Source organism: Eutrema salsugineum, unplaced genomic scaffold, assembly GCF_000478725.1.
Source record: "Eutrema salsugineum unplaced genomic scaffold, Eutsalg1_0 scaffold_2, whole genome shotgun sequence".
NCBI lineage: Eukaryota > Viridiplantae > Streptophyta > Magnoliopsida > Brassicales > Brassicaceae > Eutrema > Eutrema salsugineum.
The window spans coordinates 841016-905659 of NW_006256829.1; the positions used below are offsets into that span (position 1 = coordinate 841016).

The 64644-nt window shown below is 37.0% G+C and overlaps 17 protein-coding genes across 27 annotated transcripts; 11 read left to right on the forward strand and 6 right to left on the reverse strand.

Annotated features, from left to right (window-relative positions):
• The first annotated feature begins 811 nt into the window (after nt 1-811).
• Nucleotides 812-2715, forward strand: LOC18019434 (ras-related protein RABE1d). 2 transcript variants are annotated; one of them, XM_006398739.2, is made up of 8 exons: nt 812-1060; nt 1316-1388; nt 1480-1580; nt 1695-1760; nt 1869-1966; nt 2040-2102; nt 2177-2269; nt 2369-2715. In XM_006398739.2, exons 1-8 carry the CDS (start codon nt 988-990, stop codon nt 2450-2452), a joined length of 651 nt encoding a protein of 216 aa, XP_006398802.1. In that variant the 5' UTR covers nt 812-987; the 3' UTR covers nt 2453-2715. The 2 variants fall into 2 exon arrangements, with proteins under 2 accessions (XP_006398802.1, XP_024012264.1); XM_024156496.1 differs by having other exon boundaries at nt 1022-1060; nt 1316-1392.
• A 416-nt stretch (nt 2716-3131) lies between these two features.
• Nucleotides 3132-5291, reverse strand: LOC18019435 (ras-related protein RABC2a). Of its 4 annotated transcripts, XM_006398742.2 has the most exons (8): nt 5112-5291; nt 4816-4902; nt 4557-4695; nt 4134-4202; nt 3980-4045; nt 3770-3891; nt 3553-3681; nt 3132-3467 (listed from the first exon to the last, which is right to left on the reverse strand). In XM_006398742.2, exons 3-8 carry the CDS (start codon nt 4690-4692, stop codon nt 3354-3356), a joined length of 636 nt encoding a protein of 211 aa, XP_006398805.1. In that variant the 5' UTR covers nt 4693-4695; nt 4816-4902; nt 5112-5291; the 3' UTR covers nt 3132-3353. The 4 variants fall into 4 exon arrangements, with proteins under 4 accessions (XP_006398805.1, XP_024011918.1, XP_024011919.1 ...); XM_024156150.1 differs by having other exon boundaries at nt 4557-4902; nt 5112-5288; XM_024156151.1 differs by lacking the exons at nt 4816-4902; nt 5112-5291 and adding an exon at nt 4903-5103.
• Nucleotides 5292-5569: 278 nt separating this feature from the next.
• On the forward strand, nt 5570-10385 carry LOC18019436 (exocyst complex component EXO70A1). Its single transcript, XM_006398743.2, has 12 exons — nt 5570-5864; nt 5982-6077; nt 6473-6678; nt 6914-7153; nt 7542-7680; nt 7756-7968; nt 8733-8938; nt 9079-9279; nt 9373-9472; nt 9570-9670; nt 9772-9918; nt 10012-10385. The coding sequence occupies exons 1-12, from the start codon at nt 5706-5708 to the stop codon at nt 10127-10129; spliced, it is 1926 nt and encodes a 641-aa protein (XP_006398806.1). The 5' UTR covers nt 5570-5705; the 3' UTR covers nt 10130-10385.
• Nucleotides 10386-13056: 2671 nt separating this feature from the next.
• Nucleotides 13057-13722, forward strand: LOC18019282. The gene is given in 1 exon segment (XM_006398744.2): nt 13057-13722. A coding segment is annotated over 1 exon segment (384 nt). The 5' UTR covers nt 13057-13193; the 3' UTR covers nt 13578-13722.
• A 202-nt stretch (nt 13723-13924) lies between these two features.
• Nucleotides 13925-14582, reverse strand: LOC18019283 (MATH domain and coiled-coil domain-containing protein At2g42470). The gene is made up of 2 exons (XM_006398745.2): nt 14139-14582; nt 13925-13930 (listed from the first exon to the last, which is right to left on the reverse strand). The coding sequence occupies exons 1-2, from the start codon at nt 14580-14582 to the stop codon at nt 13925-13927; spliced, it is 450 nt and encodes a 149-aa protein (XP_006398808.2).
• Nucleotides 14583-16839: 2257 nt separating this feature from the next.
• On the reverse strand, nt 16840-18805 carry LOC18019284 (purine-uracil permease NCS1). Its single transcript, XM_006398746.2, has one exon. It carries the CDS (start codon nt 18763-18765, stop codon nt 16939-16941), a length of 1827 nt encoding a protein of 608 aa, XP_006398809.1. The 5' UTR covers nt 18766-18805; the 3' UTR covers nt 16840-16938.
• Nucleotides 18785-21448, reverse strand: LOC18019285 (pentatricopeptide repeat-containing protein At4g38150). 4 transcript variants are annotated; one of them, XM_024155803.1, is made up of 4 exons: nt 21082-21448; nt 19539-19869; nt 19354-19459; nt 18785-18936 (listed from the first exon to the last, which is right to left on the reverse strand). In XM_024155803.1, exons 1-3 carry the CDS (start codon nt 21372-21374, stop codon nt 19373-19375), a joined length of 711 nt encoding a protein of 236 aa, XP_024011571.1. In that variant the 5' UTR covers nt 21375-21448; the 3' UTR covers nt 18785-18936; nt 19354-19372. The 4 variants fall into 4 exon arrangements, with proteins under 4 accessions (XP_024011571.1, XP_024011572.1, XP_006398810.1 ...); XM_024155804.1 differs by having other exon boundaries at nt 18895-18931; XM_006398747.2 differs by lacking the exon at nt 18785-18936 and having other exon boundaries at nt 19099-19459.
• Nucleotides 21449-23021: 1573 nt separating this feature from the next.
• LOC18019286 (solute carrier family 40 member 2) lies at nt 23022-25491 on the forward strand. 2 transcript variants are annotated; one of them, XM_024156747.1, is made up of 7 exons: nt 23022-23149; nt 23262-23609; nt 23683-24200; nt 24272-24495; nt 24905-25042; nt 25146-25256; nt 25351-25491. In XM_024156747.1, exons 1-7 carry the CDS (start codon nt 23022-23024, stop codon nt 25489-25491), a joined length of 1608 nt encoding a protein of 535 aa, XP_024012515.1. The 2 variants fall into 2 exon arrangements, with proteins under 2 accessions (XP_024012515.1, XP_006398811.1); XM_006398748.1 differs by having other exon boundaries at nt 23683-24171; nt 24324-24495.
• A 103-nt stretch (nt 25492-25594) lies between these two features.
• Nucleotides 25595-27014, reverse strand: LOC18019287 (polyadenylate-binding protein, cytoplasmic and nuclear). The gene is made up of 3 exons (XM_006398749.2): nt 26777-27014; nt 26184-26449; nt 25595-25961 (listed from the first exon to the last, which is right to left on the reverse strand). Exons 1-3 carry the CDS (start codon nt 26869-26871, stop codon nt 25903-25905), a joined length of 420 nt encoding a protein of 139 aa, XP_006398812.2. The 5' UTR covers nt 26872-27014; the 3' UTR covers nt 25595-25902.
• Nucleotides 27015-29082: 2068 nt separating this feature from the next.
• On the forward strand, nt 29083-30801 carry LOC18019288 (GDSL esterase/lipase At5g03610). The gene is made up of 5 exons (XM_006398750.2): nt 29083-29221; nt 29344-29559; nt 29722-29996; nt 30099-30399; nt 30495-30801. Exons 1-5 carry the CDS (start codon nt 29158-29160, stop codon nt 30698-30700), a joined length of 1062 nt encoding a protein of 353 aa, XP_006398813.1. The 5' UTR covers nt 29083-29157; the 3' UTR covers nt 30701-30801.
• Nucleotides 30802-31170: 369 nt separating this feature from the next.
• Nucleotides 31171-32659, forward strand: LOC112086821 (GDSL esterase/lipase At5g03600). The gene is made up of 5 exons (XM_024156748.1): nt 31171-31216; nt 31328-31528; nt 31731-32005; nt 32079-32385; nt 32478-32659. Exons 1-5 carry the CDS (start codon nt 31171-31173, stop codon nt 32657-32659), a joined length of 1011 nt encoding a protein of 336 aa, XP_024012516.1.
• Nucleotides 32660-34301: 1642 nt separating this feature from the next.
• On the forward strand, nt 34302-37368 carry LOC18019289 (GDSL esterase/lipase At5g03610). The gene is made up of 5 exons (XM_006398751.2): nt 34302-34497; nt 34597-34806; nt 35974-36251; nt 36561-36867; nt 36963-37368. The coding sequence occupies exons 1-5, from the start codon at nt 34434-34436 to the stop codon at nt 37181-37183; spliced, it is 1080 nt and encodes a 359-aa protein (XP_006398814.1). The 5' UTR covers nt 34302-34433; the 3' UTR covers nt 37184-37368.
• Nucleotides 37369-37628: 260 nt separating this feature from the next.
• On the forward strand, nt 37629-40928 carry LOC18019290 (subtilisin-like protease SBT4.15). Its single transcript, XM_006398752.1, has 12 exons — nt 37629-37721; nt 37846-37937; nt 38015-38112; nt 38202-38348; nt 38426-38531; nt 38640-38844; nt 38938-39246; nt 39338-39438; nt 39516-39758; nt 39835-39943; nt 40035-40248; nt 40345-40928. Exons 1-12 carry the CDS (start codon nt 37629-37631, stop codon nt 40926-40928), a joined length of 2301 nt encoding a protein of 766 aa, XP_006398815.1.
• Nucleotides 40929-41168: 240 nt separating this feature from the next.
• LOC18019291 (monodehydroascorbate reductase 2) lies at nt 41169-43902 on the reverse strand. Of its 2 annotated transcripts, XM_024155821.1 has the most exons (10): nt 43784-43902; nt 43363-43434; nt 43184-43235; nt 43025-43105; nt 42817-42935; nt 42481-42700; nt 42261-42379; nt 42031-42156; nt 41794-41934; nt 41169-41724 (listed from the first exon to the last, which is right to left on the reverse strand). In XM_024155821.1, the coding sequence occupies exons 1-10, from the start codon at nt 43835-43837 to the stop codon at nt 41401-41403; spliced, it is 1308 nt and encodes a 435-aa protein (XP_024011589.1). In that variant the 5' UTR covers nt 43838-43902; the 3' UTR covers nt 41169-41400. The 2 variants fall into 2 exon arrangements, with proteins under 2 accessions (XP_024011589.1, XP_024011588.1); XM_024155820.1 differs by having other exon boundaries at nt 43025-43235; nt 43784-43898.
• A 2951-nt stretch (nt 43903-46853) lies between these two features.
• On the forward strand, nt 46854-49781 carry LOC18019292 (protein kinase PVPK-1). The gene is made up of 2 exons (XM_006398756.2): nt 46854-48799; nt 48879-49781. The coding sequence occupies exons 1-2, from the start codon at nt 46854-46856 to the stop codon at nt 49726-49728; spliced, it is 2796 nt and encodes a 931-aa protein (XP_006398819.1). The 3' UTR covers nt 49729-49781.
• A 765-nt stretch (nt 49782-50546) lies between these two features.
• Nucleotides 50547-57689, forward strand: LOC18019293 (1,4-alpha-glucan-branching enzyme 2-2, chloroplastic/amyloplastic). 2 transcript variants are annotated; one of them, XM_024155805.1, is made up of 22 exons: nt 50547-50942; nt 51274-51458; nt 51571-51785; nt 51944-52042; nt 52613-52655; nt 53110-53169; nt 53273-53353; nt 53690-53806; nt 54154-54237; nt 54477-54598; nt 54796-54915; nt 55012-55141; nt 55229-55339; nt 55473-55601; nt 56005-56108; nt 56198-56342; nt 56423-56570; nt 56660-56760; nt 56852-56929; nt 57001-57156; nt 57230-57304; nt 57391-57689. In XM_024155805.1, the coding sequence occupies exons 1-22, from the start codon at nt 50795-50797 to the stop codon at nt 57496-57498; spliced, it is 2559 nt and encodes an 852-aa protein (XP_024011573.1). In that variant the 5' UTR covers nt 50547-50794; the 3' UTR covers nt 57499-57689. The 2 variants fall into 2 exon arrangements, with proteins under 2 accessions (XP_024011573.1, XP_006398822.1); XM_006398759.2 differs by having other exon boundaries at nt 50548-50942; nt 51301-51458.
• Nucleotides 57690-57924: 235 nt separating this feature from the next.
• Nucleotides 57925-59922, forward strand: LOC18019294 (myosin-9). Its single transcript, XM_006398760.2, has 4 exons — nt 57925-58240; nt 58642-58752; nt 58826-58906; nt 59576-59922. Exons 1-4 carry the CDS (start codon nt 57989-57991, stop codon nt 59651-59653), a joined length of 522 nt encoding a protein of 173 aa, XP_006398823.1. The 5' UTR covers nt 57925-57988; the 3' UTR covers nt 59654-59922.
• The last annotated feature ends 4722 nt before the right edge of the window (nt 59923-64644 follow it).

Below are 64644 nucleotides of genomic sequence, written 5' to 3' on the forward strand. Positions count from 1 at the left end.
AAGCTCCATTATTCTGCTGTTGTACACTAGAGCGGAAACACTTGATCATAGCAATTCACTTTCTCGTCCCTTTTAATTTAGCCCCTAACTTTCTCAAATATCCTACAATTACCCCCAAATCTTTGTACTCTAATCATTCTAGCTATATTTATATTTCCTCACATCAGAACCATCATGAATAAAAAAAACATTGGCACATTTGTGTTTCATTGGAAATTTTACTGTCTCGATTATGGTAATACCATAAACGTATGAGTGTTTAATCCAATTTTCAGATTGGGTTTACTTTAAAAAAACAAATTGTGATATAAACTCCATGTAAAGCCAAATATTATATGGCTTGATCATTTTTTGATTTGGACTCACTTTAATCTATCTGAAAAAATAAACATATAAATTGAAATGTTTAACGACTTTTTCTTTTTTTTTGTTATTTAATTTGATTTGATTAACGATTTGTTCAAATAAAAATAAAAATTATTTTTTAAATATGATTTTTGATGTCTCTTATGTGACATTTTGAAGTATAAAAACCTTCATGCTCTTAATTGGGGTTAACTAAAAATAATGATAAGTTTAGGATCTAAAATTATTAAAAAAAATAATAATCAGTTTATGATGTCCTTTTCAATTGAATATTTAAATCTGGTGTAGCCCTGAATTGAAACTCTTATGAGCCATCTTGACATATACAAAAACTTCGTGGTCTTAATCGCATATTAAGTATGGGGTTAATTGAAAAATATTTATTGTTTAGGGTCCAAAGTATAAACAAAATAAATATCCACCAAAATTTGTTTTCAGCAGCAATCAACTTCTTTTCTTCAGCGACATTTGAAGCATTCCATTAGCTTTCTCCTTTTTTTGCTGTCTCTTTACAATCTCCGTCGGAAAAAGGAGATTTTCTGGGGATACAAAAGCAGAGCTTGGTTTAGCTTTGGCTGAGAAGCAAAGTGATCAATTTTTGAGTTTCTTTGATCTTCTGCGATGGCGGTTGCGCCGGCAAGAGCTCGTTCGGACTATGATTACCTCATCAAGCTCCTTCTCATCGGCGATAGCGGTAGGCTTCTTATTTCCATTTCTGTGTTCTTCTTTCGGAATTGGAGATCTCACCAAGTGTTCGCTCTCTTTTTCTTGAAACATTTCGTCCCTCCTTTTGCTATCTTAGTTAGGGTTTTATGATTTAGTTTCGTTTTTGTGCTGGTACTACTTCTACTGAAAGAAAAAAGAGAAATTGTCGACAAAATTAGTTGCATAGTTATATGGTAATTCATTTTTATGATCATTTGTTTTTGCTTTATGTGTATATGTTCAGGTGTGGGGAAAAGTTGTTTGTTACTGCGTTTCTCCGATGATACTTTCACTACTAGTTTTATTACTACCATTGGGTATGTCTTCCTGCAATTGCTTTTTTCCTTAAGATTTGTCTAATGTTATTTTTGTATCTAAGTTTGGCTCACTACTACTGTTTTTTTCCAGAATTGACTTCAAGATAAGAACTATTGAACTTGATGGGAAGCGTATCAAATTGCAGATATGGGACACAGCTGGTCAAGAACGTTTTAGAACTATAACTACAGGTTAAAGACTATGTTTTTGCTTTCAGATTTCAAAACTCTGTTACTTGCTCTTTCGAAGGCATGTAGTTCTCAGCGCAAGTTTTTTAATGCATTTTGGTCCTTTGTTTTATGCAGCATATTACAGGGGAGCTATGGGTATATTGCTTGTCTATGATGTAACGGATGAGTCATCCTTCAACAGTATGTCTTTTGCTTTTATCTTGGTCTTGTTACTATTTTATTTTATCAAGTCAATTTTGGAATGGATTATGAGACTTTGTGGCATCTGAGCACGATTGTTTATAACAGACATTAGGAACTGGATGAAGAACATAGAGCAGCATGCCTCAGATAATGTCAACAAAATTTTGGTTGGCAACAAAGCTGACATGGATGAAAGCAAAAGGGTAAGTAATCTTCAGTTGCATCCTTTCATGACCTATAACTTGTTGTATACTGACGCATAATTTTCTTCTTCAGGCTGTCCCAACTGCAAAGGGCCAAGCTTTGGCTGATGAGTATGGAATAAAATTCTTTGAGACGGTGAGCTAGATAATAACATAACATATTTGCCCTTTATGTTTTTGAGAGTACTGATGTGATTACAATTGTTGCAGAGTGCGAAAACAAACCTCAATGTCGAGTCGGTTTTCCTTTCTATCGCAAAAGACATTAAACAAAGGTTGACAGAAACCGATACAAAGGCAGAGGTAAGAACCACGGAAACCTGCTACTAAAACTCACTCTTCATATTGTATTATACCAACTTTTGAGCTGAATACAAAAACATGTGTGCTGTTGCTTTACAGCCCCAAGGCATCAAGATCACTAAACAAGATGCTGCTTCATCTTCTTCTACAACCGAGAAATCAGCTTGCTGTAGTTACGTTTAGGAGTATGATCGCTCTTTTTTCGCGTGCACCGGTTTTTAATCTTTGCCATCTTTTTCATCTCTTACGTCTCAAATCAGAGATCGTTCTTATGTTGTTACTTAGAACGAGTAGGAAATCTCATTGATGGCTGTGATCTTTATGTCTAATTTGTTATCTCCATAATTCCGTACAATGACCTTCCTGATATGGAAGGCTATGTTGGTCGAAAAACTATGTTAAAGACTTTGGATTTATGAAAAATCAATCTGTTGTAGTGTGTATAATTCTGGATTCGCAGTTCAATTAAGGATTTTTTATAGGAACAAGAGAGCTTGTGATTGGCTACTTGAAAGGGAAGCTCCTGAGCTGGCACACTCTCATGAAGATGAAACAAGCAAGGAAAGCAAAGCATCAGGAAGGCTGAAGTCGACTATTGCTTGTTTAGTATAAATAAGAGAAATTATTCTCTTAGAGTTTAGAGTCTCATGCTTGTTGTTGAGAGTAATCAGACTTTATGAAGCTGTTGGCTACAAACGCCATGAGTTTGAGATCTAGAGTCTCGATCTAGGGTTTGGTATCTTGTAATCGTGTTTACAGAGGTTCAATAAAGGAGATTAGAGCTAGAAGCTTATCATTATTAACTTCTTCTCTTTGAGTGGTGTTCGCTAATTGAATCCAATTGAGACAAAATAAACACGGATTTGAAGAAAACACTGGATAGGGTTGATTCATTCTTTCATGATGTTATTACAATCTCGTTTCAGAAGCAAAAGAAGAATAACAGGACTCTCACAAATTTACAGAGAAGCTAACATTATGTTACTTACACACAAAGGAGGCGACCTCAGAGACAAGAATCAGATTGAGATTGCGATGCACAGTAGAATAACTCGAGTTTTTTTAAATGTAAAATCGAATCGCCTCACGAGCTGCAACAGCCTGTTTGATGACTACTCTGGTTTTCTGGTTTTTGCTTCAAGATGTTTCTCTTCACAGCACTTGATCCTTCTTCCAAAAGACTAGGTACCTCCATTATCTGTCTCATCACAAAATGATTCTCTGTTATATATTAAAGACAAATCCCTCTTTTCGAGTCAACTTTTACCAACTAGGGATCTTACCTTCAAAGCCAGCTCTTCGAAACACTGTTCCACGTTTTGTCTTGTCCTAGCACTACACTCAAGAAACATGCACTTGAGTTCTTTCGCCAGAGCAACCCCTTCTTCTCTGCTAACTCCTCTCTCAGATTCCTGTGATCATATTCTGTTTCATCAAGACAACGATCGAACGACCAAACCGTGGTTGAGAACAAGTTGTGTAATTTCGATTGCAACTCACTCTATCGACTTTGTTCCCAACGAGCATCCTAACACATTCTTGGTTTGTGGAGTAAAGCTCAATCTCCTTACCCCACACATCTACCAAGTTTGTAAATGTCTCCCTTCTCGTCACATCATAGACTGCATTCACAAAGAAACATTAACCAAACAGTTTACAGACAGAGAGATCTCTTACTATCCTGTGATTGATTGATATGATGGACATTACCGAGAATGATTCCTTGAGCGCCTCTGTAGTAAGAGCTAGTCAGTGTTCTAAACCGTTCCTGTCCAGCTACAACAAAAAAACCGAGAATATTATAAGAACCATTAGTTTCCTTTAGGAGCATTAGACTTCTATAATCTAAGCTTAGAATAATCACCTGTGTCCCAGATTGTAAGTTTCAGTCTTTTGCCTCCTACTGTCAATTGTTTGATCTTGAAATCAACACCTACGAGTAATGATTAGATTAGATTAACAATGTTATACGAGTAAGATCCGACAAAACAGATTTGCTTAAACCAAACTAAGACAAGGGTTCTAGATTATCAGAATGAAAGTATCTAACTTGGTAATACTAAAAGCTGAATCATCAAGAAATCAAGATTGTTCAGTCGGTGCAAAGATATATGATCATTAAACAGAGAATTTCCAACACAAATCAGACAGATGATCATCAAATTCAAGCTATTCCAGGAATGGAAATTACTGTTTGATCAACACACACAAAAGACATAAATCTAAGACCTTTACTTGGTTGATTTCCTGGGAACCAAAGAGAAAACAAGTTTAAGAAACTATTTACCGATAGTAGGAGCAATATCTTCAACGGAGCTGGAAATGAAGCTCACAAGCAAGCTGCTTTTACCAACACCAGAATCTCCAATCAACAAGATCTTAAACGACAGATCGTACCCACTTTGCCCAGAAGAAGATCCCATCTTCTATAAAAAACCAAACACAAAGCCCAGATTTGCTTGATCTCTCACCCCAAAGACTTTGTCGATCTAAAATTTTAGAAAAAAAGAAGAAGAAAAACCCTATAGGGAAAGCTAGAAACCCACGAGAGATCAAATGATGATGATGAATCTATTTAGCTGTCTGTAGTAGTGCTAATGATGATGATGCTTCTCTTTGATAATTACATATACCTGCGCAATTCTTTCTCAATTTTATAAGTAGCAATCGAAGAAAAGGAGATTCCTTTAATTGGCCCGTGTTGATGATGATGCAAAGTAAAATTAAATTAAAATAAGAAAGGAAATGTGATGAAGAAATTGGAGATTATATTCTTTACGGAGAAAGAGAAGAGAACGGGTATATGACAAAGAGAGAATTGAAGAAGACACAAAAAACACACCTCACAGTAACGTTTGTTCTTTGCTTTCTCTCTCCCCAACACTTTTGCTTCACAAAACGTCTCTGTCTGGTTCAAGTTTTCTTCTAGGTTCTTTTTGTCTACGTGTGTTCAGCGTTTCGGAATCGCGGTTGCGATTGCCGTTCCAATATCCAATACAAAAAACGGTTGCTTGGTAGCAATCAGCAAACAGTTGGTTTTGGCGGGTTGAGCACTAGTATTTGGGACGATTAGTCTGAGCAGATTCTCATAAATGTAAAACTCCTGAAAATGTAAAAGAAAAAGATAGGTGTAGAAGAGAAGGAACCATACAATTGGTTAAGGAAAGACAGTTTTTTTTTTTTACTTCAAGGGGAAGACAGTTATCGAAGTTTTAAAGAAATAAAATATTTAAAAACAGAAGGTCAATATTTTTAAGGAAATTCAATATTATGAATTTGCTGGTTAAGAGGGAAAAAAAAAAAGCTTAGCTGGCTTGTACCGGCTTTGGCACCACCAAACCGAGTCGTCGTCTTTTCGTCGTCTCTTTTCTCTTCCAACTTACTTCGATTTTCGAAGGCGACGAGAAGAAAAGTATTTTCTCGAATTGGATTTGGCATGGCCGTAGATAGCGGAATGGATCTGCTCAGCGAAAGAGCTGTGTTGATGAGAGCATCTCTTCAGAAGAGTCAAACCATCACCGACAATGTTGTCTCGATCCTCGGCTCCTTCGATAGCCGTCTTTCTGCTCTCGAAACCGCCATGCGTCCCACTCAGGTTCCGCTTGTTTGAGCTCCGAGTGAATGCTTTTTTGTTTTGTTTCTATCCAGATCTGGAATTATTTCTCTCTGCTGACTTGATCGGATTTTGGGTTGACTGTGTTCGAAATCTCAGATTAGGACGCATGCCATAAGGAAAGCTCACGAGAATATCGATAAGACTCTTAAGGCTGCTGAGATTATTTTGTCTCAGTTTGATCTCCTCCGTCAGGTTTCTTTTCACAAAACTTACTTCTCAGTGCTGATTTTTGTGTTCTTCTTCCCGTTCTTGTGAGGTTTAATTCATTGGTTTTGTTTAGATCGATCTGTATAAATTAGATATATTGGTTTGTGAGAGGTCCTTGTATGGATTTTCAATTCTTAGACACCAAATTGGCTTTGTTCGCCGTTTTTACTTTACATATTCTTCCAGTTTCCTGCATAATATGTTTAGCTTCGAGCCTCTATTACGTAAAAGCATATGCACATTCAATTTTTGGTGATCTATTATATTGACAACATATGTCTTGGTTGTGGTTTTAGCTTGCTAGTTCTGAGTTTCTTTGTTTAATTTTTTTGTTTGTAACTCGAATCCGGTTTTTTACTCTGCTCTCAATTCATTTCTAGGCAGAGACTAAAGTACTCAAAGGGCCACATGAGGACCTGGAGAGTTATCTGGAGGCAATAGCTCAACTCAGAAAAATTATTCGTTATTTTAGCAGCAACAAAAGCTTTAAGAGTAGTGATGGAGTCCTCAACCATGCAAATAGCTTGCTTGCGAAAGCACAGTCAAAGTTGGAAGAGGAGTTTAAGCAATTGTTAGCTTCTTACAGGTTCGTGTAATATATAGCACTTCATCTTATGACAAAATTACATGGTTCCTCTTTCAAACTTCTCGCATGCTATAACCATGATTCCTACCCTTTAACTTCAGGGAACACTGCTAGTTGTGGGATTTTGCTACTTTTTCTAGTCTGTGTTTTTCCGGGAACTATATTTGCTCTATGAGGATCTTGCTTATTTATCTTGTCCTCATTCCTCTTTTTGATTTATGTTTGTTATAATCAGTAAAGCCGTGGAGCCTGATCGCCTTTTTGATGGTCTTCCGAACGCCCTGAGACCATCCGTAGACGCTGATGGTGGTGGAAAGTCTTCAATGCCCCACGGAGGACACCACAACGATGACTCAGAAACTGCTGCTTATACACTTCCAATCCTCATTCCGTCAAGGGTATTGCCACTTTTGCATGATTTGGCCCAGCAAATGGTTCAAGCTGGTCACCAACAACTGCTCCTACAAATTTATAGGTGAACTGGTTCTTGGTCATTCATCCCTTATATTTGTACAATTCATTGTCAAATCATGCTCTTAGATTAAGCAGCTAATAATTGTAACATGAGTCGAAGTACTGTGTCAAGCTATAATTGGTTTCAAACGAATATGGCTATACAGTTGGTTTCACATAGTGCTCACCACTCATTTAAAAGAGCTAGTTTATCCCTGGATTCCACAGTTTGTAAGTTTAAATTTGACTTTCCTTTTGCTATGAGTTTAAATATGAACTATGTGATTGTCAGATTTATGATATGAACTGCATAATCTACTGCCATTTCCCTAATACATATTCCAGATGCATCTGTGTGTTTTGAAATTGTTTTTGGTCTCCTCGTATTCAACCTTTCGTGTTTTGTTCAGAGAAACACGTTCTCTTGTCTTGGAAGAAAGCCTGAAGAAATTGGGAGTTGAGAAACTTAGCAAAGATGATGTTCAGAGAATGCAGTGGGAAGTTTTGGAGGCTAAAATTGGAAATTGGATCCATTTCATGCGCATTGCTGTAAGGACGTTATAGAAGGTTTGAAATATTTCTAACATGTTATGTTGACTCCTAACTCAATGTAATTTTCAACAGGTTAAATTACTCTTTGCTGGAGAAAGGCAAGTATGTGACCAGATATTCCGAGGCTTCGATTCTCTTAGTGATCAGTGTTTTGCAGAAGTTACAATGAGCAGTGTCTCAATGCTACTTAGCTTTGGGGATGCAATAGCCAGAAGCAAGAGATCTCCTGAAAAGTTGTTTGTACTCTTAGACATGTACGAGATAATGCGAGAGCTTCATACAGAGGTAATTTTTTTCTCATTTTTCCTCTAATATCATCAAATCGTCATACATTTAATGAAGAATCTTCCGTTAAATTGAAAATTTATTTTGTAGTTTCAGCTTTTAGTGAATTTTCCTGATTTTTAGATGTGCAATATTCTGTACTGTGAACTAGGGTACATTCTTGATTCACCTTCAAACCTGTATATTTGTATAAGCTAGTGAGGTGAAATATTAAAAACAGTCTACTTTTTCCTTTTTGATACACGTTTAATGATTTACTATATTAAGACTCTACTTTTCCTTTTTGATACACGTTTTAATTATTTACTATATTAAGACATAAAACTGAGTTGACTCTACTTTTCCTTTTTGATACACGTTTTAATTATTTACTATATTAAGACATAAAACTGAGTTTGCAACTTTCCATAGTTATGCAAACAGTTCACCACTCACTTCGTAGAGATGCCAAATCTAGCTGCTTTATTTACTCGAAGAATAAGATTTGGAAATTATTATCTTTAACATTTTTCTTCCCATGTGGACTTTCCGTGGATCGGATGTGTTTCGAGCATTGAATACATGTAACAGTCCAACTGAAATACCCACCATAATAAATAGCATGGCAAACAAAAACAATCTAAATAAACGTATGTAAGCTTGCTTTTTAGGACTCCATAATGTGTGATATAATTTGATAACCAGTTGGTTTTTGTGCTGCATTGCAAAAAGGTGGATAACATTAGATGGCGCTACAATCTCATGAAATTTGTGTTCGTTGGCAGATTGAAACAATTTTCAAAGGTAAAGCATGCCTTGAAATCAGAGATTCTGCTACGGGGTTGACCAAGCGGTTGGCGCAGACTGCTCAGGAAACATTTGGTGATTTCGAAGAAGCTGTTGAAAAAGATGCTACAAAAACCGCTGTTTTAGATGGGACTGTTCACCCACTAACAAGCTATGTCATCAATTATGTCAAGTTCTTATTTGAGTAAGTACCTCATATATGTCTACTTGGTTAGGACTAGCCCGGCTTATTTCCTTGAAAATGTTTTTTCTTCTTCTTCATCCTGCTATTTGCATATTGTCTCTTTCCATGCTTTAATATTCACTAATAATCTTTGGTGTCAGCTACCAAGCGACTTTGAAGCAACTTTTCTTGGAATTTGGAAATGGAGACGACTCAAACTCACAGCTAGCATCCGTAACAATGCGGATAATGCAGGCTCTTCAAAACAACTTGGACGGAAAATCAAAACAGTACAGAGATCCTGCATTGACACACTTGTTTCTGATGAACAACATTCATTACATGGTTAGATCTGTGCGAAGGTGAGTTTGGTTTCGCATTTATAGACTGATCAGGGTTTATTAAAAGCATTCAATTTTTGTAGTTGGTTTAAACGATATGTTAATTTTATTCAGATCAGAAGCTAAGGATTTGTTGGGCGATGATTGGGTTCAAAGGCATAGGCGTATCGTTCAGCAACATGCAAACCAATACAAAAGGGTTGCTTGGACAAAGGTTCTTTCTATTAGTCTAAACTATTATATAAAATCTTCATTATATGGTTACTAAGAAAGTAAAGAAAGATTCTGAAGGATGAAATATATTTGTGTAGATATTACAAAGCTCGTCGGCGCAAGGGTTGACCACATCAGGAGGAGGAAGTGTAGAGGGAGGAAACAGCAGTGGAGTGTCGAGAGGTTTATTAAAAGAGAGGTAAAGCTTACGGAAGAAGAAATAAAAACAAGTAATTGTGAAATGTTTATATATTTGGTACTGATGAATAAATAAATAAATATGAAAAAAAAATGGAACAGGTTCAAGATGTTCAATATGCAGTTTGATGAGTTGCATCAGAGACAATCTCAATGGACAGTTCCAGACACAGAGTTAAGAGAGTCACTAAGACTTGCTGTTGCTGAAGTATTATTGCCTGCTTACAGATCTTTCCTCAAACGCTTTGGGTAAAATCTCTTCTTCTACTTTTTTAAAGCTTTTTTAACATATTTGATCAGAATGTAAAACCCTAAGGAGATTTAAACCAATGATCGGTACAGGCCTCTGGTTGAGAATGTTAAAAATCCGCAGAAATACATAAAGTATACAGCTGAAGATCTTGAAAGATTGTTGGGTGAGTTGTTTGAAGGAAAGTCTATGAATGAACCACGACGTTAATAAACAACCAAAGATGATCAAAACTATTTGTGTAAGATAAATCTCTATCGCACTCTTTCTTTTTTGTCTTACCTAATTAGATTTGTTGTCGTTGTATATGGGAGGGTCCTCTTTTTCGTTTGTATTTTTTTTGCTTATGTGTTTTTTAGTAACTCACAAGTGTAAATTACTTGGAGACTGAATTGTTTGCTTTTGTTCACGTTTGAAATAATCATGGCTAATCAGTCTAATAATCAAAAGGATATGAAATTTCTTTTCTTAAATCCATTTCATCGAAGATCTAATATTTTAGGCATTATTTGGGGAATGGTGTTGAAATATGCGACTAATAATAAGTTGATATAGTCGCGAGTTGCTTTGAGACGATTCTGTTAGCTTTGGTTATACTAATTAATCGGCTAAGTAAATGATTACCCTGCTCCCCAAGTTGCTGACTAGCTAACTGTAATTCAAAGTAATCAGAACATATACTAATCAACTAAGGCCTTGTTCGTTTCTGTATCTGGATGCTGTATTTGACTACGCTGTAAAGTCCAAATGTTGTTCGTTTTTTTACAAAAATATTTGCGTTCAGATCCAGTATCTGGATGCAAAGTGATTAGCATCTCAAAAATTTTGATTTCCAATTTTAAATGCTGAGAAATAAAGAGTTCAGATGCAGCGTTTGCATCTAGTTTATGTTAAAAACATTAATGCTCTTACAAAAATAAAAATCTCGATTTTTACAAAGATCACAAAATTTTGATTTCCACGAACATCACAAAATTTTGATTTTCCACTAAGACGAAAAATCTCGATTTTTTGAAAAAAACGAAAATATTTTGATTTCCCGCCAAAACGTTAATTCTCGGTTTCTCGCCAAAAACAAAAACTCTTTGTTTCCTGCCAAAAACAAAAAATCTCATTTTCTCGCCAAAAACGCAAAAATCTTGATTTTCCGCCAAAAATGAAAAACTCTCGATTTCCTGCCGAAACGCAAAATCTCGATTTCCCGCCCAAAAACACAAAATTTTGATTTCCCGCCAAAAACGAAAAATCTAGGTTTCTCGCCAAAAACGCAAAACCTCGATTTCCCGCCAAAAAATAAAAACTTTCGATTTCTCTCCAAAAACGCAAAATCTTGATTTCTCGCTAAAAACGAAAAATTTCGGTTTCCCGTCAAAAACGAAAAATCCTTGCTTCTCGCCAAAAACGCAAAATCTCGATTTTTCGCCAAAAACGAAAAAAATCTTGGTTTCTCGCCGAAAACGAAAAATTTCGATTTCTCGCCAAAAACGCAAAATCTCGATTTTCCACCAAAATAAAAAACTCTTGGTTTCCCACATAAACGCAAAATCTCACTTTCCCGCAAAAAATACAAAATTTTGATTTTCCACCAAAAACGAAAAATCTAAATTTCTCGCCAAAAACACAAAACCTCAATTTTCCGCCGAAACCGAAAACTTTCGGTTTCTCACAAAAAACCCAAAATCTCGATTTCTTGCCAAGAACAAAAAATTTCGGTTTCTCGCCGAAAACAAAAACTCTCGGTTTCTCGCTGAAAACGTAAAATCTCGATTTCACACCAAAAACACAATATCTTGATTTTCCATCGAAAACTCAAAATTTCAGTAAAACTTTTTCCCGTCAAATATACAAAATTATGTTTACCCACAAAAATTGCAAAAAAAAAAAATTATGTATATCTAAAACTTAATTTGATAAATATATCATTTATTAAAAAATAATATTCAAAAATATGTCTTTTTTAGTCATTTGATATATTTTGTATCTAACTATTTTTCTAAATTTAGAAACGAACAATTTAGTATCTAGACGTAACATCTTGATGCAAAACCTAGTTTTCAAAACAAATAATATCTAGATATTGTATCTAGATGCTGATCTAAATGCAAAATCTAAATGCACCATCTAGATAAAAAAATGAACAGGGCCTAAAACTAAGCATCTGATTGATCGGTGAGGTGCTCCATTTTTTTTTTGTCGTGGTTTACGTACTCAAGTAATCGGCTAATATATCATATTAATCGACGTAATGTATAATTCAGTAGCTAGACGCTCAATTATTTGTGTATGTGTCTGGTTTTATATACTCTAAAAGAAAAATGTTGGCGCTAAACAGTAAACACCTTTCAAATGTCCCATAAGGCGATATGTTACTTTTAAAAAATTGGTTTGGATCATATATAAAAAATTTTATAAAGAATTCCTTAATGCAAAAATAACCTAAATCGTTGTTTAACAACAAGAAACCGACCACAACCTTATTCTTGAACCGGACAAGACAATAGACTCTATCGACATGCATACTTAAACAAAACAAAAAGAAAAAGAAATAGATTTATTCGTAAATTAGTGATGAGTGATCAGTGATGAGATGGGTTTGTTGTTTAAACACATGTTTGGTAATGTCATATATATTTTTTGTTAAGTTTGGTAATGGCATATTCCTTTTAGAAGATCCAAATTCTCCCAACATCTTTACATGGACTTCCCCCATTTCCATCATCTCCTTCCACTTTTTCCAAAATAATAATTTGATTTTGTCATCTTTACACGGATGATAATTCTTACTTTTATTCCCCTTTACACCAATCATCTATTATTTTTTTCAATATTCCTTTATACTATAAAGACATACTCATGAACTCATATATACAGTTCTACATACAAATGCATTGTTCATAAATTGTTTCAATGTTGGTCTACCGTATAATACAATATATAAACTGAACATTCGTATTCACTTTCAGATACAGTTTAGGAGAAAACAAAAGATAATCTATATATTATGAATAGATACGCGATACAGTGGGTACACTGAGTTGATTGGTTAGTACTGAAAAAAGAGTATTTTAAAGAAAAAGTGGAAAGAACACTATAGCTTATGTAATGGGTGTTTTCAATGTCTCTTTTAATTTGTCTCCATGACTAAAGACAAAGAGAGAAGCCATATAAACCCTAACAGCGTCCATTGTTAAAACTCTCTTTGGCACAACACCAAACACTCAAAATATGGCCGTCCCCTAAAGAAAGTACAGATGAAGAACTCTCTGATTCTTTCATGAAGATCTCGCCAATAAAGGGTTTTGATGAGAGGTTCTCAGGTTTCTCTTTAGGGGATGGCCCAAAACACAAGAGTTCTCAGGTTTCTCTTGGAAACTATGGTTATGAATTGTGTTTATGTGTAGGGTGTTGTGTGAATGATGATCATCATCATTATCATTATCATTATCTAGTGTATATGGTGATGGTGATGATGATGGTTGTGTGTGAATGGAGCGATGAAGATTGCATGAAGGTTGATGAAGACAAGCTTGATGTGTCTTTTGTTATCCCTCGTTAGGGCAACTTCGATCCTTTGGCAAGCTTCGGTTCCCCTCGGAATCAGCAGATTATCACTATCTTTCTCTTACTCTCTCCCTCTCTCTCTCTTTGTCTATGTTAATTACTTCTTTGTTTATTTTGATTCCGGTTTGGTTTGGTTTAAGTGTGTGTGGGTGGTGTTGTAATCCTGTGTGATGCACCGTTCAAGTGTGTTCCTATCCTATTTATGTGTGTGGAATAAAAGAATATTCGGTTTTTATATCTAAAATCGAATAGCAATTTCCATTTGTATCCTTTTTTTTTAACTTGGCTCTATTCGTAGCCCCATTTATCCCCAATTAAAATATGGTAAATTAAAAGACTTAATAGGAGTATTTATGAAGAAACCCAAGAGAAACTTAAAACAAAACCGTGTCTAGCAAGCTATGAAAACTCTTATATACGATTGAGATCGATATACTCAAAAAGTCAAACCTGGAAAAACCTGATAAATCATCATCTTATAGCATATTACATTAAAAAAAAAAAAAAGTGGTAGATAAACCATGGGATAAAATACACATATACCGAATATTTAAAAATATTCTAAAAAGGAAATGTGTATCTCTGTTTTGGTGATCCAACAGGGATTCTTCGTCAACTTGGTCTTCTCCTCTGAGATGATTAGCTTAAGTTTTTTTACCTCTTGTTTGAGTTCTCGAATCATATCTTCAGAAGCCTTCTTCTTCTTCTTCTTCTTCTCTGAGATCGTTAGCTTGAGTTTTTGGACCTCTTGTCTGAGTTTCCGAATCCGATCTTCAGAGGTCTTCTTCTCCAAGGACACCTTCTTAAGCTTTGAAGCCAGCCAATCCACTTTGAAACCTGCTTGTGTCACATCAGACAACTCCTTCGAAACTTTGATCAGTTTATCATTGGTTAGATCACGTAGAGGCTTGTGGTAAAGACTCTTGATGATGCCGAGTACAAGGTTCATGTATCTTGTCCTGAGCTCATCGTCTTGCAATTTGACATTCACTGCAATTTCTGGATATTTCTGAAAAATCCAGTTTGCTAAATTCACCTGCGAAGGCTCAAGAATGAAGCCATGAACAGTTATCTTTCTTTGTCTCTGCAATTGGTTCCCCATCACTTTGAGAAACCAGCCGATAAGAAAGCCTAATTGAAATCGATCATTACTAAAATGCCAGAACAGAGTTTATTTCATTCGTTGTTAGCTTCGTATGATTGTCAGATTACTCCTTCTGTTTATATGAAAAGATATATATAGGTAACAGGATAAATTAATTTGCAAATTTTCCTATATCAATCGAATTCAATCTAGGAAATATTCAAAAAAAGATAACTTCATCTAACAAATAAAGGAAAAAAAAAAGGGAAATCGTATCTCTATATATATACTGATTTTCCTAAATTTCGTTTTGCACGGGGATTTAGTGAAACATAGGGGTTTTTTATTGAAACAAGCTAACAAGAAAAAGAAAGAAAAAAACGAAATCAATTATTTAACCTATTAAATGATTTTTTCGATATTATTTTGAACTAGGAGTTAATGAAATATACAACAAGGGAATACCGAATACAAAATTTACAAATCAAAACGAAGCAAGCCAATCGAATGAAAAGATTGATATAAAAAGCGACTGTAAAGAAAAACACAACTAGGTTTTCCTTCTCAGACAAGGCATCTTTAAAGACAGAGCAAACTCATTTACGAACCAAGTTGAGATCTCCAACAAAGCTCCGATCTCTTTAAGCAGGCAAGCACACATGAGATTATTCCGGCGATCTATATGACACTCATAGACGAAACTACTGCTATCACGATAACAAGATTACTGTCGAAGCAACATGTGTTAAATCATATTCATTGACAACGACCTCAAGTGTAAGTCGATGGGGATGTAACGCATGTCGTTTCCTATGAGGAAGATTTGCACATGTTTTATGAAGTATGAAATCACATTTAATACATGATTAGAAATTACTCTCGTAGATAAAAAAATAATACACACTTGAAAAAAACATTCTATATGGATGTGTTTGGCATAGGGTTAACTAGTTTGGGTGTTTTTTCAAGCATGTTATAGAGTAACTGCTGTTCATGTATCGAATGTGATTTCGTCCTCCATGAAACATGTGCAAACGCTCCTCGCAGAAAACAAGAGGCGTTACATCCCCATCCACGTATACTTAAGGTCATTGTCTATGGATGTGATTGATTGATTAAAAAATGTAACTATGACTGCAAACCTTGTTATTGCGAGAGCAAAAATTTCATCTACGAGTATATATAGATGTCACTTCCGACTAGATGAACCATGAGCACCATTATTTTCTAGCTTTAGACGACGCCCAAGAGAAGCTAGCGTCACCATGCCGTGTCTGAAAAATAGTCAACTATTAAGTTGCATCGACCGTAAATTTCTTTTTGGCGTGCGATCTAACCATACAAGCCAACAAGTCAAATAGTGTATAAACACGAAATACAAACTAGTTTTTCCCAAAGAGTTTAGGATTTAAGGTTTAGCTAGAGATCAAACCTGGAGTATCGATGTGAAGACTCTCTCTCCGCTTGGCCATGTGGAATCGAGAGGATAAGAACTGGTATACTCTTCAGATTTATCTGATTTGATATGTGCATTAGGGCATGACCGCATGAGGAAAGAGTTTTTAAGAGTATTTACAAGATGGACTTGTCGGGTGAGAATCTCACATCATGAAGATTAGGGTAGTTCTTGTGATAATGTTATTATCCTTCTTTCTCTTTACTTATAATTAAGTTATAAAGAACAAAACTCAGCGTCTCTACGCACATGGTTGTCTTCTTATGATAATATAGAAAAAATATTAATTAATACATAATTGTTTTTTCAGATCTTGATCAAGAATAGATCTACACAGTTCGTCTCGTGACAGCCTGTTTATATTATTTAAATAATCATCATTAGTTACTACGTTCAATGTTATCACGTGTCCGATCCATACAGTCTTGTGTCATGATGTCTTGTTTTTGAATTAAATCCTTAAGTTTTTTTAATTCTTTTTTAAATAACCACTGATTGTAGTTTGATCATTTCAACTTTCTAGATCCGTAGACCGCCCTTTGTTTCTTGGGGATGGTGAGGGGTTGTTTAACATTAGGTTATTTGAGATATGAGTCGAGTCTTGTTGTATAGAGACAATTTTTTTTTGTTTAAAAGTTTCTTACGGGCTGTAGCAAGCCCATGGGCTATACCAAACCCTACAACCCGCAAGCTATAATTACAACTTAACAAGTTAAGACCCCAGAAGTTATCCCAATATGCTCTCATTATTCAGCTTAAGTATATGAAACACAAAATCATCATCGTATATGAACTAAAACCGTAATCAAAAAAAAAAAAAAAAAAAAATCAATCCTTTTATTTTTGTGTTCTTCTGTTTAAATTTACATCGGAAATTTTATATTTAAATTACTTACGAAACCAATCAAATGCCAATATTCACAAAAGCGTCTGTGAAGAAGAAGACAACGACCTCTGTTTGCTTCTTAGACAAGACATTATGATCCAGTAGAAAAATCCTGCGATGAAGAAGCTGAAAAACAATGCGTTGTCGTAAACAACGACGAACCCATTTGCGATCTTCGACAAAGCTCCGATCTTGTGTAGAAAACCAGGCACGACTGGGATAATTCCGGCGACCAAAGCGACGATGGCGGCGACATTATATCCCTTGGAAAAATAATATTCCCCGGAGGTACTCGAAGAGTACAAATCTCCAATGTTCAGTTTCATCTTCTTCATCAGGTAATAATCGGCGAGAACTATGCCGCCGATAGGACCAAGAAGCGCCGAGTATCCAATGAGCCATGTGTACACAAAGCTCTCACTCGATTTGAGCAATCTCCACGGCTGACACACGATCCCAAGAATCGCGGTTAATAACGCTCCTCTTCCGAATGTGAAAACCTTAGGGTTTAGATTCACAAGCGCGTTTGCAGGCGCGACCACGTTTGCAGCTATGTTTGTGGTAATTGTGGCGAGGGAGATTCCGAGGATAGCAAGCAGAGTTGTGGCGAGGCCTCCGATTTGACCGAGAAGCTGAATCGGATTGGAGATAACTCTTCCAAAGATGATACTTGTGGAGGACGTAACAGCTAAGCCAACGAACGTGAACAAACCCATAAAAATGGGAAGACCGGCTTGACCAATGATTTGATCGGTTTGGGATTTTGCAAACCGGGAGAAATCAGGGATGTTTAAAGCAAGAGTTGCCCAGAAGCTTATGTTTGCGGTTAGGGATGGGAAAAAGAGAGACCAGAACTGAGCAGAGGTTAGCTTGGATGACAAGGAAAGCATGTGACCGAACCCACCAGCTTTGAGATAGGACCAGACAAGGAGACAAGAAGTGAGAGTGATCAGAATCGGAGCTGCATACTTCTCGAGCTTTCTGATTCCGTCCATTCCTCTCCAGACAATACAAAGCTGAGCCAGCCAGAAGACGATGAAACAAGAGAACTCAAGCGGAGAAGTGCCGAGCCAAGGTAGTGTATGAGACAAAGCCGAGTTCTTAACGTGACCTGGTAAGAGCAAGAAGATAGCTTCTCCCCCGATCCATGTCTCGATACCGTACCATCCGCAACCGACTAATGCTCTGACTAGTGTCGGGATGTGGGCTCCACGGATACCGAACGATGATCTAGCCAGGACAGGGAAGGAGATTCCGTACATGGTACCAGGCTGAGCGGTGAGAACAAGCGGCACGAGGAGTATTAGGTTGGCTGCAACCACTGTGGCTATCCCTTGCCACCACGCCATGCCTAAGTCCACTAAGCTTCCGGCGAGGTAGTAAGTAGGCACACCAACCACTAGACCGATCCATAAACTCGACATATCCAACCACGAAAACGTTCTTTGGCTTGGCTTCGTCGGCTTCAAGTCGTCATTCGTGAGGGCCGGGTCGAATTGGGATTCGTCGTACCCGAAGTCATCAAAATCTGACCCTGTCATCGCTGAGAATCTTGGGCGGATAAGACCAGATCGGCTCAAACCCAAGTTGTCACCGGACCGGCTCAAACCCAAGTTGTCACCGGACCGGCTCGAAGTCAAGCTGCGATCGCTCCATTCAAAGTGTTTGAGACTTTTATGTTGCGGGTCAGACGGAGACCCAGAAGAAATGTAGAATCTCTCATCGCTGGAAGCTGTGAATGAGACATGGTGACAGAGTTTAGCTTTGGTGTGGGATCTTAAAGAAGAAAGTGAATGACGATTGTGTTTGTGGGGATGAGGATGGAGATGGAGGCCAAGGCTCAAGCAATTGAAGACCATTGAGCCTTCTCTCTCACACAGAAGAGAGAGAGAGAGAACTGAATTGTGAGATGGAGATTGAGTGTTGTGTTGTGTTTGCTGTTCTGTTTAAACCCTCTTGAGTAACATGTGGTGGGAGATGAACCATGTGTTAGTGGATGATTTGTCGCTCTCACCTCTCATTTTCCTTCTCTTTCAATACATAAAAAAACTATATTAAAAAACAAAAGATTCTATTTCGTTCTTTTTTTTCACGTAAAAAGATTCTAATTTTCATGTTACTCGATTCGTTGACTTTCATTAGTTCAATTAAGGAACATAATTTTTTTTTAAATTGATAAAGAACATAGATTATTAAACATAATTTTTTTTTAATTGATAAAGAACATGATTTAATCCCTACAGACTTCTTCCTAACCTATAATTTTCTTTCACTTGTTTCTTCTTAAGAAGATGTGAAAGATACAACATACACGACATAGTCTGAAAACAATTTTGTTTCTTATTCTTCTTCTACCTAATAAATAAGAGCCACATTGACTCGTATACTATTTATATACTACAAAGTAAAAACTCAAAAACAGAGTAGCTCATAGAAGTGTGACCAACCTTTTGGTATCTAAAGATGTTATTCTTTCAAGCGATCAATCTCTTTCTCCCAATTCAATCCAACCATTTGACGGCCAAAAGGAACAATCAGATTGTACCTAAAAACCTGCACAGAAAGAAGAGAGCACATAAGTAAATCATTATAAACATCACAGCATGATCTTAATTCGTGGTTCAAGACTTGCCATGTTGTTGATTTCTTTCAATTGTGTTTTCAGCATATCTGATCTCTCTTCCCAACACGACTGGTCTTCCTCGAATTTCATAGTCCATGCTTTTTTCAATGAAACTCTCCATTCTTTTGCTTTGTTTCTTATCTCTTTGTTGAGCTCCACCCATTCAGGAGCAAACCCGTTCTTGTTAAGAATTCTGTATAATGTATCCTCCGCTGGGTCTGCGTGCGGATTTGTGTGAAGGTTCAAGGGTTTGCCTTTACCCGGTAAGTTCTCAAAATGGCCTTCTTCCATTGAATGCCATATCCTTTGCTCGACCACGTTGATTATGTCAGTCTCTGACCTGCAATATGATCTCATGTTAGCATCCGTTACAAGAAGGTCAAAGCAATAACATGTATCACAAGAAGAATCGCATCTGGAATTTTACTAAAGAACCACAATGCAAGAAAAAAAAGCAAGAGCAACAAGCATATGCTTTCTCTGACAAAAAAAAAAATTGTCATATCATTCACAGCAAAGCTACTGCGCAATTGTGACAACATCCAAAAAGAAAAGACTCGGCAACATACTCAGATGAATCGGATAAAAGCCAGTTCTTCGATTACCAAACACTAACCGCTACTACTACTATTTATCAAATAAAAGGTTGATGACAGTCCTAAAGACTTGGCCTCTTTTAGAGTGAAGAGACTCTTTCACAGCTTTCTCATCAGGCACAAAACCCTTTTCCTTCATTTCTTGCAACAGTTCTCTAGCTGACTCCTCTTTACCCTCTCTTACAAAAGCTTCAAACACAGCCGTGTAAGTGGCAGCATTAGGGCTCATGCCATATCCCATCATTTCTAACAAGTACTTCTTCGCATCCTTAAGCGTGTTGGCATCCACTGCAAGCCCTTTGATCAAAACCGTATATGTATAAGCATTAGGCAAAACGCCAGAAGCGAGCATACGCAGGAAAACCTTGAGAGCCTCCTTGGGCTGGCCTGCCTTAGCATAGGCCTCAACGATAGCAGTATGGGCCACCACGTCTGGCATGTGGTGCTTCTCTTTGATCTGAGAGAAGAGCTCGAGCGTCTCATGCGTGAGGCCGTCTTTGGACAACGCATCAAACATTTTGACAGCTTCATTCGTAAGACCTTGTGTTTTCATCTTGTGGAATATTGCTTGGAGATTTTTAGGATCCTCTGGTTCCTCAATCGCAGGTTTCTTACTGAAAGGGTCATAAGGAGGCGGGAGCTCTGGCTTGCCAGGATCTTCAGTAACCGGAGTTTCCTCATCATCAGACAGAGAGAAATTGACTTTGGTGTTGACTCGCTTAGTCTCGGAGCTGAATTGCCTTGCAAAAACTCTACCGCAAAACCAAGGTAATTTGAATTGAAATGTGGAGAAGAAAACGCTAAAACAAGGTAAGAAGATTTCCCAGAGAGATGAGTTCAGCATTTGGTATTTGGACTAATCTGCAACGACACTAAATTCTCAACGAAGCCTAAGAATATACGATATCGATTCCAAAGTCCAGCAGATTCAAAGCATAGCTTGTAAAGGATTATACCTTACGAAATCGCGCCGCCCACGTAGCTCCGGTGGGAGTTTCCGGTCATGGACTGCGTCAATCACGGCTGAGTAGCGGTCAGTAGTCTTCTTCTCCCGCCTCTTCGATCCCGCCGTCAAATCCTCGGGAGACGACCACCAAGAGGACGAAGACGAATAAAAGGCGAAAGCCCAACCGAAATTAGAAAACTCAGAGGAAGCGATATCTGACGCCAACCACCGATTTCCGATGGACAAAAACGACGGCCGTGACGGTGATAACGCCGCCAATGACCTCGCGAGACGAAACGCCATGGCCTGAGCTCAGCTGCTCAGGGAGAGAACTCGGAATGTTCCCGACTTTAGTTATTATTATTTACACCAGATTTATTATTATTTACGCCAGATTTGGAATACGGCGTTAGCGTCAACACACGTTGCCGTTTTCCACATCCGTAAATAAAGTGGATGTCGTTTACTTCAACAATTTTTATGTTTAGTTTTTGACTGGTTACATTTGCTACTTGCGTCTAGAAAACTTTGTTACATTTGTAAAATGGATACAAATTTACCGCAAGCGCAAATGTGTTTGGTAGAATAACTCGGTAGACAGTAGCGATGTTAAATTTCTTTTCATCATATGCTATAATTGTATATCTTTCTTAATTGTGATTTGTGATAGGTTAAAGGTACGTCCAAAACTTTAAGACATGATGCATGCTATACCTATATACTCTCTATATATATGTATATATATATATAAGTTCATGTTTGAATATAATAAGTTGTTTCTTGTTCGTATATGTGTATAATATTTTGATGAACTGAGATATGATGAGAAGATAATGTTGAAATTTGTACAATGCGCGCAGATAGTCCAGATTGGCGTATTCAAGTTGTGTATATAATTAAACTATGGTTCTCACAACAACAAAATCTCGTCTTATTTACTCAGTCGTTGTGCTGTCCGAGACACTAATTGTCTAGTGTAACAGGAAAAAAACAACTAAACCATATTATTTAATAATGATAATATAGATCCGATCATCGTTGACGCCAAAATCAGGAAAATATCCGGAGTATATTAATAACAACACACTAATGCCCTAAAATCCGTCTCTCGGCTTCTGCTTTAATTTCCACGACTTTGATTTGGTGCTTCGATCATTCATCTTCCAAGCTCTCGTGTGCTGTGTGAGGTTTTTTTTCTAACTTTCTACCCCCCCCTTGAAGATATTCGTTTTGTTTTCTTAAACCTTTCCGTTTGAGCTATTGTATATTCTTTTGAATCAAGAAAAGAGCTCGGATTGTTGTTTTCATGGGGGTGTATCGTTGGGAGTCGAACAGTATTTCGATGGCAATTTCTTTTTGAAAGCCCGATTTCAATTTTCTTTTTTGCCGTTCTATTTTTTTTCAGGAAGATTTGTTACATGTCTAATACATTATCTATAGACATCAAATGCAAAAGTGATAAACCAGAACTCATATTGTTGATCAGTGGTTTAGAGATGAATTTTCGTTAATTTCTCGTGGTTCGACCAAACTATAAAAAATATGTATTTATTTTTTAAAGGGCATATTTCAGAAAAATAAATGGTTCATTATTTCGCTATGCATATTAAGATAGTTGTATAATAATTAATTTTCGTTAATTTGGTGTTGTTCGACCAATACATATTTGGTGTTCTCGTATAGTTAGGCTAATTTTTTTCCTTAAACAGCACGTAATGTGATAAGATATCACTAAGGATTGTTGTAAAATAGCACGCCCTATGAAATAATTCAAGTTTATTTGGTTATTCATTCCATCTATGGTTTTACTAGTAGCATTGCACCCATTCAATTAATGAAAATCTAGAGAGGCAAGTGACATGCAATGAACACTGAATTCGCTTTGGTCGATATATATGAGTTTCAGATTCAACTGAGATTCCGAGGAAAGAGTCAACTTAATCAGCAGAGATGGAGACGGAGACAGGAACTAGGGTTTTTCTATCAAACGAAGAACAACAACAAGAAGAGCCATTGTTACCACGTCCCATGGTGATATCTCTCTATCTTGGCTATTTTCTTGCTCGATGGGGTGCAAGGTCTGATCAAATCTTAGATTAATATAAGAGTATGATTTTTCGTAAGATAGGTTCTTTAATTATATTTAATGTATATATATATATATATATATCAGAAATTTTGAAATTGCAGAACATGGGAATTCTCAGTGGCTCTGTATATGATTTACCTCTGGCCAAACTCTCTGTTTCTCACTGCGATGTACGGTGCTGTAGAATCCGGTTCGACCGCCATTTTCGGTCCCATCGTAGGGCAAATGATCGATGGAATGAGCTATGTTAAAGTTCTAAGACTCTGGCTTGTAACTCAAAACCTCTCCTTCATTGTTGCTGGTGTTGCAATCGTTGCTTTGCTGCTTGCTCCTGATCTCAAGTCTCAGAATTTCCCGCTTTTCGCAACGTTGGTCGTGTTGACGAATCTTTCCGGCGCCGTCGGAGTACTCTCCACTCTTGCAGGCACCATTCTCATCGAACGAGACTGGTAAAAACTAAGGTTTAGTTTCGAATCATATAAAGTGGAAAATATGATATTTTGTATTTGCTTTTTATTACAGGGTTGTGGTTATGTCGGAAGGTCATTCGCCGGCGGTTTTAACAAGAATGAACTCTGTGATTAGAAGCATTGACTTGAGCTCGAAGCTACTGTCTCCGGTTATCACTGGTTTGATCATTAGCTTTGTCTCTCTGAGAGCATCAGCGATCACATTCGCGGCTTGGGCTACTATAACCGTGTGGATCGAGTATTGGCTCTTCATCTCTGTGTATAGTGGTGTTCCTGCGATAGTACAAAGCGATGCGAGAAGGAGTTCAAGGTTAATGTCTCGAACGCAAGCAGAAGAGACAGACATTGCATCTCGTTATCTTCATGTTCCTCTTTTGCAGGGAACAACCTCAGAGGACAACATACCAAGTAGAAGCGGAATCATGAGGATTCTTGAGAGAATCTCTGGATCTTCTTTTGTTGCTGCTTGGAGGAATTATCTCAACCAAGAAATTGTGCTCCCTGGAGTTGCTCTAGCTCTATTGTTCTTTACCGTCCTCAGGTTTCCTTTTGACTTCTCTCTTTTGATCTCTCTCTCTCTCTCTCTCTCTCTCTCTCTCTCTCTCTCTCTCTCTCTCTCTCTCTCTCTCTCTCTCTCTCTCTCTCTCTCTCTCTCTTGTGTTTGGAATATGATATAGTTTTGTTTTGCAACAGTTTCGGAACATTGATGACGGCGACATTGGAGTGGAAAGGGATACCTACTTATATCATTGGTATAGGCAGAGGAATCAGCGCAGGTGTTGGACTAGCTGCTACTGTCGTCTACCCTCTCATGCAATCCCGTCTCTCGCCGCTTAGAACCGGACTCTGGTCCTTCTGGTCTCAGGTATCTTTATATATATGATGATACTAATCCAAATTTGACATCAAGCAAACTAGGTATAAATGCAATGTTATATTGTTATCGAAAACAGAGGAGAAAGAAACAGAGGAGTATGATAATCTTAGATTTATTGAGATTTCTATTGATTTATTAAAAACAGAGGAGAAAGATACAAAACTGGGGTTATTAATCAATCAAGACCTCCACAAAATACTAGCCTAAGTAGATTATTACAAGAACACCTAAAAGACCAAGAAAAATCAAAAACCTAATCCTGATCCTACGTATATATAAGATGTACGTATGCTAAATAAAAACCTTGTTTGAGGCTATCTAATGTGTCAATACTATATAGGAAACGATCTTTGGTTCACCTGAAAATGTTATCAAAAATGGGTTCTTTTTTCTCTAGTGGACCTGTCTTTTGGTCTGTGTTGGATCGATATGGGTTGAGACAGAGAAAATAGCATCATACATGCTCATGGCTGGGGTTGCTGCGTCTAGGCTTGGCTTGTGGATGTTCGATCTAGCCGTAATCCAACAAATGCAGGTATGAATATATAGTAAAGCTATTTTTTATGTTTTGCTTCAAAGTTTTTGTTTTTTTTTTTTTCGGTTGAGTGTGTGATGATGCTTTGGGAACATTGTCTTAGGATCTTGTACCGGAATCAGACCGTTGTGTGGTTGGCGGTGTTCAGAACTCGTTGCAAGCGGCTCTTGACCTGATGGCTAATCTTTTGGGTATCATTGTGTCTGATCCTAAGGTAAAAATTCAATTAACCAGTAAAAACATGTTGATTTATTATTTCACTTTCATTAATTTTTGTTATATTTGTGTTTCGGGTGTTGTGATTTCAGGATTTCAGGATATTGACGTTATTCTCGTTTAGTACGGTTTCTTTAGCCGGGATTCTCTATACAGTTCATGTCCACCGTATCAGAAAACATATATTTCACTTGGACAAGATTCCTTTATTGAACAACTTTTTTGTTTCATAAATATAATTCAACTTAATTACTATACTCCCTTCTCATTAAAAAAGAAAAACATGTAATGATAAAGAATGTGCCATCATTTCACATCTCAAATCATCATTTTATTTCTTTCCGCAAGCGCACCCTTTTACTTTATAGAAATGTACTGACGACCAAATTTATAGCCGAAAATAAATCGACGATTTCGCTTCTCTTTTTTTTGGTCGACGATTTCTCCACTCCTTTATTACAGCCTTTTGTAATCGAAAATTTACAATCATAAAACAAGGTGGGAATTTATCTTTTTCACAAATTTTGTTACTAAACCATTTCTATTCAGCAGTAGATTTTATTATAAATAATGGATGAAACCTATATCATCTTATACATTTACATAGAACGACATCACATATGCCATTAACCCACGCCAGATTATTATATATTTTGACCGTCGTCGACCTTTGGTGTCCTCTCAACGTATAGAATCTTCTGACCTACTCATCAAGTAGGAAAAAAATGTATTTTAAAACAGATTTCATAGAATTGTTTTGGTATTTAAAGTTGTAATTGGTCATGAGTGATTCTAATTCAACTCATCCATATATTGACCTCTTACAAATGTGATCATATACACCCTCCTTTGTGTCTTTAATCAAAGATATACTAATTCCAAATTTTACTGTCACTTGAATGTTAATTTTTGGCATAAATTTTACCTATTAACATTCCGTTCATATGTTCCACGGCCTGTCCAGCGCTATCTGCGCTTTCAAACTCAATGAAAGCAAATCCTCGCGACTCTCCTCTGAAATCCTTCGCTAGAAATGAACTTATAATCTTTCCGAAACCCGAGAACATCTGAATCAACGTTTCTTCAGAAACTTGTGGATCGATATTTGCTAAATACAAACTCGCGAATTGGCTTGGACAAAGAGAAGATCTGTGAATATCATTGTTATTCATCTTGAGCTCTCTTCCACACCTTCACAGTGATAAATGTATGTAATGTATCTCTTGGTACCAAAAATAGAAAAGTATATGTGTATTCAGATACACTTAAATTTTATTAACTAAAAGGAGTGATGAAAATTTTATTAACTAATTATTTATAAAAAAAATATTTACTTTTGTTAGCAGTATAGGATGGACAAATAGGTATAACCAATTAAATTCGAATCGATCAAGATTTTAGTGTGCATTAAACTAACTAACATTAAATTGAGCCAAATTATTCCCGTTTGGTGTGAAAACGACACTTACGTTAAGAGACAAAGAGACGAAAAAGAGAGTTGTGGAAGTCCGTACATACCTGTGGCGGAGTAGACACGGCGGAAGACCATTAAACTTAGTAGCGAATACAATCGCCGCCGTCACCAGCATCAATAAAACCAGCGATGACGTCATGTACTCATGTCCCGTCAATTATTTATATAAATCTATATCGTTCTCTGTTTTTTTCACGCTTCTATCAAGAATATTATAGAATCAAAGACGGAGAAAGTGAAGAATGAAAAAAAGAAAAAAAAAAAAAAGGAATTCATGTATATGGAGAAGATGGAGACTGTCAGTTTATATTCTGATCATGTATAATAATTTGTTCTCATTTAATGCTTTTACTGAATTGGAAACCGTGTTTAATTATTGTTAGCTAACAAGTCCAGATTTTATAATTAATTTTGCTTTCTATTTCCATCCTATATGTAAGAGTTATGTGATTCTTTTGTGTGAATAGGAAACAGACGCATACAGATTCCTTTTCCAGTTTGAACCTTAAAGGACATTATCTTTAACATAAATAAATAAATAATTTGAAACCTAAATTGTGTTTACCCCAGTTGCTTTACTAAACAATGTGCAATGTACATACAGAGAAAGTAAATAGATAAATCAGTAACCTTTTAATCATATACTACTATATGAGAATATGTCCAAGAAAAAACCCAAACGATTTTTTTCAACTAAAGAATTTTAATTTAGTTAGACTGGCTGATAAACCTGATAAATGTCTACGTTAGGTGAATCGGTGGTTGATACTAGTTATATACCTCTCTTTTCTATAGACCCAATAGAAATTATGCATACTGAAAAGAAAAATCTGATAAAAAAAAAAAAATCAAATAAGAGCTTGCATGAAATTATAAATATTACTTGAGAAATTGCTTGGAGCTAAGTATTAAGCGGGAGTTAAACAGCTTTGCGAAATTTTTTCTAAGTAAATGGAATTGGTTTAAAAAATAATAATTAACTTCAACGTTAAAATTGTTTTGAGTTTTGCGGTTCCCCTTCTGTCCGTCGTCGTTTCCTCTACTTCTTCTATAAATGGGCGGTATGGGCTTCGGGCTTTTCTCATTTCGACTTGCTTGGTTCAAGTTTAATGGGCTTTATTATCATCCATCATACAGAATAATAATACGTACTTAAACATACCATAGAAAGATAAAAATTAAGACTCCCACTAAAAACAAGCCTAGAGGCTCCGATGCAGTAGATTTAAATTCACTGATATGAAAACGCTATCGAAGATACTATTGAGACAGAGAGATAAAATGTAAGTATTTGAAGAAAGAAAAAGTAAATCATCAATAGCTCAAAGCAGCGAGGAAGACGAATTCGAGAAACCCTAACATCGATTTTGTGTGCCAGCTTTCAGATTTGAAACAGAAGAACAAAAGCCCAGAAACATTGAGGAGGATCAAGTCACCAATATTTGTTGATTCGCAAATTAATTCGAACTCGACCTTCCTTTTCGGTGTCACACCATCCCGAGTCGATTGCTTGAAGACGAAAAGACAACTGTAATTGGGCCGTACAATGCCTTATATAACTGATCCACACCGTCGAAATTCCTGCATAATATCGCAACCGTCAAATTATATTTTATTTGTTAAAAAGGCATATCACAATAACTTGGGCGTGGGCCATTAATGTGGGTCCATTCTCATGGACTGATCTCAACGGTTGAAATGAGAATGATTTAAATCAACATATGCTGCGTTCACACGGGCGCTACAAATACATGTTTAAGAGTTCTACAAAAACCTCTCACCGAGGTAGAAGCTTCTTCTTAAACTCAGATGACAACAATTTGTTCCGGTATACAAATCATGAGTTCTTTGGATTTTTTTTTTTTCCTCATCAAAGTTGGATGCCATCGGACTGGTTACCGAAATTTGGTCTCAGACGAATGCCATGGCGTTGATAAAAGATATATATGCATTATTGTGTTAGCCTTTGTCTGTAAGTTGTGACGATTTGGTCAAAGCTTTTGAGATGGCAATGTTTAATTTGTTAGTAGTGTCAAAAAATTTGTGTAATGTAGCCGATTTTGGTACCGAAGAGAAAGGAGGAGAATCTTTAGTCCTCCACGGCTTTTACGTGGTAATTTTTTTATTGTAAAATTAATATTTGTTGGTAATAGGATTTGGTAGGATGTTAGGTAGTGTTATTGATTTATTAAAAAAAAAACTACTATGTTATAAAAAAAAAAAATAATCATGACCCATATTTAAAAAAAGTTCACTGTTATTTGCTTGATCTGTAGACATGTGGTTACTATTATTTGTTGAATTTCAAAAAATACTCAACTTTGGGACCATGCCTAATTTGGCATATTCAGTCCTTTAACCCATCTCCTCCACATAACTCTCTCTCTTTCTCTCCATTTCGCAGCATTTGTTCTAAATCTTGGGAATGGATCCCCTGATAAAACCCTTCTTCTCACTGTTACTCTTCTTTTCATCTACCCTCCTTTTTGGTAATTTACACTTATCTTCATATTTTTCTCATTACAAATGATTTTGTAATATCCATATGACTAATTTCACAAGTTACGATTTGTTAGTTATATATGGATGATGGAACCCTTTTTTTGGGCAGGAGAAATCAATGGAGTCGAGGGTTCAAATCAGCATCATCAATATCATGATCACTTGTACGGTCCAAAGAAGCTGTTTGTGTTCGGAGATTCTTACGCTGATACAGGAAACATAAAGAAGTCTCACGCTGTGTCATGGAGAGTCCCTTACGGTATCACTTTCCCCGGTAAACCCTCTGGCCGTTTCTCCGATGGCCGAGTCTCCACCGATTTTCTAGGTACCTCTTCATTTATCCTTAATTAGTCTTTTCCTTTTTTTCGAGCCTAATGCTATTAAACGTTATCTTTGATAACTTCAAATGAACACCCTCTGTATTGAAAATAATACCCTTTAAATGAACATACAAACTATATATATGTTGGTGGATATACGGGTGCAGCGAGATTGATGAGGATAAAATCACCAATCCCTTACCTCTGGAAAGATTACGCGGGAAACAAACGGTTACGGTACGGAATGAATTTCGCGTACGGAGGAACGGGAGTGTTCAACACTCAGAGTTCGAGTCCCAACATGACCATTCAGATCAATCTCTTCGAGCATCTCCTCGGCGATGATCTCTACTCTCCATCTGACCTTTCTTCTTCTCTCGCTCTCGTCAGCGTTGCTGGCAACGACTACTCCAATTATCTCACACTAAGCCGCTCTATCGCTGTAAGAAAACTTATATAACTTTTAAACAATAATTTGATATATTAGGTTAGGAAATATATCATCTATTCGTTATTGATTTTCCGCCTGTATTGCAACTCTCAGGAACTACCAGCATTCATAAAGCAAGTGGTGGATCAAACAGAGGTGAATTTGAGGCGAATCCACGCCTTTGGAGTTGAAAAGATAGCAGTACCATCGCTGCAGCCGCTCGGATGCCTCCCTCTATACGCCTCGTTGCAGGGTTGCAACGACACTTTTAACGCGTTGGTGAACTACCATAACACCTTGTTGCAGCAAGTAGTGGCCAAGCTCAACAATGAGACCAACCATTCTACTTTCATCATCTTTGATTTCTATAACGCCTTCTTGACCATCTTCAAGACCAAAGGAGAGAATTCAGGCGGTATACATTTTTTGATCCTTAATAGATAAAAAAGCAGTTTTTTTTTTTTTTTTTAAATAACGCTTTCTTGTGATATGTTATGTATCGAGATGCAGGGAGTAGGAGGTTTGAAACCCCGTTGAAACCGTGTTGCGAAGGAAGTTGTGCGCATGTGGACGATAAGGGTGAGAAGAAGTATAGGTTATGTGATGATCCTAAGTCTGCTTTCTTCTGGGATGGACTTCACCCTACTCAGCAAGGATGGGAATCTGTTTACTCAGTTTTAGGCAAAAACCTGACCGCGTCTTTGATCAAACCATAAACCCACTTTTTTCGATTTTTAGGATCAATAACCGATATGTGTTTGTGATTTTAACTTTTCTTCATCTTATAGTTGTTATCGATCTCTCCATATTTTGAGTATATATATATCTCATTCGCACATAACCTAATCAGTAATCATCATGATTGAAGTTCACGTTGAAATTTAAACGATTAGGGTTTAGTATTTCTACTAACAATTTCAATGATGAATAGCCAATATAAATATTTTAAATGATAAGAATACATGCTTCTTCTTTACGCTCTAATGAATCATAGAAACACACACGCGCGCACTACACTTAAAAGTTACTTGTTTTAAGGTTACCTAAGTCTATATTAAGACATGAGTAAGAACACTTCAATTTCAATCCCTAAGGTTCTCTCCTCCACATACTCTCCCTTTCCTCTCCCTTTCTTTTGGTCCCTAAGAAGAAAAAAAAAAAAAAGAGAAGCCTTTGCTATCTTGAAATGTATAATCTGATGAAACTTTTCCTTTCACTCTGTATCTTCTTTGGTAATGTACAATAATATTCTTATAGCGCTCTCTCATCACGACAGATTCTACTAAAACCTCTATGGCGGAATTTTGAATGATTTTTTATTTATTTAAAAATAAAATGTGCAGGAGGAATCAATCAAGTAATATGTTCAAATCAGCTATCTGGACCAAACAAAAGTCCGAAGCTCTTTGTGTTCGGAGATTCATATGCGGATACGGGAAACGCGAAGCAAGATGCAGAGTCTTGGATCTCCCCTTACGGTATAACTTTCCCCGGTAAACCTTCCGGCCGTTATTCTGATGGTCTCACCTCCACCGATTTTCTAGGTTCTTCTCTCTTCTCTCTTCTCTCTATCTCTCAGTATATCGATGATAAATGTAAACTAACCTTTGAGAAATTCTTACTATACACTTCTTTTTCCTTAAACATTTTCTTTTTAATAAGTATATCATTAATTAGGTCGAAAGTTAAATAAAGTTATAACTCTACCTAGTATTGGTCCGTGGATGGATATATGTATGTGTGCAGCAAATACTTTGGGTGCAGAATCGCCGTATCCATGGAGAAGTCACGGGAGAAAGAAACTTAGGTTAAAACGAGGAATGAATTTTGCGTCCGGAGGGTCAGGAGTGTTTTCGGCTGATCCACTGCCTAATTTGACTGCTCAGGTCACTTTCATGGCTGACCTTCTCCACGCCCGCCGTGTCTACGCTCCGGAAGATATTCATCCCTCCGACGTCTCTTTCATTAGCTACGCCGGAGGCGACTATTTTGATTTCATCCTCCGAAACCGCCCTGCCGCTGTAAGAAACATTCATGCACTTCATTGCATCATGTATATATTCATAACTTATCTTCATTGCATCTTGCATGCAGGATTTGAAAGCATTCATAGAGAAAGTCATGGATAATTTGTACGTTAGAATGAAATCATTGGGAGATCTGCTATTTAAGAAGATAGCAATATCATCGCTGCAGCCGATTGGATGCAGCCCCTTTTTCTCCGCTGCATCCTCATACAAGAGTTGCAACGAGTCATATAGCGAATTGGTGAAAGTCCACAACAATTCGTTGAAAAAAGTCGTAGCCAAGCTTAACCAAGACTCGAGGCTTAGGAAGAAGGGGCAGCATTACTTTATCATTGATATTCACAACGCTTTCATGACCATCTTGCACAACAAAGGTGAAAATCCATAGTAACGTAAGTTTTTTTTTAGTAACGTAAGTTTCACGTTTGACCTTTAATATTAAACCCTAGTTTTATAGGAAATGCAGGAAGCACAAGGTTTAGAAACCCATTGGAGCCGTGCTGCCAAGGCGCTTGTGCGCGTGTGGATCCTAAAGGTGCGAAGATGTATACCTTATGTGATGATCCTAAGTCTTCTTTCTTTTGGGATATAGTTCACCCTACCCAAGAAGGATGGAAATTGGTTTACTCGGTATTAGGAACCCTTTAACCGAGTCCTTAACCAAAGCATAAAAACCACTTTTCGGTATCTAAAAGCATCAGCAACCGTGATACTTAGCCCATTTTGCATCGATACTTAGCCAAAAAGAAAATGAAAAAAGTAATTAAAATGAAGAAGCGATGCTTATTTGAGACCCATAAGCATCGATGCTTATTGAATTTAATAATATTTAATAGCTAACCATCCCAAAATCAGTTGCTCCAATGTTCTAAAACGCCAAAATGTATTTGAGTTTTTCAATAGAGTAATTAGGTGAAATCGCAATACAAATAAAAATAAAAACTAAATGGGACATTTATTTAAAAGATAATAATAAAGCTATTTCATTGATCATGCTTACAAGAGCAATTCGACCAATTCAAATCGTTTTATCCATTTCATTTAACTATTATATGACACAAATCACCCGTAATAATTATATAAAATAGCATACTCCATAACAAAAACACCAATAATTTTAAAAATATTAATTTTAAAAGTCCATTAATTTTTGACAGGTTAATTTCCTAATAACGATTTGTTAATTTGTCGTTTTCTGAAATAAAAAACTTTCAAACTCTTGGTATCTAGCTAATCAACTCTTTTGATGCTTTTTTTTATCACGTTCAGTATGTTCTCTGCGTAGTTGTTGTTCTCTCTCTATCGTTGGATCTTTATTTATGTTTGTTGATTAATATATGTAATGGTATTTGGTAGATATTGATTCGTTACTATTCTTCCAAAACTATACAACCTGAACAAAATATATAGAAATAAAACCTACTGGTATTTTTTTTTTTTTGGGATCAAAGAACCTATATATTGGTATATAAGAAAAGGCATACGAGGATTTAATAAACACGTTCGTTGGGACAATAAATTAAAGGGAAAAAGTAACTTGTCAATAATCAAGGGGGATGTGCCAGTATGCCATTGACGTTAATTAAAAAACTTAAAATAATAGAGTCTTTGTGTCATTAGGCCGCCACGTTTTTTCCCCGTGTGAATATAAAAATCACAAAGACAAATAATAAATAATTCTAATATCCGCACACCTACGAATTCGAAGTGCACCGTGTGATGAAGAAAATCAAATTAGGAGAATCGAAAAAGCGAAGACCTATAACCGTACCGTAGTAATAAGACTTCAAATATGAACGTCAAAGACCAAGAAATGGAATATCTTTTAACAACATAAAAAAAACTAAGAAATGGAATGAAAATGAAATGAAAAATGAAAAATGAAAATTCAATTTCAACACTAATATCACTTTAAATATAACCCTAAGACGCTAAATAACTAAACAACATAAATTAATTACACCGCCCAATTTTGACAGAAAAAGTCGTATACATATATACTAACCAAGACCAGGAAACATGTAAAAAATCCTCTAAATAAGAAAAAAATGCAAAAACTTTTTTGGATCGAAGAAATTTTTTATTTAAGTAAGTATAATAAGAAATCCAAATGGTGAGAAACAGAAAATGAATAAATACAAAGAATAAAGATACAAAAGTTGACCAGATTTTTATCGAAATAAAAAAATGACCAGATCGTAGTCGTTTTATATCAATTCTAAGGCGTAGTGGCTTACTATATATAAATAAAGCCATTATAAAGACATTAGTGAGAATACAATCCAATTTCAATTCTCAAAGAGCTCTCCTATAAACCCATCTTCTCTCTTCCACTCACTGTCTCTACCTCTCTCTCTCTCTCCCTCCCTCCTATCCTTTCTATTTGTCACTAAAAGTGAAGTCTTTGCTCTGAATCTTGAAAATGGATTCTTTGATCAAATTCTTCTTCTGCCTCTCTCTTTTCCTATTCATTTCTCTCATTTTTGGTAATTTAATTTAAACTCATCTTATAGTTATCATCACAACGGATTCTTTGAAACCCATATGTCCCCAGTTTTTTTATTTTATTTTTATTTTTTGTGCAGGGGAAATCAATGGAGTCGAGGGCTCAAATCAAAACCATCACTTGTACGGATTTAGACCAACGAAGCTGTTTGTGTTCGGAGATTCTTACGCCGATACCGGAAACATTAGGAAGTCTCTCTCTAATTCTTGGAAATTTCCTTACGGTATCACTTTCCCCGGTAAACCCGCCGGACGTTTCTCCGACGGCCGCGTCGCCACCGATTTTCTAGGTACGTCTCTTCCTCTTCACAATCATAAAGTAGCAATATTATCTCAATATTTCTAACTTAAATTCTTAATCAACTTTATAGACCAACCAAATAAAGTCTCATGCTCTACTTACCTTACTGACTTTAGTTTTAGAAATTAGTATGCTGTATTGCAACAATATACCCGATTAGCATTAGACTATGTGGAAATGGTTATCTGATTGATTAGTGTTGAGTACCTAACTAATTGATGTTTAAGCCCCATTTTTAAATTAATAACAGCATGTGTTAAACTGTTAATAATAGGGTACATAATTTATATATATATATATGTAAATGATGACGCGTATTAAATAAGGTACAAAAAACAATGATGGAAGAGTGGTCTAGTGTCAATCCAGTGCGCGACTCGCTTTTGCTTTCTTTCTTCTCGCCATCTTCTTGTTCCACTTTGCTTTTTTCTGAAGTGATTTTTCACTTTCGGTTTATTGATCTTAAAAATATATTTCTTTCACCCGAAAATAAAAATTAATTTCCTTGCTATGTAGAGGTCGGACATAGCATATATGAATAACAGATAATCAGTTTGTTCCTTTTAGATTCATAGTATTCGGTGCTGATTATTTTTTCCTTCTTTGTCCTTTATATATATATATATTTTTTTTTTCCCAAAGGTTAGCTTTTCCAAATTTTTTATCATAGCCACTACCACTTAGCATCAATAAAGCAAGACAGTTCATGCTTCTTTTCTTTTATATCCATTTTATTCTTATAAATAAAAAAGAGTACTATAAAGATGTTAAAAACAGAAAAGAAAAAAAAGCAGCTAAACCACGAGCTTATGCGCTGTCAGAGTCCATACAATTAGTTAACATAAAACTAAAAAGTTATATCAATAGTCTTTCTATATAAGTTACTTAGGATTGATGAAAATGTATTAATTTTTATTTTTGTCAACGATTCTTGGAACAATAATACTGACCAAATCTTACTATACTACTGGTTTTAAAGTTGTACTAATTAATGAGTCTGACAACTGCATATGTTAGAAAGTTAACTCATTTGAAGCATAATGTTGCAGTCTCCAGCATGAAAGTTAACTGCATGCATTTTCAATCTATACTCGAATTATGGTAAATGCTCTTTCTCGAATCATGCAAATATCTCAGATTTTTTCCTTTTCTACAGCAAAATTCGTGGGGATAAAATCACCAATCCCATATTTCTGGAAAGATTACGCGGGAAAGAAACGGTTACTACACGGTATGAATTTTGCGTACGGAGGAACAGGAGTGTTCAACACTCAAGTTCCATTACCCAACATGACCACTCAGATCGATTTCTTCCAGAAGATTCTCACCGCCGGCGACATCTACTCTACCTCCGACCTTATTTCCTCCGTCGCTCTCGTCAGCGTCGCCGGCAACGACTATTCCACTTTCATCGCCCAAAACCGCCCTGCCTCTGTAAGAAAAAAAAAAGATACATTTCATATTTATAGTGTTAATCTCTATTAATCTTTGGTCCGACTTAGCTAATGTTTTTATTAGTGATGCTAGTAAAGAGTTTATACTGTTTAAGGGGTCTACAACTAAAGACTATTTTACCCTTTCTAATTTTAAGTTTAAAGCCCGGTTCAAGTTATTTGTTTCCCTTTGTAACCCGGTTTACGTTTTAAGCCCGGTTCAACAGAGTCAAATGTGCAAATTCAACAGAGTCCAATGTACAACTAGTCTGTTTCAGTTTATTCATGTTACTCATTGCACATTTCACAGGAATTTCCGGGATTCATAAAGCAAGTGGTGGATCAAACAGAGGTGAATTTGAGGAGGCTCCACGCCTTGGGAGTGAAGAAAATAGCAGTACCGTCGCTGCAGCCGCTCGGTTGCCTCCCAGGGATCACCGTTGCCTCCTCGTTTCAGCGTTGCAACGAGTCACAAAACGCGTTAGTGAAACTTCACAACAGCTTATTGCAACAAGCCGTAGCAAAGCTCAACAACGAGACCAAGCAGTCGACTTTCATCATCCTTGATCTCTACAACGCTTTCTTAACCGTCTTCAAGAACAAAGGAGCCAATCCAGGTTAAAAAAAAAACTGTCTTTTTTTGTTTATCTACAAGAAACAACCGTGTCTTTTATTCCTTGAGCTGATTTGGTTCGTTTTGCGGAAATGGCAGGGAGTACAACGTTTCAGAATCCGTTGAAGCCGTGTTGCGTAGGCGTGAGCAGCGAGTATCGCTGTGGAAGTGTGGATGAAAAGGGAGTGAAGAAGTATGTGATATGTGATGATCCTAAATCTGCTTTCTTTTGGGATAGAAGTCACCCTACAGAAGCAGGATGGAGATCTGTTTACTCTGTTTTACGCGAAACTCTTACCTCTTCTTTGATTAAAGCGTGAGAAACACACACAATAAGAACACTACTTTTTTTTTTAGGTTATTTCTTCTGAAACCGCAGTGTTTGTTCTTTCTCTGTTTTTTTTTTCCCGGCATCTCTTTATTCATATGTGTTTTCTATGTTGTGTGTTAACGGTTGTGTGACTAATAAAATCTCTAAACTTGTTCATGTCTATGATTAATTAGCATCCTATTTTAGCTTCACTAAGAGGGGGAAAAACAAAAACTAATAAACTAATAAAAACTGGGAAATCAGGGTGGAACATGATCCTAATAACACGCCAAAGAACTCTCAGTCTTATTCTAAGACTTAGCCCAAAAAGACAGTTTCCAAAAGATACGTGGCCATTAAGTATTGTCCTCTGTGTTTATTAACATTAGAGTGTAAATTTACTTCTCAAACAAAAACAAATCTCCCCAATTTTACAAATCTCAGATATCAAAGGGATGGTTCAGAATCTGCGTTTACGGTTGTTTATACTCTGTTTTTACCTTGTTAACACCGCGTCTAAAGCAGTCACGGAAGATGACGAGAGAAAGGTAAAATAATGTTAAGAGTGAAGAGAGTGAATTATGTGTTTGGTGTATGATGAGACAATCAATGGTTTTAAATGACTGAATCTACTCTCATCCTTCTTGGTCTGTTTTTCTCTTTTCTTTCTAGCCTTACATTGTGTACATGGGAGATGCAGCTGAGAAGTCTCATGTTGAAGCTGCAGAAAATCATCATAATCTTCTAGTGACAGTGATCGGAGAGTGAGAATCAGTTCTTGCTCATAGATTAGCAATCAGTTTATCAGAACTTTTATATTTTTTTGTTGGGGTTGTTGCAGTGAGAGCAAAGCAAGAGAAGTTAAAATGTATAGTTACGGGAAGAACATTGATGGATTTGTGGCAAGACTTTGTCCTCATGAAGTAGAGAAGCTATCACGTACGTAACAAAAACGTTTAGAAAATTTTCGAGTTTATCTCGATGTGGTTTGTTGATTTTTTTTCCCCTGACTGTTTCGTCGTATGCAGGCGAAGAAGGAGTTGTATCGGTGTTTAAGAACACTCAAAGGCAGCTTCACACGACAAGATCATGGGATTTTCTAGGATTTGTTGAGTCTAAATACAAAAGAAGTCTAGCGGTAGAAAGTAATATCATTGTGGGAGTTCTTGACACAGGTTATTAAACTTCAAATTTGGATCTAAAGATATCGATAAAACCAGATTTATAACACTTTTTTTTATTCTTCAAAAAGGAATCTATATCGACACACCGAGCTTCGATGACAAAGGCTATGGACCTCCTCCAGCTAAATGGAAAGGAAAATGTGTAACTGGAAACAACTTGACTCATTGCAATAAGTACAAAAATGCTCTGTTTCCATCTTCTTCTTATTCCTCTGTTTCTGCAATTCTCTTTTGTTTTCTTTTTACTTAACTCGTTTTTTTTGGATTAAATGTAAAACACAGCAAAGTGATAGGCGCAAAGTACTTCCACCTCAAAGAAGAGAGTCATTTCGATAGCAAGGGACAAACCGCTGCGGATTACGACGGTCACGGGACTCACATATCTTCCACAATCGCCGGTGTTTCCGTCTCCGATGCTAGCCTCTTCGGAATCGCAAATGGCACGGCTCGAGGCGGTGTTCCTTCTGCTCGTATAGCCACTTATAAGGTTTTTGTTCTCGCTTTCAATTAGTATTACTCTGTGTTGCCTTGGAGCATTAAGAATCTCTGACACAGTTAAAGCTCTGTTTTCAAATTTTAGGTGTGTTGGGAAGAAGGATGCTCGGACATGGACATAATGGCGGCATTCGACGAGGCGATTTCTGATGGTGTTGATGTGATATCGATTTCGATCGGAGGAGCCTCGCTTCCGTTTTTCGAAGATCCGATTGCGATCGGAGCGTTTCACGCGACCAAAAGAGGGATCGTGACAACGTGTTCCGCAGGCAATAACGGTCCTGCTCTCTTTACGGTTTCTAACCTCGCGCCATGGGTATTGACAGTCGCAGCTAACTCAATCGACCGCAAGTTTGAAACTCTTGTCAAACTAGGAAATGGACTCACCGCATCTGTACGTACAGTTGTCTTTCAAGAATCCAAGTATCACCTACCTTGCTTGTATGGCAAGCAAGTAAATTAACAGTTGAAGGATCTCAATGCAGGGGATTTCTTTAAACGGGTTCTCTCCAAGGAAGAAAATGTTCCCTCTCACGAGCGGTTTGCTTGCGTCTAACGTATCTGAAGGAGGCTATGGAGAGCCAAGGTAATTTTCAAAAACAGAGAGAAGACCTTTTTTCTTTTTCAGTTTTTTTTTTTCGAAACGGTTGTGAATTGTTGCAGAACTTGTGAATCCGAGACAATGGCGGAAGAGAAAGTGATGGGGAAGGTAGTTTACTGTGAAGCAGGACGTGAAGAAGGAGGAGCTCGTGGAGGTCCAGATCATGTTGTGAGATCCTTAAAAGGAGCTGGCGTGATCGTTCAACTTCTAGAACCGACTGATATGGCCACTTCAACTCTCATTTCTGGCTCCTATGTCTTCTTCGAAGACGGTACAAAGATCTCTGATTACATCAACTCCACCAAGTAAATCAATCTCATCTCTTTTTTTTCTACCTGCTTACTTCTACTGTTCTTGTTCCTCACACAACGAACTTAACAGAAATCCTCAAGCCGTTATCTTCAAGACGCAAACAACAAAAATGTTAGCTCCTTCGATTGCTTCCTTCTCAGCAAGAGGTCCTCAAAGAATCAGCCCCAATATTCTCAAGGTTTCTCTTCTTCTTCTCTCTATCTGTCTCTCTCTCTCTCTTTGTTCATCCGCAAATGATTCATTTTGAGCTCTGTTTTTTTTTTCTACAGCCTGATATTTCAGCGCCGGGACTAAACATTCTGGCGGCATACTCGAAGTTAACAACGATAACGGGTTATCCAGACGACAAAAGACAAACACTTTACTCCATAATGTCAGGAACATCAATGGCTTGTCCTCACGCAGCAGCTGCAGCAGCTTATGTCAAATCATTCCATCCTGATTGGTCTCCAGCCGCAATCAAATCCGCCCTAATGACCACAGGTAACTTAATTCAGCTTAAACCATCAAGTAAAAACTTTCAAAACGTTCTTATATAAAAGCATTGAAATTTCCAATCTTTACATTGATCCTTTACAGCTACTCCAATGAGAATCAAAGGCAGTGAAGCGGAATTAAGTTACGGGTCGGGTCAAATAAACCCGAGAAGAGCGATTCACCCGGGTCTAGTCTACGACATCACCGAAAGCTCTTACCTAAATTTCCTCTGCAAAGAAGGATACAATAGCACAACCATCGGACTTTTACTCGGCGGTAACAACAAGACGGTTAAGGAATACACGGTTAAGGAATACAGATGCGTGGATAACAAGCGAGGGCTAGGATCCGACGGGTTAAATTACCCGTCGATGCATAAGCAAGTGAGTTCTACGGAGACTAAAGTTTCGGAGGTTTTTTACAGGACGGTGAGGAATGTCGGGTACGGACCGTCGACCTACGTGGCTAGGGTTTGGGCACCAAAGGGCTTGAGAGTAAGGGTTGTGCCTAGGGTTATGAGTTTTGTTAAGCCTGGAGAGCAGAGGAATTTTAAGGTTGTGATTGATGGAGCTTGGGAAGAGACGATGAGAGGGATTTTGTCGGCTTCTGTGGAATGGGATGATTCGAGAGGGCATCTTGTGAGAAGTCCTATTCTCTTGTTTCAGTCGGATATCGATTACCCTTAAAACATACATTTGCTTTTAATTTTTTAGTGTCTTGTCTTTTTTTTTTTTTTAATATTAGTGTTGTTGAAACAATGAAACTCGACCTAGCTTTGCTCTAATGTTTCTGAAAACATATAACATTATGAACATTCCAATACGTTGAGTAAAAAAAGAGTTGAATACATTATACAAAATAAATAACAAAAATCATGCGATGGAGGAGAAGAAATTGAAAAAAGCATATGAACCCGATAACAAATGTCCAAAACAAAAATAAAAAAAATTCAAATCAATAACACAACTTTCTCATACAACCGAATATATTTAAGTTTATTGGGGTTTATTTCTAAACCAAACAATCCAAGCAACCAAAACAACCAAAACTTAAATGTGGATTTTTTTAAGTTGCAAAATGACATAAAAGCCACTCAATCTCAAGACAGCTCACACTAACACATAACAGAAGTCAGAATCTAGAAGCAATTTGGTCTTTTTAAATTTTGGTGGCGAAGGAAAGTCCTTCCTTCGACAACACGTTAAGGCTCTCAACTGAAGGCTGTGTTCGCGCGACCTTAGCAATTGCCTTGTTCTCTTCAGGAGTTCCACCTTCCAAAAACGCTCCAATCAATTTTCCTTCTTTAATCCAGTAGCTTCCGAATTTCGGCTTAGGCGATTTCGGGTCATTATCTCCAAACATTACGGTTTCTCCAACGTTGTCACCATAGAATTGCCATGAGAGATCAAAGGCTCGAGAGTAGAAGTATGGAAGATAGTCATATTCAGGAATCGATTTCCCTTCTTCTGCGGCCTTGATTGCCTACAAAAACCATACAATTTGATTCAGTTTGGATTCTATAACTCTCATTTCGTGTTATCGTTTTGTTACCTTAACGGCCTGTTCAGCGGACTTGCGAGCATGGTCAACATGTTCAACACGTCTCATTTCATTGTAGAGTTTCATTGGGAATGTGGCTATATCACCAATGGCGTATACATCCGGAACGCTTGTTTTGAAGAATGCATCAGTCTGCATTCGAAGAAATATCTCATGAGTTTAAGATAAAAAAAACTTCACAAACTATCTCAGATACTGCAACAAATGAAGTATTTTTAAATCGCAAACCTTCAAACCGCCTTTTTCCTCTTCAACTTGCCCTTTGAAGAGTGATATAATAGGTCTAGCACCAACACCTACGATCACTATATCAGCTTTTAGCGTTCTTCCGTCCTTCAATTTCACCTCAGCGACCTGCATCATAAAGCAAAACAGCAATTATTATTGTTTGAATCAGCAGAGAGAGAGAGAGAGAAAACTGTTCTTGTGAAGCTTGAATGGGGATGCTAGCTGCTAACCTCCCCATTTGAGTTTGTGCTGAAACCAGCCGCAACGGTGCCTTTCACAATGTTGATTCCCTTGTTGGCGTAGTAACCCTCGTAGAACGAAGCAATGCCGGCAGTGAAAAGCCGAGGCACTTTTCAAAGACACAACAAAACAAGGAAAGTTGTTCAGTGATTGGAGAGCATAGGAATGAGATTTATCTGTTATTGGATTGGGATTAAAGTATCCACTTACTGCACCAAGGTTCTGGATAAACCATGGTAACTTCGAGGTTGTTAACCTTCAGAGCAGAACTGAGCTCAAGACCAATGTAACCGCCACCAACAACCACAGCTTTTCCGTTTTTCTTTACGTCCATTGCAGTCACGAGTTCATCAGCATCATCAAGTTCCCTTAGGTAGAATATATTCTTAGCATCTGCACCTTGGACGCCAAAATCTGACAACCTTGTCACCTGCACAATTTAAACGGCTTCCCAATGACGAAATGCAAAAAAAAAAAAAACACATGGACGGAAACTTCCAAATCAAGAGGAGAGAAGAGAGAAAGAGAGGGAGAGATTGTGCTCACAGAAGAACCAGTTGCAGCTAGCAAAGTTTGGTACTTGAAGACTTGTCCGGTGCCACTAACAAGAGTTTTTGCAGCAAGATCTGCTTTGACAATCTCTGTGTCCAGAATCAGCTCAATCCCTGCAAACAAAAACAGAAGCAATAGACATTATGAGTAGAGAGAAATTGTGTTATCAAGCGCTTAAAAGCACACACAAAAGAGAACCCACCGTTCTCTTTGTACCATTGAGGGAACTGTTTCTCTCCCCCACTTCCAGCACAGACATAGAAACCGGGAAGTGTAGCTTTATCTGTGTACCATGAGAAAAACAATATAGTTAAGAACCGAGCAAGGACAAAACTAAAACCAATCGATCTTTTATTATTACTCTCGAGGTTGATATATCCCTTGCTAAGTGCAGGACGCTCATATGGAGGAACCTGCACAGAATTACCAAAATCATTAATCACATAGAAGCAAAACAAGAATACAGAATATGAATCGCCAGAGCTAGCCTAAACAAACTTTCAAGGCCGAATAGTCCTAGAATTCATCGAGGAAACTTACTTGTTCCCTGGAAATGATAGCAAGTTCACCAGGTTTCAGACCTTGCTTAGAGAACTCTCTCGCCGCATATCCCTGTGATTCCAGAACATCCAAACAAACAAAATGAAAACTGAATTTAAAACTTTGAAATGTCTGATTCGTCTGCTTAAATTGGAAAGTTCTCGAATAGTAGTAGCACAATATTCATCTACTTCCTAATTCTTCTGAATCAGAAGAAAAAAAATCAATAGATCTAGAGATACTATCATCCCCAGAAACTACTTCGTAAGACATGAAAACACATCAATGATTCAACAACAAGGAATAATCGTGCGGAATCCAAAGCGAAACAGTGAGTAGTACATAGTGACGATTCGTAAGCGAAGAGAGAGAGAGAGAACACAAATCCAATCAAAAGCGAACGAGAAGAACAGCGACTTACGGCGGCGACACCACCTCCGACGATCACATACTTGAAGCTCTTCTCTTCCGCCATTGATTCGATGGAATCGTCTTCTAATTTCTTTCGATTTATGTCTCGCTTTTTTGTCTTTTTCCTTTGGATCCGAAAAATGTGATTGGGTCAGGGGTTTATATAGGGTACCTGTCCAGTCTAGAAGGAATCTTCTCACGTGGCTAAATTTAAGCCGTTAGATGTCCCGCTTTACGGAGAAATCAAAATCAAGTCAGGCGTCTAACATTCTTGACCCGGTCTAACTTAACTTACACGTGACAGATCAGGCTGGTGTGAAACGGACAATCATTTTTACATTCCGGTACGACCCGGTTTATTGATTGATACCTTTCATATTTGAAGGTCTTTTTTACTTTATTAACTTATTTAGAAATATATTAAAAAAGGAATCATCAGTCTGCTTTGTCAGCAACCATCACGCAAATTGGCCAATAAAGTAATAACGCAAATTGGCCAATAAAGTAATAGGTATTTAAGAAGTCGATGGGGAACATCGGGATTTGTGTATTCTAGCAATTAGTAATTATCTATGCGAAACAAGGTTTAATTCGATTATCAATCTATCAGTCTCAGTGAACCAGTATTATAAAATAACCCAAAGGGTAACTGGACCAATAGTAAAACTGCAGCAAATCGATAAAAATGTAGGAACTGGTGATCCACAGAACTGATTATTCTAGATTTAATGTTAAATATAGCATCTTCTATTTTTAATTAAAAGTTCATTTACTTCTTATTCCAGTAATTTTATTCTTCCTACCGTTTGTAAATATTTTAAATTTTACCGCTTTTAGTATATCATTATTTTTTTGGTTTGTTTGAGTATTTGCATCTCAATGCCGCAAATTAGATTCAAAACCAAGGTATTGGTTTCTAGTTCTTTTTTCCAGTTTATTTTGTATTTCGGTTTTATGGTGACGGATTTTTTTTCATGCATGCATTATTGATGATTAAGAAGATGAATACAGTATGTGAGAACAATATACTGTAAGATCTTAATCAATGGTTGTATAAATGATGGGCTTATGCTAATGGGCCGGGCTGATTTTCAGATTTCGAGGAACATTTTGTAAATTTGCAGTATGTTAGGATTTGATTACCATGTGCATTTTTTCCCTTTTTTCTAGACCGCGGGAGCTTTAGTTTTTTCATAAGACTTGATAGTGCTTTTACGTATTGCATATTGTTGAACGAATATAGAAAAGATAAATGATCTAAGAAGTTCGCACTTTGTGGGATCCGTATACAAATTATACCAAAACTTTAACAACCTAGGTCAACTAAATTATTATTATTTTAAAAAAATTCATACATAACTTTCATTTGCATCTATTATATATACCAATAAGTTTCAGGCTTAGTGCTATGCACAATGGCCAGGCAATCTAGAATGTCTACTTAGAATGTCTTCATTTCTTGACCATATACAGAGGAAAATGACATCTGCTATGTATTCATGGTTATATGTGTCACCACAAAAACAACACTAAAATTGGTGAGCGATAGTATGGTGGTTATTATTGATAACGTTGGTTACTTTTAAACCAACATTTGGTGATAGATCTTCCATTTTTTTTTCTTGAGAAAAACATTTGTAATAGATCTTTAGCAAAAAAAAAAAAAAACACTGACCTAAAAATGATGATGACCACCCTAATTAATATAAAAAGTATGGTAAATTATTCATTGTGGCCCCTTCCCTTTTTATTGATCTTCCTGGATTTCCGAACATTTTAAGCTTTAAGAAAACTATAATAGTGTATGCTTAGAAAACCAGCTAAGCCTTAAGAAAACTAAAAAACTTTTGAATAATGTCTTTTTTTGTAGCTTATGAATATTCTATACTACTTATATTGCTTAAAAACAGCACAGTTCCCTCGAGCAAAGTGATTTGTATATATTTATCTTTCTAGACTTATAGTGATGAAAGACCAGCATTATTGTCAAATGGACATTAGGTCCATCATTATGGCCTTTTCTAAAAAGAGATTAACTAATTCTTAAAAAAAAAAGTAATCATACCAGGTAAAAAAATCTTCAATCTTCATTCTTCAATTAAATTCGTTAATGACAAAATATATATATAAATAATGAGCCCGGAAGACACATGTCAACGAATTGGACGCGCCAAAAAACAGTAGTGATCAACATGTCAATACACCCCATCGAATTAATCAAAATATTTATTAATTTCGTTGTTACATGAGACCCACAAACATATGATATGGGTCCCATCTTTTGTTCTTCAAACTGCTCAGAAAAATGCAGAATCCTTGTGAATCCTCTTCAGAAAAAATACCGACAAAAAACCCAACAAAGGAAAAGAGAGAAGAGACAGAAGACGAAACTACAGCGTTTCCTGTCTCCCTGTTTCGTCAATTATCTTCATAGATTTCTTCAATAATCTATCCAGGTACTCTTTGTTCATTGATAAATCAAGATAGTGATGACATTAGAGAGAGTATCATCTTCATCTAACTTTTGTTTCTTTTTTTCCGCATGAGTTTTCTTTTTTTTCCTGTTCTGGGGTGTTATGCAATAATACATGTTTGTTTTATCCTCATTAAATAAGAATAAAAGTAAAAATCATATGAACACGACACGAGTATGCCTATCTTATACATGAACGTAGAGATTCAACATCTATTAGAATTGTTGAGAGATTGTGGAACCAGATTCTCGAGATATGTGACTGTTTCATAGGTTAAGCTGGTCTGTAATGTTCCTCAGTCATTGATCCAAATCTATTTTTAAGTTAAACTGCTGATTTTATTTTTTCAAACTGTTCTGTTCTGTTCTGTTATGATTTTGTGTTCTCTGTAGATTTGGAACTTCATCATACAGAGTTTTGATCTATTCTTTAATAACAAAAAATGGAGAATCTTTTTTCAAGTAGTGTTTTTCTAAACCTTTTTTATCTGATCTGTGAAGATAAATTTCAGGTGTGTTTTGGATCAAAAAAAGATGTATATACCGGATTAGATTACTCGCATTTTCGCGGTTACTAAGATGCTGTGTGACTGAGCTTTATAAGGTTATGGGTTCATTTGCTGGAAAGTGTGAAATCGTTGAAGAGAAAGAAGACCGCCAAAACTCGATTGTTTACTCCACGAGATCAACAACAAATATTCCACATTCTGGATCAAGCATTGTTGACGACAAGGACCTGGAGCGACCGGTACTAAAATTAGGTTACAGAGGTTCACTAGAAGATGATATCAACCAACTTTTCGAGTCTATAAGTATTCGAACATCCGGAATGATTCCTTCTTACCAAGTTGGTGCAAGCAGTAGCAGTAGAAACAACAGTTCTTTACCAAGGAACGCTCTGAAAAGTCCCGCGAATCTCGGTGGACCACGATCGCCTAGCAAGAGAAATGCGGAACCAGCAACGTTAAAACAGGCTCTGAGAGATTTATGCGTCACTAAGGCATCTGAAACGGCAGCTAGCAAACGGACTCCTAAGACTAGTACCGGAGGCTCGGTTTATGGTTCGGTTTTGGTTGAACCAGGAAGTGGAGCTGGTGAAGAAGGAAAAGCGGTTCTTGTCGAGTTACTCGACGAAGCTCAAAGCAGTTCAACAGAGAGTATATCGCAGCAGCTTCGTCTTCTTAAGATACATTCTGCGAGCCAAAACTCTAAGCGGTATTGTGATGAGATGACGATGCTAAAGAAAGACAAGAACTTGTCTCTTGACGACCAAGAATTGGGTAGGAGGAGCTTTGGTTCATCATCGCCAGGATCAGGGAACAGTAAGACAGTGGTTGGACTGAAATCTGTTAGAAAAGTGAGGTTGTTGTATGCTAATACACCCAACTCCACCATTGTTAACGGCAAGAGAGTGGCTAAGTTGACCAGAACCATTCCACGTGGTGGTGGGGGAGCTAAACCGGCGCTAAGGAGCAAAGGTTCCGTAAAGAAGAAGGCTGCAAATGTGTATGATGAAGTAGATGGCTTCTATGACCCCATTGCAAAGGAACTTCTTTGCCATAGATGCCATTTCGCTTTGAAGAACGCTCCAGCTAAAGAAGAGACCACTAAAGATACACCGGTGGCAGCAGATGTTGAGCCAAATCAGAGTGTTAAAGAAGGTTTTTTAGATGAATTGGCTTCTGATTTCTCCAGCTCAAGCTATGAGAGCTCTCATGAGATAAGTGCCAGTGCAGAGACTAAACTTGATAAGATAAGAAGCTCTGTGGATTTGATGAATCCAGAGACCTCCACGGTTTCTCCAAGAGATCCATTCTGTAATAAGAACATGGAAGGTGTTCATGAGTACAGAAACAATGAGATCACTGAGGAAGATACTCTATCCGGCAAAGAAGTTGATCAGAAAGATTCTGTCTTTATGTCAGAACAGAGTATGGAGATTGGTTCTTTCAGTGAGAAATCGGTTGTAATGAATCCAGATAGTCCTCCAAAGAAACTCAGCTTAGACAGAGCAGCTGTTGAAGATGTCAACGAGAACTCGGAAATCGAAAACAAAGGTGAGGAAGGTATAGGATACAACAGCTCAAGCACGAGTATCAGTGAGGAAGAACAAGAACAGAGCAATAACATCATGACAAGGTCTAGCTTTGGAAACAGACCTCATATGTCTAAAGATGTGAGATGGGAAGCTATTCAGCATATAAGGGCACAGCACGGGCTCGGTTCATTGGGTCTTAGGCATTTCAATCTTCTGAAGAAGCTCGGTTGCGGAGATATAGGAACGGTTTATCTCGCTGAGCTCACAGGAACAAATTGCTTGTTCGCTATAAAAGTGATGGATAATGAGTTTTTGGAGAGAAGGAACAAAATGTCGAGGGCTCAAACCGAGAAAGACATTCTCAAAATGCTTGATCACCCGTTTCTTCCAACGTTATACGCTCACTTCACTTCGGATAACTTATCGTGTTTGGTAATGGAATGTTGTCCAGGAGGCGATTTACATGTCTTAAGGCAGAAGCAGCCCGGGAGGTGGTTTCCCGAGCCAGCAGCTAGGTATACTCTGTTTCTTACGATTAACTTTTACGTGATATTATGATTTTGTGATTTGAATCCTAATCCTTTCTTTTAACAGGTTCTATGTAGCGGAGGTGCTTCTCGCATTGGAGTATCTGCATATGCTGGGGGTTATATACCGTGATTTGAAGCCTGAGAACATTTTGGTACGTGATGATGGACACATTATGGTGACAGATTTCGATCTCTCCTTAAGGTGTACCGTGAGTCCAACGCTTCTAAACTCGTCCTCTCCGCTTCACGGGGATGCGATGAGACTCTCTTCTGGTAGCCGCACTGGATCTAACTGCATCGAGCCATCGTGTTTCCGCCCTAAACTCTCTCGTGGATCGGGAAACAAGAAAAAAGCCAAACAACACCGCGTAATGATGAAGAAACTCAAGAAATCCGACCTAATCGCTCGGTTCAAATCATTGCCTCAGCTAGTGGCGGAACCAACGGATGCGAGATCAAACTCTTTTGTCGGGACACACGAGTATCTCGCTCCCGAGATCATCAAAGGCGAAGGCCACGGTGCAGCCGTTGACTGGTGGACGTTTGGGATCTTTCTATATGAGTTACTCTACGGGAAAACTCCTTTCAAAGGAGCTACTAATGAAGAGACTATAGCTAATGTGGTGCTTCAGAGCTTGAAGTTTCCTGATAACCCTAATGTGAGTTTTCAAGCTAAGGATCTAATAAGAGGCTTGTTGGTCAAGGAACCTGAGAACCGGTTAGGGACAGAGAAAGGAGCGGCGGAGATAAAACGGCACGCGTTCTTTGAAGGCTTGAACTGGGCTTTGATCCGGTGTGCGATCCCGCCTGAGCTTCCGGATTTTTATGACTATGGAGTTCCGAATCATGAAGGGAAAAGCAATTACTTGGATTGCAAGGCAGTTGGGGAACACCTTGAGTTTGAGTTATTCTAGAGGACAAGATAAAGACAGAGTTGAAGGAGCTTACGTAATATTTAAACTTTTCATAGAACTTTTCCTTGATTGAATTTTGTTTCTTATATGTTAAAACGAAATTTTATTTTTTGGTTTTAAATATTTTTTTTCAGTAGAAATTTTTCAGAAATAAATATGGATATTGATTGATATACTTATTTCTTTAACAAACTAGGGTTTACTAAGAATGATATTGATTATGAATAGTCACCTAAAATACAATATGCCATCTTTTTATAAACCGACTTCAAGTACATCTTTACTAACAAGAGGAAGCTCTTAATTCATTGGAACCTTCTTGTGTCGATCTGAATCTCAGACCAATACCCTCGTTTTTTTTTATGACCCCTCGTTATAACAGGTTTTGCCATTGATGGATTTCCCTTGAAATTAGTGAGAATCGAAATATTCCAAAGCGCTTGCCGCTTGGAGTCTAAACTATGCACTAGTGCAAATACAAAAACTAATATACCTGATTGATAGATTTTTAACTGAAGTTGAGACCTGAGAGTAATTTTCGATCTAGAGTAAAATATTATTCTATGATAAACCAACGACAGCCATATCTCGTGAATGTAAAGGTACATGCATTTGTCTCGCTAAAAAGAGGTGTGTGAAATATCACGTGGTAAACATATGATTGCTTCGCGATGGATTCGTGACACGAGATTTGTTCATGAAATTTTTTGGACCGTTAAATATACAAATTGTATTAATAATCATAGTTTATAAAATAGGGTAAATAAAAAGGAAAGGTTTGGACGAAGAAAAGTGAAATGGACGATGGGGAATTGTGAAATTGGACCCCACCCACATTGATCTTCAAGCAAGCGCTTCGTTCGTTTCGCAATCACAAAATTAGCAAAAAAATCATACAAACAAACAAAAAATTTAGCTAACCCGCCACTCATTCGATTTCCTTCGTTTCTTCCAGATTTTTCTTCTTCTCTTCTTCCAGATCTCTGCTCTCTTACTCTCTCTCTTCCGAATTTAGGCGTTTTCTCTCTCTAGGAATCGCCGGAGAAAGCGAAGAAGGTGAGGGGATATGGTGGTTGTTCATGGAGTATCTGTGACTCCTGGTGTTGTCGTCTCACGCTTCCCTCTTCCCCTGTCTTCTTCTTCTTCCTCTGCGCGACCTCTCAACACCGGCTTTAATGGAAACTCTTTCTTCCTGAAGAAGCGCCCTCTCACTCGTAAGCTTCTTTCCCTCTCCTCCCTCTAAGACGCCATTGCTGTACTGAGTGTTATAATTGATTTTATAGGATCATTACCGAAATTCGTGATCTGGACTAGCCTTATCTACTGTAATTAGTGTGGAAATGTTCTAATTAACCTACACTAAGAGCGAGAGATCAACTGCTAAATTGCTAATCAGGCTTCCTATGTTTAGTTTCTGAATTAGGTTAGGAAGATGATTGCTATGAACAAATTGAGTAGAAACAGAAACATTTTTAGATCGGAAATGTGGTTTATTCATTTGTTTTGAAGCAAACATAGTTGCTGCTTTTGGCCTTCGTTGTCCAGATACCTTGATTAGATCCATGTCTGTAGGGAAGATCTTTGCTGGGAATCAATCTGCCGAGTTTGATTCTAAGTCACAAACTATCTCTGCGTCAAAGAAAGTCTTAGTACCTGATAATCTTGATGATGGTGCTTCATTGGTCACTGATGAGCTACAAGGTCCCAGCAGCTTTTCAGAAGAATCACAGGTGGATATCTTGTCAATCTGTGCTCTTTGATCTGTGAGTTATATATTGAAACTTTATTGCATTACGAATATTTAGATATTTCAACATGAACCCAGAAACTTTCCTTTTGTAGATATTAAATCTAGCAAGTCAAACAATGGAAGAGAATGGGGCACTAAGTACAGAAGACCAAACGTCTGTTTTTGAAGCGAGTAGAGCTTACAGTAGTGAGAAATTTGTCAAGGAGAAAGAGGTGAGACCAAGGACAGTTCCACCACCCGGTGATGGGCAGGGAATATATGAGATAGACCCCATGTTGCGGAGTTACAGAGACCATCTTGATTACCGGTAAAAAATGTTTTGTCCGACGTGCTTCCAGTTTTCATTGTACTATACCTGCTATCGAATTAAGACGACTTGTACATTTGATGTAGAAGTTTATAGAAATGTCAGATGTTGTTGTTCCTCTTTATATCTCTCAAGTCCTGCATTTTTGTTTGCTACAGTTATGGACAGTATAGAAGATTGCGTGAGGAAATAGACAAGTATGAAGGTGGTCTGGAGGCATTCTCTCGTGGCTATGAAAAGTTAGGCTTTTCGCGCAGGTAACTGCTTGCTACCATCAATAGCTCTTAAGTAAATTTTCAAGTTTTAGGCTGGATGTGTTGCATCAATGACGAAGGAGTCATTAGATTTTTTTTTTGGCCATATTTTGGATTTGAAATGATTTTTAGCCGAGTTTCATTTTGATCACATTTTGCAACTCATCAAATGTTCTGTACATTGAATTATCGTTTCTGATATCCATAACTATTTATAGTAAAAAAAAATGTTGATTTTGGCAGAGTGGAAATGGGTGTTTATACCGGTTAGTCTAGACAGAGTGTTCTTGATTTTGTTTGCTTAAAATTTTCAGTTCCACACTTAAGCAAAGTCTTCATCATTTACAGACTGAAAGGTTGAACACCCAAAATATTAGTAAGTAGTCCTATGTGATGCTATTATGCATGAGACACTAATTTATCATTAATCTCAGCTTCGCCCACCCTCCCTCTCTAATTTCGAAGTAAAGTCGAGTTTATAAGATCTGTCTCTTTCTTGAAGCTATTAGAGATTTTTGGCATTATGTTAATGCCACATAACATGATTCTAATTGTTTTTATTTTCAATTTCAGTGATGCTGGTATAACTTATAGAGAATGGGCGCCTGGAGCTAAGGTTTGTTTCTTTTAGTTTTTTTTTACTAATTTCTTCATTCAAGAGTGTAGAAATAATTCTTGCATTTGTATCTCCGCCAACAAAGAAAAATATTAGTCATAGAACAAGGGTTGGTATTGTCCTATAGTCTGTGTGATAGAAACGCTATGGCTGGTCATGTGAGGATTAAATCTTGCTGCCAGACCTTCGAAAATCTGAGGACTGATTAGACGATAATACTGAAGAGGAGAAGGTGGTTTAAATTACCTGTTTCTCATTGTATATTATGTAGAATTATGAAAAGGCGGCACCTATTTAGGTTTTCTGATTCAAAACTGATTCGAGGAGGTTTAGCATGTTAGTCGTATCTCTATGGCAACTTGTACTTCTCGATTGCATGTGTTTTCTTATGCTATTGAGTATTTTATAACTACTTTGGTTGTTTTTTCTAAACTTCTGTCCTCGCATATCTCAGTCTGCATCACTTATAGGGGACTTTAACAACTGGAATCCTAATGCTGATATCATGACTCGGGTATGGCATATTGACTAATTTGATTAAATTTCTTTTAAATTGTAAAATTCATATAAAATATAGTGAATTCGGATCGATGATTATCTCATCGAATCTTTTACAGAATGAATTTGGTGTTTGGGAGATCTTTTTGCCCAACAACACTGATGGTTCGCCTGCAATTCCCCATGGCTCACGTGTAAAGGTAACTAACAACTCGCTTCATTTATTCATTTTCTGTCTTCATCAACTGTTGCATGTTTTTTTCTTTTAAAAAGGATGGTCTCACTTTTAGTAGGGATGTTTTTGTGTTGCGTATTTTTAAAAATATCCAACATCAGATATAGAAAAGGGTGAACGCTTTGGTTATTCTGATCAGTATGGAATGCATTGAGAGTGCATTGACATTGCCTTACTAAATATGTTCTGCTTGTCATGTGTATATGAATAAAATCACAACTAGTCGATACATATTGGTCTGGAAGTTTCTGAGAAGATTATGTAATGACGATGAAGTGATTTCTGATATACAAAACTCCAGATTCGTATGGATACACCATCTGGCATTAAAGACTCAATTCCTGCTTGGATCAAGTTCTCGGTGCAAGCTCCAGGTGAAATCCCATTCAATGGAATATACTATGATCCTCCACAAGAGGTAAGATTCTGTAGTCCTTTGAATAATTATCTTGTGGAAAGCGATAGAGCCAGTACTAGCCTGAAGTTATTGGAAATTCAGATATATAGATAAGTTGGTACTGTCAGGCAAAACTCAGGTTGCTTTCTTAAATGATTCCAAACACAGATGGTTGTTTATTTAACCAACAAATTCAGTTCTATTCCTCTTTATGATATGAACGAGCATCTGCTACAACCAATTTAATGTATGCTTACAATTTGTCGTTGGTGTTCCTATTCACTTCAGCAGATGATTTTGGTGGTGTTCTTATAAACATCAACAGATAATTTTGTTGCCTCGTAACGACTCTAAATTATCTGATTCAGGAGAAGTATGTATTCAAACATCCTCAACCAAAGAGACCCAAGTCATTGAGGATTTATGAGGCACATGTTGGCATGAGTAGCACGGTGTGTGTCTCCCTCTTCTCTTAAATAATTATGTTTTGGTCCTAAACAGCTGTGTACCAAATTTCATTATAAAGTATCAATAAGATCTATTTGTTCAGTATGGCTATTGACTATTACGACGTTGATTAAGAATTACACAAAAGTAGGATATTTTTCACAGCGATGATGGTTTTTGAACAACTCCAATTTCTGGAATTTTGTTCTATATCATGTGAGTGATGAGTATACTTGTAATACAGGAACCAATGATCAATACTTATGCTAACTTCAGAGATGATGTGCTTCCACGCATCAAACGCCTTGGCTATAATGCTGTTCAAATCATGGCTATACAAGAACATTCATATTATGCCAGTTTTGGGTATTCTTCTTACCTTCTTGAGCTCTAGTAGAATCCTAGATATTTGCTGGCAATTAAATTATAGCTGCAAAAACTTACGTCTTTTGTGCCATAATGCTATTTCACAGGCAGCTAGTAGTATAGCTGTATAGTGATCTCAATTCTTTTTTTCTTTCTTTTCTTACTGATTAAAGTTGCTGTTTCTATTATGAATTCAGGTACCATGTCACAAACTTTTTTGCCCCTAGCAGCCGTTGTGGGACCCCAGAGGAACTAAAATCACTGATAGATAGAGCTCATGAGTTCGGCCTGCTCGTTCTGATGGATATCGTTCATAGGTAGTAAAAGTTTTCATGAAAGCAAACCATCAGATCGGTCATAGTGAGCATCAGCTATTTACAAGTTATTTAATATTGTGACTATAAACTCGGCAGCCATGCTTCCAAAAATACGTTGGATGGACTGAACATGTTTGATGGAACTGATGCTCACTACTTCCACTCTGGTCCTCGGGGTTACCATTGGATGTGGGACTCACGTCTTTTCAATTATGGGAGCTGGGAGGTATGTAACTTCTTCCCGGATTTTAATCAAAATTTTATGAACATACATCCTTGAGCACTTTTTGTCAACATTCACTTTTCTAAACAGGTACTTCGATATCTTCTTTCAAATGCACGGTGGTGGCTAGAAGAATACAAATTTGATGGATTTCGATTTGATGGCGTTACCTCAATGATGTATACTCATCATGGACTCTCGGTACTTGAACCTTTTCGACAATGGATGGCTAACCTCTGTAGAAACTATTTGCGTTTTTTTCATGTTCCTATCCAGCATTTTACGCTTGCCTGACATTGGTTTCTTGGCCTTCTATTTTCATGGGTTTGGATAGGTTGGATTTACTGGAAATTACACTGAGTACTTTGGATTGGAAACTGATGTGGATGCTGTGACTTATCTGATGCTGGTAAATGATATGATTCATGGGCTCTACCCTGAAGCGGTTACTGTTGGTGAAGATGTAAGTTTTTTTTAATGCCTCACCGATCTGATATAATTTTTGAAAAAGTGTCGTAACCCTTGATAATTCCTAACAAGACAAGTAAAAAATTTGCTCATATCTTTTCGAGTTCTCATATGACTTTCACCGCAAAAAAGGAAAACAAAACTGGCCATGCTAATATATACTCTGTTAAATTCTTACGCTCTTAGTGAGACCTCTGAGAAAAAACAAAAAGAAAACAAAAAAAAAGAAGTAACAGACGAAAGATCTTTCTGCAAAATAAAATGGGCTCTACAGAGACATAATGTATACGTATGATAGCTAAATCAATGTCAACTAAAAAGTAAAAAGTCAAAGTTGGTAAATATTCTCGGTTATGAGCTATTTTGTGTTCTATGCTTACAAGATCGTTTCGATTCAGGTTAGTGGTATGCCAACATTTTGCATTCCTGTCCAAGATGGTGGCGTTGGATTTGACTACCGTTTACACATGGCCATAGCTGATAAGTGGATAGAAATTCTCAAGTGAGCTTCTTCTGCCTTTTTTCTACATTTGCAGCTGCTTTAATCGATCTTTGGTGAAATGAGTCCGTCTTACTCTCCTCCTTGTGAAGAAAGCGAGATGAGGACTGGAAAATGGGCGACATCACTTACACGCTCACAAACAGAAGGTGGTCAGAGAAGTGTATTGCCTATGCTGAAAGTCACGACCAAGCTCTTGTTGGTGATAAAACAATTGCCTTCTGGTTAATGGACAAGGTATAGACGCCATTATAGTTGTCTATATCCATTTAACTAACCCTTTACAAGTGAAGTGAATGGTGTTTGTTTGTTTCCAGGATATGTATGATTTCATGGCGTTAGACAGACCATCAACTCCTCTAATTGATAGAGGAATAGCTTTGCATAAAATGATTAGGCTTATAACTATGGGATTAGGCGGTGAAGGGTACTTAAATTTTATGGGGAACGAATTCGGACATCCAGGTACACTATTAAAGCTTATGCTCACTTACCTACACTATACGGAAAGGGTTTCGAGACTACATTTCTTCATCTTATCCTGCAATTTTCAGAATGGATTGATTTTCCCAGAGGCGAGCAGCGTCTTTCTGATGGTAGCGTGATTCCTGGGAACAATTTCAGTTATGACAAATGCCGGCGCAGATTTGATCTTGTAAGTTCTTGTAATTTGGTTTAAGCACGACATAGATATCTCAAGCTATATATGCTTTTGCTGTGTTCTGATTCAGAATATTCATGTATAGGGAGATGCGGATTATCTCAGGTACCACGGACTGCAAGAATTTGATCAGGCAATGCAACATCTTGAAGAGCAATACGGTGTAAGTCTCCATCTTGTTAAAACCTTTGTCGAAAATGCATTAGCTTAATTCTGAGTTTACATTTAAAGCAGTTTATGACTTCGGAGCATCAATTCATATCACGAAAAGACGAAGGGGATAGAGTAATCGTATTCGAAAGAGGTGATCTGGTCTTCGTCTTCAACTTCCACTGGACCAGCAGCTACTTCGATTACCGCATTGGTTGCTCCAAGCCCGGGAAATACAAGGTATACATATCTAACTCTAGTTTGATGGTGAAAATAGAATCTGATCTCTTTTCTACGATTTTTCACATTCCAGATTGCATTGGACTCGGACGATCCTCTGTTTGGTGGATTCAGTAGGCTCGATCGCAAGGCAGAGTATTTCACATTTGTAAGAGAAAGTCGAAACCATTTATATTTAAAGCTTACATTTATTGCGGTTTTTCCAATCTCTTATACCAAATCATGCCAATGCAGGATGGCTCATACGACGGACGGCCTTGCTCGTTCATGGTCTATGCACCATGTAGAACCGCCGTGGTTTATGCTTTAGCAAACCACGAGAATTTGGGCTCAGAATCGTAAATAAGAGAAGAGAAAGTATGAGAAAAAAAGTGTTTTTCCTTCAATAGATTGAGATGATTATGTGAAACGCTGAACAAGGCCACCGAGAATGTAAAGTCTGGAAACGAAAAATATCTAAAACACTTAACCGGAAATGTAGCGCTTGAAATAAACGATTACCGTTCTTAAATGATCGAATCAAGTTCTTTTTTCTTTTTATAACCACAAGATCTAATATCAGTTGAATAGATGCTAATAGAAACTTAACTGAAGGAGTTGTAATTTTAAAAAAAATTGCAAGAAGTTATTTATTAAAAAAACAAAAAAAAGAAGAGACTGGTTTAATTTGATTTGGTTTGGTTTCGATGAATAGTTCCGGTTAAGAAAAAGCTGTTCCGGGTCACAAGTCACACCTTTTTGTTTACATTATAGGCTTAAGAATCCAACGGTCATCGTAAACCGCATCAGATAAACGGCGAAATCAAAAAGCAGATTCTCTGGAAGAAGAAAGATGCAGCCGACAGAGGCGTCGCAGCCGGCGACGGTGGATCAGAGCCGTCGTCTTAGGGATGAGTTATCGGAGAGTATGAGCTTCAGCAGCCAAATGAAGAAGGAAGATGAGGAGTTGTCGGTGAAAGCGTTGTCAGCGTTCAAGGCCAAAGAAGATGAGATCGAGAAAAAGAAGATGGAGATCAGAGAACGAGTTCTAGCTCAGCTCGGTCGTGTTGAAGGAGAGACCAAGCGTCTCGCTTTGATCCGCGAGGTTTGATCTACAATCCATTATTTCAGCTGGATTTTTTTTTTTTATAGTGATTTTTGATGTCGATTTTCCGCTTTTTTAGTGTAAAATAGATCAACTTCTCTTGGTTTAGAAAGTCTAAAGGGGAGAATAATTCAAACTCTTTTTCGGATTTAGTAGTTTAGTGTTCTTAAATTAGAAGCTGGATAGACGACAAAAAAAAAAAAATTAGAAGCTGGATTTTTAGTCTGGTTTTAGGTTTTTTCAGTATCTAGGTTACAGAATTGTGGAGATTTTTCGTACTCGTTTAAGAACATTGAATTGAAATCCACTTTCTAAAGATGCTCTGGCTCAAGCGTAAACCCTAATTTGGAAGGGATGATGTCTGTTTGGTGACTTTGAAGCTTAATGGTTAAATGCATCAGGAACTTGAAGGTTTTGCTGATCCCATGAGGAAGGAAGTCACTTTAGTCCGGAAAAAGATTGATTCTCTCGATAAAGAAATAAAGCCATTGGGGCATACAGTTCAGAAAAAGGTTTGGGTTTTTCTGTTGAGAATCAAAATGCTTTTTCTCGGGGATGCTAAGCTGCTGTTTTCATAAAGTGCAGGAAACTGAGTACAAGGACGCGCTTGAAGCATTCAATGAAAAGAACAAGGAGAAGGTGGAGCTGATCACCAAACTACAGGAGGTTAGTTCATTATGATCTCACTTCTCTCTACTTTTTCCAAGTAAAACCAATCAAGGGTCGGGTTTGAATGAACGTTATAGCTGGTCTGATTATACCACATGTATCTTGATGGTGTGCGTTTGGTCCTAGAAATTGGTGTTTAGTCCATATAACTAATCTGTTTTTAGCTGTTTTTGAGGATACGAATTTCCCATTACCTTCTTTTAGAACCTTAAACATATGGGTAAAGACATTAGTCCCGTAGAATTGTTCCAAGACTTAAGAAAGACTCCTATTACAATAGGGAAAGTCGTGATCTTACTGACTGTGGAATCCAGTCTCCAAGTTTGGCAATTTTAAAGTTGAACTCTTGACTCTAAAATGGGTTTCAAGTTTTGATCAGTGAGATCAATATAGACTATAGAGACTCAATATCACGACCCCCATGTTTGGGTGATTTGCATTGTTTTTGCAATTAGTTTCTTCAAACTAGATGCAACTCATGATTTTGCTTTTTTTGTTCAAGTTAGATATCCAGAAGAACAATCATGCTTTTCTTCCATTGAAACAGTTGTACAGTTGCATAAATCTAAAGCGTTACTTATGGCACTTTGATTGTGTTCTTTTGTGACGGTTCTGAGACAGCGAGACTTAATGGGTTAGTTTGACTTTTTGAATGAATGTGCGCAGTTGGAGGGAGAAAGCGAGAAAATGAGATTCAAGAAGCTGGAAGAGCTAAGCAAGAACATTGATCAAACCAAAGCTTAGTGTTGGACGAGCATAGTCACTGGGATTGGGCTATTTAAAGTTATCAAATATAAGTGGTAAAATCACGGTTAGAGTATTTCCTTTGTTCTTCTGTCATTCTAGTCATATATATATATAAAATAAAATAAAAAGTAACAATGGTTTTGAACTAAATGTTGCAAAGAAAATGTGATCCAATTTACAATGTCAAGACATTATCGATGTGATTCGCAAATTTGTAATAATAAATGTAAAGATCTATGTTTGTTCTTAGGCACTTTGGTGCATGGCTATATCACCATTTTGAAATCTCTTTACAAATATGTTTAAGACCACACTGAAAATTTTGACTCGAGAATTTGAGCTATGAATGTGAAATCAGACTGATGAGGTTTAAAGGATCAAGTTACTAGAGGACAGAGACACATACTAGGATCACGTTAAGAAAGTAATGCATTTGAAATAAGGGTTAAAGACCATAATCAGCCAGAACCAATTGAAACCAAGAAGGAAAAAAAACTATATAGAACTAACACATGTATATTGTTGGATATGACACGGCGTCTATACATGAAAAATGTTAAATATCTAATGGAACGTAAAGAATATTTATACGATGGTATTAGGTTCGGAAATGAATAAAAATAGGTCCACGAGCAGGATGTTACTTCTTTTTGCCAAAATTGGAATGTTACTTGTACATCAGCGTAATCGCTTTAATGAAGTCGGTGACGCAGAGAAAAAAGTGAATGGGTGTTTCAGTTGAGATGTTGAAGGCACGCATCATAAGACCTCGCAAGCCCACAGCTATAAATGCGACGATTGTCGTTGTTTATCAAATTCACGAATTTTTAATTATCGGAACTAACTTCTAAATATCACACTTAATAATTTGTATTGTTATTATCTAATATTGGTTTGTAAATGCTTCAATTTTAATGAGAAAATATGATACTCCATTAGTTTTACGTTTTGATTTTCTACCACCGAACCAAAAAAAAAAAGCTGGAACTAAATATATTGTATTTTATGTAATAGAAATAAAGTTTCCAAACTTCAAACAAAATTGTTTCATATTTTCCTTCCAATTTGTGTTCAACATTAATCTGCAGACGAACACTTGAGACCTCAACTACCAAAAATGTCCGATAGAGCCGAAATTTGAAATTGTGTGTCTTTTTGTAAATTAGACCAAAATTTATTAAAAATCAAATATAGAGGATCCAAAGGAATATGGAATAATCAAACATTTGGTTCGGTGATACATAATATCATCAATGATGTTTCCTTGTATGAGCATCTCTCAATTATTATATTCAATGTTCGTGAATTTACAATAGCTAATCATAATTACCACATTTACTATATACGTTCCAATTTTTAAACCTATCGATATGGAGGTATCCGTGTCTCTCTTTATATTATGTGCATATATAGACATATATAGACTAGGCCTAATATAGACACATGTTTAATGCATTTTGGTTGCTTTATCAGAATACGTATAACTATTCTCTATTAATTGTTTGTAAAAACCTTATGTGATGCTCGATATCAGTGTTCAAAAAATCGGTCTACTCGGCGACTAGGTAGCTGTCTAGGCGGCTAGTCGGGATTAGCCGATCCAATTTTCATAAAATCAGTGAAGCAAATTCGGTTTAGTAAAAAATCGGACCAAGGCGGAGAAAATCAGAAAAATCAGAAAAATCAGACCAAATCGGCAAAATCGGCCAAATCATACTAATTATTTTTATCCTTCTTTCAGTCAAATTTTACGGTTTTGGATAGTAAACCAATATCGATTTACCGAAAAAAGTGAAAAAAACAAGATTTGAAACGTGGATTAGGGTTAATAACTTAATATAATCATCTTCGTTCCTCCCTGCTACTTCACTTTCATAAACTACAAGAGGCGATCATTATTCTTTATTGCTGAACTTTACAAGTTTGTTTAATTTTCTCTTTATCTATCTGTACATATTATATAACTATATTGTATTCTCTTAATTTGTCTTTTTTATCTTTGTTTACTTTGTTTGTGCTCTGTTTTAAGTTTCAACTTTCAATTTTAACGATGAGCCTAGAGGAGATATTGATTCCGACGATGAAAATGATATAGCTATTGATTTTGAATTTGAGTCTGAAAATGAGCAGGTGGTAGATATATATGGATGTGTTTGAAGAATAAGTTAGATATATTTCTCTTTGCTTTATATTTTTAAAGTTTTTAGATTAAAACTTGTTTTAGTTTGAAGAATTTGATGATTTTTAGTTTGATTTCTTTGTTGAACTTTATTCTATAATTTTATTTATTAAATTTTCTTATTTTTTTATTCAAACATAAATTTTGATAAAATAATTTTTAAGAAAATAATTAAAGCTTTTTAAAAAATATGATATATAGACAGAAAATTTATAAAAATTAACAAAAATTTTGCTAACGCCTAGGCTCCGCTGATCTGCTCAAAGTTTAATCCCTAAGCTATTCTGCAAGAGCACAGATGTGCAGTTGTAGTATGTAGGGGTCGAACCACAGAGACAAGAGATCACTCAATAAACCTTATAGAGATTGAATTACGCTAAGCAGAAATATTGTAAATGAATAGCAATGCAACAGAATTAGACTAAGCAGCAATAAAAACGGTTTGTAAGATTCAGATGGATGGAGATTAGGCTTAGGGCGTTTCTCAGGAAATCAATGCATGCAGATCAATCGATTAGTCAGGGTTCAGGTTTAAGCACAGTTCTTGAACTCGATCACAGAATTATAATTAATCAACTTCCGTTGTGAGAATTATCTAAGTCAAAATCCTAGAATTCCAAATTCCTTTGCAAACCCTAAAGATTTAAACCAGCTTTAATGCTCAAGTTCGATATGTTCACAAAGTATCTAAACCAAATTCCTTTGCGAATAGCTACTTTGCTCACCCTAGGTTCTTTCCAGTTATTCAATTACACTTCCGTGTCAATTAAGCAACCTAAGATCTAAGTTCTAGGTGGCCAATCCAGAATTAGCTTTAAGAACAACCTATGGTGAAGAACAAATAGATATGAACCCTAACTAACCAATCAATCTAACATCCAATGAAATCCTTTATGAGAACCCTAAACCTAACAAGCAAACTACTCAGACATGGAGATTGAAGCAATAAGCATGATTGCATAGCTTGCAGTAAGCAGTAAATAGATTAATAAACAGGGGTTCGAAATCTTCTCTCTCCGGAACAGAGTTTCAGACTTATCTCCCCAAAAACTCTCAAAAACAAAAACTCTCTCTAAGAAAATCTAAGGTAATCGTAAAAAGGGAATAAAAACCCTATATATATCTCTAAGACACGTTTTGGGCTTCCTTGAAAACATTTGGGCCCAACTCCTTCTTCAAATAGGAAACAAAATCACGTTTTCCTTCTTTCTGCAACAAGTGTCGCGCGTCACTCTCCATGGTGTCGAGCGTCACTAAAGCACAAAATCCATACTTGACAAATTTGATCCTAATTAAGCTCTAAAGTGCTCCAAAGTCTCCAGTTAAGCTCCAAACGTACCTATGACCTGAAAAGACTCCAAAAGACTCGAACGACACTAAAAAGACTCTATAAATAAGACTTATACCATGGTTAAAAACCAGAAAAACCATGATATATCAACTCCCCCAGACTTAGCATTTGCTTGCCCTCAAGCAAACATAACACCAAACAAGAGAAAGAAGTTTGAAAACACAGAGACTCAACCTTTCATTGGAACATCGCTTTTGACTGATCACCCTGCAACTCAACTACTGCTTCATCATTCCAAATCAAACCACCATGTACTTCTCCGTAGACATTCACAGCTTTCCAGATTAAGTCCAAAATTCCACAACATGGTCCATAAACCTTCATTGCTGGATCTCACTGATCATTCCGATACCTAGAACCTTCTAGATTCTTTCCCATTCTGTACTTAAACAAATCAGCCATACAAACTTTGGTACTTTTCTCTCCCCCAGACTTGTTCTTTTCGCACATTCATCATCTCTTTTCTTCTTCAAACGTTTTTTTTTAGGCGCATACTCGATAAAGGTAAAGCTGCGAGTACTGATGGTGTTTGCCACCAAGTCCCCGAGTTGTCCCCTTACCTTGTATCAAAGGTTTTCAGCGAATAGTGGGGTCATGGGAAACATTCCTACCCCTCACTTCCTTCCTTTGTGTGATCATTCCAACTTAGAAGTGAAATAATGGGATCATTGGAAACATTCCTAGCCCTTCACTCCTAAGCGAAAATCATCTCAATCTTTTTGCCCTTTTTCTTTCTTTCTTAGCTCGTCACAAGGGGGAGAAATACCAACATTAAATTTCACACAGGCATTCATTGATCAAGTACGAACGAGGAATCAAGCTCTAAGACATTAGTCACATCAGCGAGTTAAAAGTGAAGTTCAGAACTTAGCTCAGGTTAGTAGATTCTGTTGGAAACATGGACGCCTCTAGTCAGCTGGTCAGCCTTTGGATTTTCATTAGTCGGATCTAGACTGAATCTGCGGCAGTGGTCACTTAGGTGAAAGGTCAGCACAATAATTCCAAGAAAAGCATCATGATCTCCAACAGGTTTTGACTCAAAAACGTTTTGACACAGCTGACTCTTAAGAAAAACAAATACAATGTCAGCAACTACCTCCCCCGGACTTGAATAACACTGTCCCCAGTGTTATCTAGTCCGAAGGTGGCGAAACAAAATAAAAGAAACAGAGAAACGCAGGAAAAACAGAGAACTTACCTGGCTGCAATGATGGTGTCGCGCGACACTGATGATGGTGTCGTGCGACACTTGTTTTCCTCGTACCGAATTGCAGCAGACCAATCCGAATTTCTAGTTTGACTCCGGTTGCCTGATTTCCTAATTTTTTTTTTTTTTTTGAATAGAAGCAAGTGACAAGCGACACCGAAGGTGGTGTCGCTCGACACTAACATCTGCTTCACCTGAGACACGAAAAGAAAAACGAAAATCAACTGAAACAAAAAGACTTATGTACAGAC

Coding starts and splice junctions, on each gene's coding strand:
- LOC18019434 (XM_006398739.2), top strand. CDS start 988: ATGGCGGTTGCGCCGGCAAGAGCTCGTTCGGACTATGATTACCTCATC. Junction 1,061..1,315: donor CCTTCTCATCGGCGATAGCG/GTAGGCTTCTTA, acceptor GTATATGTTCAG/GTGTGGGGAAAAGTTGTTTG. Junction 1,581..1,694: donor TTTTAGAACTATAACTACAG/GTTAAAGACTAT, acceptor TGTTTTATGCAG/CATATTACAGGGGAGCTATG.
- LOC18019435 (XM_006398742.2), bottom strand. CDS start 4,692: ATGGGATCTTCTTCTGGGCAAAGTGGGTACGATCTGTCGTTTAAGATC. Junction 4,046..4,133: donor ACTTACAATCTGGGACACAG/GTGATTATTCTA, acceptor TTTTTGTTGTAG/CTGGACAGGAACGGTTTAGA. Junction 3,682..3,769: donor TTGGGAACAAAGTCGATAGA/GTGAGTTGCAAT, acceptor ATATGATCACAG/GAATCTGAGAGAGGAGTTAG.
- LOC18019436 (XM_006398743.2), top strand. CDS start 5,706: ATGGCCGTAGATAGCGGAATGGATCTGCTCAGCGAAAGAGCTGTGTTG. Junction 5,865..5,981: donor CCGCCATGCGTCCCACTCAG/GTTCCGCTTGTT, acceptor TCGAAATCTCAG/ATTAGGACGCATGCCATAAG. Junction 6,078..6,472: donor AGTTTGATCTCCTCCGTCAG/GTTTCTTTTCAC, acceptor ATTCATTTCTAG/GCAGAGACTAAAGTACTCAA.
- LOC18019283 (XM_006398745.2), bottom strand. CDS start 14,582: ATGGGGAACCAATTGCAGAGACAAAGAAAGATAACTGTTCATGGCTTC.
- LOC18019284 (XM_006398746.2), bottom strand. CDS start 18,765: ATGGTCTTCAATTGCTTGAGCCTTGGCCTCCATCTCCATCCTCATCCC.
- LOC18019285 (XM_024155802.1), bottom strand. CDS start 21,374: ATGGCGTTTCGTCTCGCGAGGTCATTGGCGGCGTTATCACCGTCACGG. Junction 20,878..21,081: donor GGGCGGCGCGATTTCGTAAG/GTATAATCCTTT, acceptor GTTTTGCGGTAG/AGTTTTTGCAAGGCAATTCA.
- LOC18019286 (XM_024156747.1), top strand. CDS start 23,022: ATGGAGACGGAGACAGGAACTAGGGTTTTTCTATCAAACGAAGAACAA. Junction 23,610..23,682: donor ATTCTCATCGAACGAGACTG/GTAAAAACTAAG, acceptor TTTTTATTACAG/GGTTGTGGTTATGTCGGAAG. Junction 25,043..25,145: donor CCGTAATCCAACAAATGCAG/GTATGAATATAT, acceptor ACATTGTCTTAG/GATCTTGTACCGGAATCAGA.
- LOC18019287 (XM_006398749.2), bottom strand. CDS start 26,871: ATGACGTCATCGCTGGTTTTATTGATGCTGGTGACGGCGGCGATTGTA. Junction 26,450..26,776: donor CCGTGTCTACTCCGCCACAG/GTATGTACGGAC, acceptor ATCACTGTGAAG/GTGTGGAAGAGAGCTCAAGA. Junction 25,962..26,183: donor TATGAACGGAATGTTAATAG/GTAAAATTTATG, acceptor CTTGATGAGTAG/GTCAGAAGATTCTATACGTT.
- LOC18019288 (XM_006398750.2), top strand. CDS start 29,158: ATGGATCCCCTGATAAAACCCTTCTTCTCACTGTTACTCTTCTTTTCA. Junction 29,222..29,343: donor TTCATCTACCCTCCTTTTTG/GTAATTTACACT, acceptor TTTTTTGGGCAG/GAGAAATCAATGGAGTCGAG. Junction 29,560..29,721: donor AGTCTCCACCGATTTTCTAG/GTACCTCTTCAT, acceptor ATACGGGTGCAG/CGAGATTGATGAGGATAAAA.
- LOC112086821 (XM_024156748.1), top strand. CDS start 31,171: ATGTATAATCTGATGAAACTTTTCCTTTCACTCTGTATCTTCTTTG. Junction 32,006..32,078: donor TCCGAAACCGCCCTGCCGCT/GTAAGAAACATT, acceptor TCTTGCATGCAG/GATTTGAAAGCATTCATAGA. Junction 32,386..32,477: donor GACCATCTTGCACAACAAAG/GTGAAAATCCAT, acceptor TAGGAAATGCAG/GAAGCACAAGGTTTAGAAAC.
- LOC18019289 (XM_006398751.2), top strand. CDS start 34,434: ATGGATTCTTTGATCAAATTCTTCTTCTGCCTCTCTCTTTTCCTATTC. Junction 34,807..35,973: donor CGTCGCCACCGATTTTCTAG/GTACGTCTCTTC, acceptor CCTTTTCTACAG/CAAAATTCGTGGGGATAAAA. Junction 36,868..36,962: donor GAACAAAGGAGCCAATCCAG/GTTAAAAAAAAA, acceptor CGGAAATGGCAG/GGAGTACAACGTTTCAGAAT.
- LOC18019290 (XM_006398752.1), top strand. CDS start 37,629: ATGGTTCAGAATCTGCGTTTACGGTTGTTTATACTCTGTTTTTACCTT. Junction 38,349..38,425: donor TGTGGGAGTTCTTGACACAG/GTTATTAAACTT, acceptor TTCTTCAAAAAG/GAATCTATATCGACACACCG. Junction 38,845..38,937: donor CTCGTATAGCCACTTATAAG/GTTTTTGTTCTC, acceptor TTCAAATTTTAG/GTGTGTTGGGAAGAAGGATG.
- LOC18019291 (XM_024155820.1), bottom strand. CDS start 43,837: ATGGCGGAAGAGAAGAGCTTCAAGTATGTGATCGTCGGAGGTGGTGTC. Junction 43,236..43,362: donor CTATCATTTCCAGGGAACAA/GTAAGTTTCCTC, acceptor AATTCTGTGCAG/GTTCCTCCATATGAGCGTCC. Junction 42,157..42,260: donor GCACAAACTCAAATGGGGAG/GTTAGCAGCTAG, acceptor TTTATGATGCAG/GTCGCTGAGGTGAAATTGAA.
- LOC18019292 (XM_006398756.2), top strand. CDS start 46,854: ATGGGTTCATTTGCTGGAAAGTGTGAAATCGTTGAAGAGAAAGAAGAC. Junction 48,800..48,878: donor TTTCCCGAGCCAGCAGCTAG/GTATACTCTGTT, acceptor TTCTTTTAACAG/GTTCTATGTAGCGGAGGTGC.
- LOC18019293 (XM_024155805.1), top strand. CDS start 50,795: ATGGTGGTTGTTCATGGAGTATCTGTGACTCCTGGTGTTGTCGTCTCA. Junction 53,354..53,689: donor CCCATGGCTCACGTGTAAAG/GTAACTAACAAC, acceptor ACAAAACTCCAG/ATTCGTATGGATACACCATC. Junction 56,930..57,000: donor ATCTTGAAGAGCAATACGGT/GTAAGTCTCCAT, acceptor CATTTAAAGCAG/TTTATGACTTCGGAGCATCA.
- LOC18019294 (XM_006398760.2), top strand. CDS start 57,989: ATGCAGCCGACAGAGGCGTCGCAGCCGGCGACGGTGGATCAGAGCCGT. Junction 58,753..58,825: donor GGCATACAGTTCAGAAAAAG/GTTTGGGTTTTT, acceptor CATAAAGTGCAG/GAAACTGAGTACAAGGACGC. Junction 58,907..59,575: donor TGATCACCAAACTACAGGAG/GTTAGTTCATTA, acceptor GAATGTGCGCAG/TTGGAGGGAGAAAGCGAGAA.